Source organism: Heterodontus francisci, chromosome 36 (assembly GCF_036365525.1).
Source record: "Heterodontus francisci isolate sHetFra1 chromosome 36, sHetFra1.hap1, whole genome shotgun sequence".
NCBI lineage: Eukaryota > Metazoa > Chordata > Chondrichthyes > Heterodontiformes > Heterodontidae > Heterodontus > Heterodontus francisci.
In genome coordinates, this window is record NC_090406.1 from 11,236,414 (window position 1) to 11,307,986 (window position 71,573).

Sequence of the window (71,573 nt, forward strand, 5' to 3'; positions counted from 1 at the left end):
ATTTAAATGTGCCAGTTGACCTGCCCCCCCCCTCCCCCATCACATGGAAGGGGGCGGGCTCTCCGATGCTAACAATGGTGTCAGCTGCCTTTCCGCAGGCACTGGCACCATTTCTAAAGGGCTACCAGCTCTGTCAGCTAATTTAAACTCTTAAAGGGAATCGCCCGCCCGCCCCCTTCCCCCAATGTTCATATCAAAATTCTATCGCCCCTTTCCCACCCTCCAATAACAATAAAATTAAGTATCTGTCCTGATCCCCCCCGCCAAAACTTTTCAACTATGACCTTCCCCCACCTCAGACTGAACAAAGTTCACAGATCACCTCTTCCCACCATTCCCTCCATTAATAACGAAAGTTTGACCCCGTTCCCCCCCACCCACGCTTAAAATCTCACGGTTCCCCCCCCCCACCTTTCCCACCACTGCGGTGTCTGCTTTCCCCAGACGGGAAAGTGAAGATGAGGGAGTGCCAGCCGCCGCTCTGAAGATCGCAGCACGACTATTAGATCACAGGTAAGTGTATTTAAATTTATTCATTGAATTAATTAACATATTTAAATCCTGGTTCCGTCGGCCAGTGGCGTGGTGCGGGAGGTGCCACTGCCAGGAGGATCGTGCCCGGCCCTCCTGGTGTCGGGCTCTATAGCAGGCCACTGGCAGAACGATCTTCCGGCCCCCCCAACCACCCCGCCACGGAGCCTGACATCGGGAGCCCTGTAAAATCCCAGCCAATATGTTTGTTGCATTGTCTTTGAACACTTTCATTTATTCATTATACAAATATTAGAGATGAAGGGAAAAGGCTGTTTTGTTGGGTGGGGCACTTGGAAGTGAGAAGTCATGTGATGAATTCTCCAGGAATGCAACCAAACAGAGTTGGCAACCCTTCTTCCAAGCAATCCAGTTCTCTGTAATACAGAATTCCTTAATTTGGCAAACATCAATAAAGGGGTAGGAATATCTAACGACAAATGATGTCACATGCATATACTTTTAAATATTTTCTAAGTTGTGCTGTTCTTTTTGAAAAATGAATTCACCATCAGGTCTGTGCCAACTCTTTGAAAGCGCTGTGCAATTATTCTTAATCCTCCTGTTCTTTCGCTGTTCCCCAGCAATAGGGTAAGTATGTCAGTCTTTAAGCTACAAGATTTGTGTGAAGACTTTTAGTAATAAACAATAGTGAATCATCCATGTTGATATTTTATTCCACGGAGCTCATCTCTTTTAAGGACCCATGCATGTTGGGACGGCAGTAAGAACATAAGAAAAAATATTATTAAGTTCAAGAAATGTGGGCGGCACAGTGGTTAGCACTGCAGCCTCACAGCTCCAGGGACCCGGGTTCGATTCTGGGTACTGCCTGTGCGAAGTTTGCAAGTTCTCCCTGTGACCGCGTGGGTTTTCGCCGGGTGCTCCGGTTTCCTCCCACAGCCAAAGACTTGCAGGTGATAGGTAAAATGCCCCTCGTGTAGGTAGGTGGTAGGGAATATGGGATTACTGTAGGGTTAGTATAAGTGGGTGGTTGTTGGTTGGCACAGACTCGGTGGGCTGAAGGGCCTCTTTCAGTGCTGTATCTCTAAATCAATAAATAAAAAAAATAAAATTGCTGGAAATACTCAGCAGGTCTGGCAGCATCTGTGGAGAGAGAAGTGGAGTTAACATTTCAGGTCAGTGAAGGGTCAAGAAGAGAGAGAAACTTCTTGGGCCTAGTACTCTTTCCCTGCTGAGTATTTCCAGCATTTCTTGTTTTTATTTCAGATTTACAGCATCTGCAGTATTTTGTTTTTAAATATTAAGTTCACTTCATCTCGGATTCTACCCAGTCCATCCAATCTCTTGCCTAAATGCTCTGCAAGTTTCTCATGTTGCTAAATCAAACAAAACGCTGGACGAGCTATCCGTCCCAACATGGACTCATGTCAACAAAACAAAATACTGTGGATGCTGCAAATCTGAAGCAAAAACAGAAAATGCAGGAAATATTCAGCAGGTCAGGCAGCATGTGTGGAGAGAGAAACAGACTTAACGTTTCACATCATGACCTTCCATCCATTCCTTCATTGTCGCTGGGTCAATTCCTGGGACCACCCACCCCCCCCAACTAAGCCTCATGGGAACACCTTCACCCCCGACTACAGCGGTTCAAAAAGGCAGACAACATCACCTTCTCAAGGGGAACTAGGGATGGACAATAAGTGCTGGCCTTTCCAGCAGCACCCACATCCCAAGATTGTGCAGGAGGCCTCGTAAAATGGCAGTGGAAAGGCATCATGAGGGGAGCCTGACATCTTCCCGTTGCCATGGGATATTCTGAATGGCGGGAATGGCAGCAGCGCGGCTTCCTGCTGACTAGAAATAGGTGGCCAATAAATAGGCCAATTAAGGGCCACTTCCCACACCGGCCATAATTTTTCCGGCGTCAGGACAGGCCCCTGCTACATGGGGTGACTGCCAAGTAAAGCATGGCAGCCTCCCAGCGGGTCCCCAGGAGGAGGGCCTTGCTTAATAGCCGCTCCTTGGCCTACAGAGGGGCTGCCTGACAGCAATGGCTGCCCCCCTTCGTTCCGATGCCGCTGCTGGACGATTCACCCCTCTGAGCACCAGGACTTGACTGCCTGCGCCCAGGACAGTAAATAAAAAAAACCTACCTGGCCTTCGAGGGCACCTCAACATGGCACCTCAATTGGATGGCAGTCCTGGCGATGGCCTCTTAACTGGCTGCCGCCGGTAAAATGCCGAGCAATTACCTGCTGCCCATCTGCGTGGGCTCATGACATGATTTCAGTCCCGGTGGCAGCTCAACCCCGGAGTTGAATAAAATTCCGGTTGAGTTCTGTAATCAAATCAAACTCCGTATTACAATGGGGAAATATCCCTTTAAGCGTACGGCCATCTCTTTTAAAGATTTCATTCATAAAATGTTACTGTCCGGCAGGCTGTATTATTGAAGCCCGCTGCTTGCACTTTGTGGCAGCCCATGTACAGACAAACTATGGCTTGTGATTGCTTCATTTATTGACCCCTGGATCAATCAAATGTGTAATTCATTGGTGTAAGTGAAGCAATTAGAGAGCGCAGTTATGTACTGATCAGAATCAGGCTGCGAGTCTGTCCGTTACATTCATTTCTTCTTAGAATACTGGAAGGAGTGTGCAAGTGATGCTGAACTGAGGTGTGCTAAAGGAAGCACATTTTATAAGCACATGTGCTAACAGTTCTGTTTCTCTCAGGACAACCTGACATTAAATAACGCTGTTGATAAACTCAGTCCTGTCGCCCAAGTCTCCCGAGCTGGCAAAGCCAATTAATTTTGCTGTAGATAACGGACTCAAATTCAATATTTTGCAGGCTGAGAAATATGTTGGGAGGGAGGCAATGAAAACTAACGTTGCTGAATCCCTACCCAGCTAACTGACTCTGAAGTGAGGATGGAAAAATTCATATTCCTGTCCCTGGGATAATGAGTGGTGACAAGCGAGGGTCAACAAAATAGAATCATGGAATCCTACAGAACAGAACGAGGCCATTCAGCCTATTATACCTGGACTGGCTCATTGCAAGAGCTATTCAATTAGCCCGATTCCCCTACTCTTTCCCCATTGCTCTGCCAAAGGGTAAGTACTTTTTTTTTTAGCCCACAAGATTTATATGAAGATTTTTACTAATTAACAACAGTGAATCGTACACAGAGCTACCTATCTATATTTCTACAATTTTGCATATAAGGTGTTAGCCCTGTCTCACTACTGAAGGAGTGCTGCATTGTCAGAGGTGCCACCTTTCGGGTGAGGACTAAACTGAGCCCTAGTTTGTCTTCTCAGCTGGATAGAAATGATCCCAAGACATTATTTGAAGAAAAGATGAGCTGTTCTGGCCAATCCCTCAACCAACATCCCACACTTGGCTGTGTGACAAGTGGCTGTCACATTTCCCTACATTACAATAGTCATTACACTTCAAAATTACTTCATTGATTGTAAAACACTTTGGGATGTCATGGAAGGTGCTGTATAAATGCACGTTTTTCTACATTAATATCTTACATCTGCATGCGCTTCCTGTTAACGTTTTACATTATAAATTCCTATGTCCACATTTACAATAGACGTTACCTATGTAAAGTTTATCAGGCTGTGATTACACCCTCTGCTCTGTGTAATTCAGGCCATGTATTCACTGGAGCTACAGCATTGAATTGACACTGCTTTGCACCAATGCTTGCCTTATAGTGTAAAATGTACCTTCACTCAGATCAAGAACCACGCTGTGTGACTCAGTACCATAACATCTTAAATCATTTAGGATGCTGGCCAATCTGTTCTCACTGCTTCAACACCCTCCTCGATTATATTTATTAATGAAATCAATTGCAGATGTAAGTGGAATTAATTTGTGATAGATCTGTTTGGCTCAGTGCCATAGGTGAGCTTAAGTAGCAGCTCGATAAGAATATGAGGGAGAAAGGAAGAGAAGGATATGTTCATAGGGTTAGATGATGTAAGGTGGGAGGAGGCTCATGTGGAGCTTAAACATTGGCATAGACCAGTTGGGCCAAATAAAAAGAAAGACTTGCATTTATATAACCCCTTTCACAACCACCAGACGTCTCAAACTGCTTTACAGCCAATGAAGTACTTTTTAAAAAAAGAGTAGTCACTGTTGGAATGCAAGAAAAGTGGTAGCCAGTTTGCACACAGCAGCAATGTGATAATGACAAGATAATAAAGGCCTGCTACCTGACCCGAACCCGACGGGACCCGAAGACATGTGTCGGGTTCGGGTCGGGTCGCTCTTCCGGGTCCGGTTTTCGGGCTCAGGTCCAGGTCGGGCTGGGTCCGGGTGGGACACGCACAGCAAGAAGTGTTAAAAGTAAAAAACCTACCTGAGCTGCGAGTCCGGGACGTCAAAGAGGGAAATTCTGAGTCTGCGCAGTGAGCGAGTGAGCGTCTCTATGACATCATCACGCTCATGCTGCAGCTTCCTGTAGATTGGGAGTCGCAAGGTAGATAAAGGGAACATTCCAGTGGTCGGGTTGGGCTCGGGTCGGTGCGAGAAAAAAATGGAGGGACTCGGGCCGGGGCAGGCTCGGGTCCGATGTGGTTCTGTCGGGTTCGGGGTTTTTTTTCGTGACTTGAGCAGGCCTTTACGAGATAATCTGTTTTTTGTGATGTTGATTAAAGGATAAATATTGATCAAGACACCAGGGATAACTCCACTGGTCTTCTTCAAAATGGAACTTTTACATCAACCCAAGTAGATGGGGCCTCAGTATAATGTCTCATCTGACGAACAGCACCTCCAACAGAGGAGCATTGCATCAATACTGCAATGGAGTGTCAGCATTGATTTTTGCACTGAAGCCTTGAAGTGGGTCTTAAAACCAAAGCCTTATAACTCAGAGGTAAGAGTGTTACCAACTGAGCCACAACTGACAGCCTGCTTCTGTGTTGTAAATTCTCTGTAATTAAGAATAAGACCTCAAATTGTAAGCTTTAGGTACACCATTAAAAAATTATATTTGATATATTTCTGGATGATGTATTTGATTGTTTATTATTTGAATCAGTAACTGGATCTTATGTTTCATTTATTAGATCCCCTGGTATGTTGATTCTGGTTTTACTGACTGGGCTGGGTCAAAAAGTTTTACACTGACACTTCCACTTTATACCATTTCAATGGACTCTACTCGGGTTACAGTCCTTTATGCCTCATTACCCAATGAACAGCCTTTTTAAACTGCCTGATTGCTGACTTTTCACTCACTTCGTAAACTTTTTTAAAAAGTTAGAGCAAAGTTTGGGAAACTCCTTTTGGCTGTGTATAAACATGCTGAGATTTGTGCAAGGAGGCGTTTTCTTGATGTGCAGCAGAAGTGGATTGGAACTGATACTCGTGAGGGAATGCAGGAGAGTCGGAATTCAGCCCAGGACCCTGCTGATCGTGCTAGGGTTGCTACCTTTGTTGAGCCTGACACAGGACACCGGGCTCCCCCGAGCAAAGCTTTCCCACCCCAGTGCCTGCCCAAACCATCTCAACCCAGACCTGTGGGTGGATGCACAGAGCACCTGCGAGAGGGAATGCAACGCTGATGAGGTAGAATGTGTAAGCGCTGTCATAGATTACATAGAACTAACAGATTATTGTGATCTAAGCAGTGCAGCATAAGGCATTGCTTATTTGTAGAGCTGTAGAATCCTTTTCTAAAGTGGTCATTTTCAGCACAAATTGCAGCATCAATTAACTGCTATTCCCAGAGCTTGGCTTTCCTCAAATGTCTATAGGGGAGTGGTCTCTTTAAAAATTCTCATTTGTTAATTTTCACTTTTGTGAATCTCAGTTTGAATAAGGACACTTGTATTTTCTTTGTCAAAATAGAATGATTTTTTTTATCTGACATGCCCGACCTTAGGTATGGCTCTTCAGTAAGAAAACGGAAATCATTATGGTTTCCAGGCAATTTACCAATTACACTAACTTTTCCTGAGCAGCGCCAGGTACAATGGAGCTATCCAGTTTGGGTCTGTGGAAACACTTGCTGCTCCGCAATAATATAACTTGTTCTTTCTGAATATTGATACCAGCCTTGTGCTTAGAATATGGGTCAAGTCACAGAAAACGAAGAACGTGCATTTATATAGTGTTTTTCACAGTTTCCCAAAGCACTTTGCAGACAATGAAGTACTTTTCAAGTTATAATGTAGGAAACCCAGCAGCCAGTTTGCACATTGCAAGCTCCCACAAATAACAATGTGATAAGGACCAGATAATCTGTTTTTGGGACACCAAGGATAACTCCCCTGCTCTTCTTCGAAATAATATCATGAGATCTATTATATCCACCTGAGAGGGCTGACAGGGACTTCGTTTAATGTCTCTCCCTAAAGACAGCACTGATGACAGTGCAGTACTCCCTCACTACTACACTGGAGGGTCAGCTTATGTTTTGTGCTCAAGTCCTTGGCGTGGGACTTGAATCCTCAATCTTCTAACACAGATATAGGAATATTACTCACTGAACCACAGCTAACTGGTTACAGTGATCCCATTCTCTCTGGTGAAAGGGTGCAGTGATATATAACTGCAGTTAGATATAAAGACTCTAAAATGGCAGGTTGGTCAGCATCTGGAAAGAGATAGGGCATACGTTTTGTGAGTGTGCGCTCATCAGAACTGAAGACCGTTTTAGACTCTTGTGCGTTTACAGTGATACAGATCTGAGTTATACCGCCAGCTTCGTATCGCTCTGTGGGCTAATTAAAATTTAATATCAGCAAAGAGCTACTGGAGCAACAAATTTAAAGATTTCATCTGTGTCAAATTTTGTCTGATTACATACCTGTGGAATGCCTTGGGAAGTTTTACCATATTAAAGGCATTGTTGTTGCATGCCATGCATATCGAATTCATAAACACATTGGGGCTGATTTTCACCTTCACTGCCTGGGCAATAATCACCCCCACCCTCTCCCCAACTTCCTGCCCACAACCGCAGCAACTCCTTCAGAGCAGCCCTTAAGATCAATGGAATGAAAATCAGGCAGGTTCTAGAAAAGGCTTTGACAATTAATGCCCAGGCTGCAAAATTAAATTTATCCCATAATTTCTCTACTAATCATCCATCCAGATCATTCGTTTTGTTTATTCTGCTTAAACTGCTTTGGGTTATCTCTGTATATCGATAGTTAAGTCCTGTGACGCTGGTATGTAATGAGTGGATGTTTGCACAGCAAGGACTGGAATTTTTGCCGTTGTTTCTCGGTGTTACAATGATGGATTGGTTATCAATGATTCCATTAATCTGTTGAAAAAAACACGTGATAACATAGGGCACAGAGAGATTCCATATCTATAATAATGTGGACCTTACAGTTTGATTAACTCAGTACTGAGTTAGAATCATAGAATCATATCGCACAGAGGGCAGCTATATGGCCCATCATGTCTGTGTTGGCATTTTGAAAACAATATCCAATTAGTTCCACTCCTCTGCAGGATCAAGCTTGGCAGTGATGCAACCCCACCTTCCACCCAGTCAAATATCCCACCTAACCTGTATATAAAAGCAAAATACTGCGGATGCTGGAAATCTGAAATAAAAACAAGAAATGCTGGAACCACTCAGCAGGTCTGGCAGCATCTGTGGAGAGAGAAGCAGAGTTAACGTTTCGGGTCAGTGACCCTTCTTCGAAACTGACAAATGTTAAAAATGTCACAGGTTATGAGCAAGTGAGGTGGGGGTGGGGCAAGAGATAACAAAGGAGAAGGTGTAGATTGGACCAGGCCACATAGCTGACCAAAAGGTCACGGAGCAAAGGCAAACAATATGTTAATGGTGTGTGGAAAGACAAAGCATTAGTACAGATAGGGTGTTAACGGACTGAATATTGAACAGCAGCAAGTGCAAACATGAAAAAAAAACAGTGGGTAAGCAAACTGAACAAACTAAGATGAAATGAAATAAATGCAAAAAATGGTTGTAAAAAATGTGAAAAAGAAAAAAAGAAGAAAAAAGAAAAAACAACTAAAAATGAAAGTAAAATGGGGGGCTGTCATGCTCTGAAATTATTGAACTCAATGTTCAGTCCGGCAGGCTGTAGTGTGCCTAATCGGTAGATGAGATGCTGTTCCTCAAGCTTAACCTGTAGTCTGTCCAGTCTCACATGCAAAGACTAACCATTTGGTTGAGCTATCTGAGACTGTAAATGTAGGTTAAACTTTACCACAGGAAGAATCAGCACCTTCAGGGCAACATAGAATCAGACAAAGGCCATTCAGTCCATTGTGTCCATGCTGGCTCTTTGGAAGAGATATCCAGTTTGTCCCACTCTGCTGCTTTTTGAATGCAAACCTGCAAATTTTTCCTTTACAAGTATTTATCCAATTCCTTTTTGAAAGTTACTATTGAATCTGCCTCCAACACCTATCCAGGCAGTGCCATCCAGATCATTGGGCAGAGTCTGTTCTGCAGCCTACTTGAATTTTAATGGATGAAATTGATTAGAAATCAAAGTAGGGTATATTGGGCCTCGTTGTGTGCAAACAGGTGCGACATTTGCTTACAAAACAATGACATCAACTCTTAAAAAAGTGATTCATTGACTGCAAAGAGCTTTGGGACATCAGATGCCTGAAAAGTGTTATATAAATACAAGTTCTTTCTGTCAAGTTGACAGAAACGTATGTTTATTTTTAAATTGTCTAATCAATTTCCTCATTCTCCTCATGCACTATCTCATGCTGGGGTACTGCTACTCAACCCCAGCCATCCACTAATGCATTGCTGTTTGGCCTGAATCAGTCATTGACTGTGAGTATATTAATTAGATATGAAGCTATCACAATCCTGTCCTCTCCTAAAATCTAGAACAGGGTTGTCCAACATACAGCCCATGGGCCAGGATCCAGCCCGCCAAAGGTATCCAGAGATGAGAATTTTCCCATTGTCTTCTATTCCAGAGCAGCTTTTAAAAAAATATCACAAGTCGGAAAATCCCCAAGTCTGTACAAAGTTGGGAAACCACTGTTCCCTATGTCAGCACCTGTCAGCTGTAAACTGACAGTGTGATGTTTTTTTAAAAATAACTGACCAACCACAAAGCTGCTGTTCTGAGTACTCCCACTCCCTGCAACTGTCAGAGAGAGAGGGGGTGACAGAGAGAGAGAAAGAGAGAGAGAGAGGGACAGACAGAAAGAGAGGGAGGGGGAGATAGAGAGGGAGACAGAGAGAGAAGGGGGTGGCTCGAGAGAGAGAGAGGGTGGGAGAGGGAGGCAGAGAGAGAGAGAGGAGGGGGCTCAGAGAGAGAGGGGGACAGAGAGCGGGAGACAGAGAGAGAAAGAGGGGGCAGAGACAAAAACAGCGGGGACACAGAGGGGGAGGAACATCACAGAGGGGGGGAGTAACATAGAGAGGGGAGGAATACAGGGAGGGAGAGAGTTAGAGAGAGAGACACACAAAGAGTCAGAGAGAGAGACAGAGAGAAAGAGGGAGAGAGAATGATCAAGATCACTCCTTACAGATGGACATCTTTTTTATTTATTTATTTTTTATTTAGAGATACAGCACTGAAACAGGCCCTTCGGCCCACCGAGTCTGTGCCGACCAACAACCACCCATTTATACTAACCCTACAGTAATCCCATATTCCCTATCACCTCCCTACACTAGGGGCAATTTACAACAGCCAATTTACCTATCACTTGAAAGTCTTTGGCTGTGGGAGGAAACCGGAGCACCCGGCGAAAACCCACGCAGACACAGGGAGAACGTGCAAACTCCGCACAGGCAGTACCCAGAATTGAACCCGGGTCCCTGGAGCTGTGAGGCTGCGGTGCTAACCACTGCGCCACTGTGCCGCCCAAATCTCTCGGAATACATTGCTACATCAAGCGTGCGAGCAAACGTTGACTACTTGGGCAAGCAAATAAATGGCAGGTATCACACGAAGTTAGTGTCCAACATAGTGATGAGAAAGTAAGTCAATAAATTAATCTTCTCATTTAAAGTTTCTTCACAAAAATGCACATTTGTTGTTGTTTTGATTAATAGTAAGATAAATTTTTAATGCCTTTATTTTTCTGGAATTGTTTTCACCGGCTCCCTATGTAAGAGAAAAATTGTAATGTGGCCCCCCTCCCCCACCCCACGTGAAAAGGTTGGACAACCCTGATCTAGAGTATCTAGAGGGTCAAGTGATAGGAGGAGCCTCTGTTGAATGATAGCAAGTTGATCCAGAATGATACCAGGGAAGGTGAGTTAAATTATGAGATAGGTTGCATTAACCTGGCTTGTATTCCCTTGAGGTTAGAAGATTGAGGGGCGATTGGTTTGAGGTATTTAGACCTCAATAAATGGATTCAATAGGGTAGAAACAGAGATACTGTTCCCTCTGGTGGAGGAATTAATAACAAGGGGACATAATTTTAAAATTAGGGCTAGGCTGTTCCGGTGGGAAATCAGGAAGCACTTCTTTTCACAAGGACTAGTAGAAATCTGGAATTCTCTTCCCCAAGAGGCTGTGGATGCTAGGCTAATTGAAGCTCTCAAGACTGAGATTGATTGAATTTTGTTAGCTGAGGATATTAAGGGGCACAGAGCAAGGGTGAAAAATGGAGTTGTGGTACAGATGAGCCATGATCTAAATGAATAGCAGAGCAGGCCCGAGGGGCTAAATGGCCTCCTCCTGTTCCTATGTTTCAACGATTCTTTTCCCCCTTCTGTAACCACCCCGAGCTGAAGCGAAGCCTGTTGTACCCTCCCAATGAATCCACTGATCAACTAACCGGTCACAGACTGAGAACAAACCAGTAAATCACCTGCTCTCTGTGGCTCAGACCCATGAGGGGCAGTGATTTTCTGCACTCAGCCAATGAGGAACTAGGATTTAAATAATGTTCAGATGAAAAAACTATTGTAGATGTATTCAAACAGTGCAGGGGAAGAGACATTATAATAAGCTGAGATGCATTTGGAGGCAGGGATCGATGGATCAGCATAAATAAGCGAAGAAATTCAGGAATAGCGCAATTGTATTGGTTCTACACCTGCGCCCGAGTTCCCTCGGTACTACAATCTGTGTATTATGCCCCAATTTTACATGTCGCTAGGTGCAAATACACAGGAAATTCCAGCCTCTTGTGCTTTAAATGGTATTGACAACATTCATGAAACTGTTGTAGATATTTAAACAGTGTGCGGTGATTCAGTTTTGTTCTATGTTGTACAGGATTCAGTAGATCTACAAAGTGCCTCCTGAGAAAGCAACACTAGGAATCTATCAGAGGTCAGTAATCAGTCTGTTTCCGTGGCAGTAACTGTTATGTCCATTTGCTGATTTCAGGATTGTCAGAACTTTGAGAAATGCTGCACCAACGTGTGTGGCCTGAAGAGCTGTGTAGCAGCAAGGTTTGCAGACGGCAGCTTAGCGTCCTTGGATCTCCCCAAAGAGGCGACTTGTGAGAGGATTGTGTGCACTCAGCAAGGTTCGGAGTGTGATATCTGGGATGGACAGCCCATCTGTAAGTGCAAGGACAGGTGTGAGAAGGAACCCAATTTCACCTGCGCCTCAGATGGCTTGACCTATTACAATAAATGTTACATGGACGCAGAAGCATGCATCAGAGGCATCAGCTTGACCGTGGTGACTTGCAGGTATCACATCACCTGGCCCAACACCAGCCCCCAGCCTTTAGAAACCACAGTAAACCCAACATCAACAACCTCCTTGGAAGATTCCATCCCTCCAGCTCTCTACACCAACCCGTTCCACCAGTCCGTCTATATTGGAGGCACAGTGAGCTTTCACTGCGACGTCAGTGGACGTCCCAGGCCAGACATCACATGGGAGAAGCAGAGTGACTACCGTGAAAATATCATCATGAGACCTGACCAAATGTACGCCAATGTAGTGGTCACCAATATTGGTCAGCTGGTTATTTACAACACTCAGCAGGAGGATGCAGGGATCTACACGTGCACTGCAAGGAATGCTGCCGGGCTCCTGAGAGCAGACTTCCCGTTGTCAGTCATCAAACGAGAACATTCAGGAGAGAGCACACCCAGGAAAACCCAGCCTTTACCATCTGGAGAGTGCTTTAAAGATCCAGACATGAGAGAATGCGGTCGCCAACATGTTAGATGGTTCTATGACCACAAGAAGGGCAGGTGTTCAACATTCATGTTTGGAGGCTGTGACGGGAGCAAGAACCAGTTTGAAACATATGAAGAGTGCAGATTGGCTTGTATCAATGAGACAGTCAATATCTGCACCTTTCCTGCTGTGCAGGGTCCTTGCAAGATGTGGGAGGCTCGGTGGGCTTACAACTCCCTGATGAAGCAGTGCCATGCTTTTGTATACGGTGGCTGTGAGGGGAACAAGAATAATTTTGAGAGCAAGGAGGTGTGTGAGGAAACCTGCCCTTTTCCGAAAAACCTACAGTGCAAAGTGTGCAAGCCTCGTCACAAGATAGTTCCCAGCTTCTGCAGAAGTGACTACGCTATTGTGGGAAGGGTGACGGAGATTGTTAAGGAACAAGACTCTGGAGTTGCCAGATTCACATTGGATGAAGTGCTAAAGGATGAGAAAATGGGGCTTAAGTTTTTTGACTTCAAACATTTGGAGGTGATAATGATAAACATGGACTGGAATTGCCCATGTCCAAACATTAACCTGACAGGCGGACCCCTCCTTATAATGGGCGATGTCCATGATGGAATGGCAGTGCTGGATGCTGAGAGCTACGTGCGGACTGTCAGTGACAAACGCATTAAAAAAATGTACGAAATCATTGAGAAAAAGACTTGTGAACTTTTACATCGCTTTCAGGATTAAGCTGAATGTCCCACAGATAATGCTAAATCATCAAATTTCCAGATAGAGCATAATTTTACATCTAGATTTGAATGCAAGAGTTGGGCATATTCTTAGCAATTCTTATATTTATGAGAATTCCTTGGCAATGTGTCCCAGTAAATGTACAAACAGCTCAATTCACGTCTGCAATGCTCATTTTACAGAAGCTGTATAACATTGAGATTTATTTTTAAACCTGGTATGTCCCTGCTTTAATGCTGTGTGGAATTTTAAGTTGCCTGACCTCCATTATACATCACAGCACAGAACGTGTGAAAGACAGACAAGGAGAGATTGTCATTTACAGAGAAACTCAGAGGGTGGGAGGATGTAGCTATGAGATTTACAGAAGAGCTCAGCCATAATTGTTGGCCTTTTTTTAAATGATCTTCCTTCTCCTGACAAGCTAAGTCTCACTGGGCAATGTTTCTATAGGCACTAGCGACCGTTCCGGTACCTCATCTCAATGGCCATTCTTCATATATGTGACAGCAAGCTATTTGATCATATAGGGCATCGCAGTTGAATCTAATATCTGTCGTCACCTGATGACCACATGCACTTTCCAGTAACGAGTGCCCAGGAGTGGGCACCTTGACTGATTTTTGTACCTCTGCAGCCCAAGAACGCTGAAGAAAATTGCAGCATCCCAACTGATGACCCAGCTAAGATCAAATAACTGAGAACGTGTCAGAGGGTGGTACCTGACCCCTTCCTTGTGTGCTACACCAGGCAGCTCACCCACCAGCCAGTGTTATCCAATATGTTAACTACTATTCACATGTGGCTAATTGTATTATTTATTAGTAAATAAGAAATGAGTAATAGACAACATCATTGGGCGTGAGATCTCCACATTCATATTCACATGCATGTGAATTTTAACCTTTTTGTGCATTCATTAGTCTTCTAGTAATATGCATAGTAGAGTGTGCAAGTGCTTTATTGATCATTGAGCATGCGTAACTTCTTTGGCTATTGAATGATGGTAGGTCATAGTTAAATGAATATACACATGTGCAGCACATTTACTTGTACTGTGTGCAAGTTTGTAAGTCATTTTCTAAAAACTAGTGCATGTGGCTAAAACAAAATCACAGTAGCCACATATGTGGTCAATCAGCAATTTTTATTGGACAACACTGCACTAAACCATTGAGAAACTATTAATATCAATCTATCCACAATTAAGCTATCATAACTTCCCATTAGGCTACCAGCAAGCATGCTCTTGCATGTGCGATTTGATTTATTATAGAGAGAAACTAAATTCCCGCCTACCGATAAATATGTTTCATCTCTGTAAAAGTTATGTTCCAGTCATTAGCTGAGGATCTACGTCTTCAGGAGAAGATGAGACAACCAGAAGAGAAAATGCTCTTTTCAACCCACGCAATGTTCCCTGTGTAAAAGCTGTTTTGAAGATGGAGCTGTTTAAATATTTGTAAACCTGTTTGGTTGAATTCTTGTATGAATTCTAGGTGGCGTGACATTGATTATGCATCAATTTTCAGTCAGACACATGCAGGTAGCATTTACAGACTTTGTCCAAGATCACAATGAGCATTGTTGGATATTAATCAAGGCCGCATGTTGATTAGATCATGGTTATAGGAAATAATAATCTGAGCCAGCAAGGATATGAGGAGCGAACTAGAGAGAGTGATTAGAGCAGGTTTGGTCATGAGAGTTGTTGTTGGTGGACACCAGTACAGACTTGATGGGCCGAATGGCCTGTTTTGATGCTGTAACATCCATGGAAGTTTCAGACTTGGCTTCGTTTTGTGATCTTGGATATTATTTAGACTTTGATCCCCACCCCTATCTAACAGTTTCTTTCCACTATGTCTTTGACATAGCCCTTTCGAGTCAGTGACCCCCAGCACTGCAAAGCTCAGCCTGGCCCTTGCACCAAATGGTCAGAACACAAGTGAAAGTTTCTGACCTCTATTTTTCTCTGGTACAAATTTTCTTGCCTCTCTCAGTACTAACATGGCTGACCTTTCCTCCTCTGTTCCACTGACACTCCGACAGTGTGTCTTCCACACACTTCCTCCGTCCTGTGTCCTCATTGTATTGAAATAAAAATCCATAGAATCATAGAATGGTTACAGCACACAAGGAGGCCATTCGGCCTGTCATGTCTGTGCTGGCTGTCTGGAAGAGCAACTTAGCTATTCTCACTCCCTTGTCTTTTCTCCATAGCCATGCAAATTTTTGCTCTTCAGATAAAAATCCAACTCCTTTTTGAAGGCTATGATTGAATCTGCCTCCACCACAATCTCAGGCAGTGCATTCCAGATCCTAATCATTGCTGTGTAAAAAAGATTTTCCTCATGTCACCTTTAGTTCTTTTGCCATTTGTCTTCTGGTTCTTGACCCTTCCACCAGGAACAGTTTCTCTCTATCTACTCTGTCCAGACACCTCATGATTTTGAACACCTCTATCAAATCTCCCTTCAACCTCTTCTGTAAAGACAACGACCCCAGCTTCTCCAATCTATCTATGTAACTGAAGGCCCTCATCCATTCTCGTAAATCTTTTTTTGCATCCTCTATAGTGCCTTCACATCCTTCCTAAAGTGCGGTACCCAGAATTGGACACAATACTCCATTGGAGGCCGAACCAGTGTTATATAAAGATTCACTATAACTTCCTTGCTCTTGTACTCTTAGCCTCTATTAATAAAGCCCAGGATCCCGTATGCCACTTTCTCAACCTGTCCTGCCACCTTCAACGATTTGTGCAAATATAACCCCAGGGCCCTCTGCTCCTGCACCCACTTTAGAATTGTATCCTTGATTTTATACTGCCTTTCCTCAGTCTTCCTATGAAAATGTATCACTTCACACATCTCTGCATTAAATTTCATCTGCCATGTGTCCGCCCATTCACCAGCCTGTCTTTATCCTCTTGAAGTGTATCACTATCCTCCTCACAGTTCGCAATAGTTCCAAGTTTTGTGTCATCTGCAACTTTTGAAATTGTGCCCTGCACACCCAAGTCTAGATCATTAATATAGACCAAGAAAAGCAGTGGTCCTAATACTGACTTCTGGGGAACCCCATTATATGCCTCCTCCAGTCTGAAAAACAACTGTTCGCCACAACTCTCTGTTCCTGTCACTCAGCTAACATTGTATCCTTGCTTCCACTGCCCCTTTTATTCCCTGTGCTTTAACTTTGCTGACAAGCCTGTTCTGTGGCACTTTATGAAACCCATCCATTCATATTCTTTCCCAGATCCTTAAAACAGTAACACCCCCACAGTCTTTCCTTCCTCCTTCAGGCTTTTAAAGCTCAAGTTGGCATCAGCTAAGCACCGGCTTCTGATTTATCTCAGCTTTCCTTTCATTCTTTTCAACCTTGGTAGCTTCCTGTCATGGAAATTTGCAAGAGACAAATGATTTGGCTTGGGATAGTCAGTCGTGGTCTTTGAAGTACAATTTGACCGACTGAAATGTATTCTCTTCAGAATCTTACAATACTTAGTTGACTGTGACACTGTCACATATCAATACAGAAACATTCCCTGCAGCTGAACACATCTTGAATGAAATGGTCCTTGATAGACTCAAAAGGAAAATCAGAAGTTTTATTGTGCCTGCTGTAATCTATTCCATGCTTTGCTTCTGATACACAATATGGTGCAATTATCCAATTCCACATTTTGTAACTGACACTCGCTGTAACATAATAATCCAATGCATGTTTTGTTTGACACTTGATGCAACATAATGATCCACTCCATGTTTTACACCGGTGTTAGTTATATACTAATTGTGTTTAATTGAATGCAGGTAGTGGGCATTAACTAGGGATTCACTTGGGCTTCTATAAATAGAACAGACTGGAACTGGCGGTTGGAGTTTAGGAGTTTGTAATGTGTATCTCTGAATAAATGCTTATAAAAACTTGTAAAGATTGGATCCTGTTTTATCCCTCACCACTAGGCTTTCTGAAGAGGAACATGAGATGCTTGGTGCAGTGTAATAATGAAGTATAATGATCCATTCCATGTTTTGTATACAACATTGGATGTAGCATCTTGATCCAGTCCTTGTTTTAGATATGATGATAATAGCGACTGACCAAGGTCTCTAGTGATGCTTCAGAGACTGCGAAAAAAGGGAATGTCTTTCCAACAGGTCAGAGGTCAGTGGTGCAGGAGACCACTGGAGCCAGTAGGGCTCCTCGTCTCTCAATGTGTCAATTTGCAAATCCTCATCCTCACCTACAAGTTCTTCCATGACTATCCACTTCCTGCACCACCCCCACTCTTCCCAGTCTTGCCTCTGATCTCCTCTGAGCTCAACACTCTGGCCTCCTGTGCACCCTTCCTCTTTTGACCATCTGTGACAAAGATTTCTGCAGTCTCACTCTCATTGGATCACTCTGCCTTATTGTCTTCCTCTGCCTTTTAGGGTATTTTTCCAAAACCTACCTATTGGACTAAACCTTTAGTCGTCCCTTTTGGTCCAATATCTCCTTTTGTGGCTCGGTGTCAAATTTAGTTTGATAATCGCTCTTGTGTAATGACTTGGGATGTTTTACTACATTATAGGTGCAATATAAATGCAAGTTGTTGTTGATAGCTCCCCCACTTACTCTCAACATTTGTATTTAATTCTCTAGGAGGTTATTTCTATATTAAAGGTTTATATAAATAAAGGTTTGTTCTAGTTTTTGACAATACATTTGAACTACTTGTGTTCCAAGCCCTTATTCACTACAGCTACAATGTCATTGTTAGTATATAACCCACACCCATTTTCTCTCACCCTGCCCTGAAGGTGCTGACTCTGGTCTGGCTGTAGTCTCCAGTGGCTCAACAGAGTCCTTCCTGTATGCACCTATAGAGTAAATGCTGGCTTTTTGACGATGGGAGGAGCGAACATTGTAACTCTATCCAAACCAATTCCTCCCCCTCTGACATCCTCACGTGGACCCTTACTAGCAGGATGGAAATTAGGAGTGGGAACCCTGGATGGTTCTCTAGCCCAAGGGCACTGAAGGCCAACTGGCTGCCTCGTAAGAAGAGAATCGGTTTGGCAGTGAGGTTCCCCCTGTCACCACCCTCGCCACCTCTGCACCACCACCCCCCCCCCCCCCCCCCTCACAACTCCCATCCCACCCACAGACAAAAAACTCGGCTAGAAGGGGATCGCAGAATCATATAGCACAGAAGGAGGCCATTCGGCCCATTGCGCCTGTGCCAGCTCTTTGAAAGAGCTATCCAGTTAGTCCCACTCCCCTCCTCTTTGCTTGCAGCCTTGAAACATTTCATCTTTTTAAAGTATTTATCCACTTCCCTTTTGAAAGTTACAATTGAATCTGCTTCCACCGCCCTGTCAGGCACCGCCCTTTCAGGCAGTGCATTCCAGATCACAACAACTCACTGCGTAAAAAAATTTCTCATTTCCCCCCCACCCCGCCCTGGCTTTTTTCCCAATTATCTTAAATCTGTGTCCTCTGGTTACTGAACCTCGTGCCAGTGGAAATGGTTTCTCCCTACTTACTTTATCACAACACTGTATAATTTTGACGAAAGGTGGAGAAAATTGAGAAGCATCAGAACATTAAGGAAGATAGAAAACACCAAATTTCTTGCAGCTTTATACCAGAGTGTTGTGCCACCTTGTGGGAAGATGCATGATTACACCAATACATCCGATATTTGATTGTTCTTAACTGAGTTTGCTGGGTTTAAGAATAGCACTGACAGGTCATGGAGTGTGTTTACTGCCTGTCCTGTGCTGGATGGGGGAAAATAATTAAATGGGGGTGTAATTTTCAGGTAGATGTTACCTGAATAATGGCGAGATAGAGGATACCCAACCCGCCTCACCTTGGGATTCTTGACCAAGATAGACCTACAAGGTACAGACTTATGCTCTTTAATCAAGTCAGAGAGTTTGTTAAGTTCAACAAAGATTTACAAAGTTAATACTTAACAATGGCAATAGTAAACAGCCACAACTTAGCACCAGTTCTTGCTTCTCAGCTCGCTGGGACACGGACTTCTCTCTTTCTTCTTCTCTTGCTGTGTTCTGTTGACCGTAGTTTAACTTCTTCTAAGTGTGCCACCGATGTCCTGTAGCACCCTTTTTTTTAATCTTCGTTGGGGTGCTGGGTTCTTACCATATTAGTTTATGAATTGTTCCAAGTATCCTAATTGGTCCAGGTTGACATTATTGTTAGACCCTAGTTAGTTAATGGTTCAATCTACAAACTTTACAGATGTTTCCTGTTTCTTTCTATTTTAGCAAGGGTCCTAAAGGTCACAATCCCGCTGATACCAACCATTTGTGCAAATCTGCAGTTCCACAATGATCTCATCTTGCCCCCTGCAAGGATTGCTGAGATCTTCACCCCCATCTCTCCCATTGTTCTTGCACAAAGGTTTAACAGAGTATAGCTTGAAAAACCATTTCGGAATAAAGCATGCATTAGCTCAAATAGACTTCAGTAGATTAATGCAGATAGCATATAATTAGTCCTATTAGTTTAGCCGCCATTATTTTTCACAAACGTACAATATGTCACAGTTCATAGCCCCCACAATGTGGGGCCCCCTCCTCCAGCTTCATGACTTCACCTTTTATGGTGGCTACCTGCAGCCTTTCACACACATATATTTTTAACATGACAATTTGACATATTTAAGTGAAAATGACCATCACGCTTTGCAATCCAGTCTTGACCATAGAACCATAGAAAAGTTACAGCACAGAAAGAGACCATTCAGCCCATCATGTCTGCGCCGGCTGAAAAAACGTTTCAGCACCTGGTCCCTAGCCTTGCAGGTTACCACACATCAGGTGCAGGACCAGGTACCTTTTAAATGAGTTGAGGGTTTTTGCCTCCACCACCCATCCGGGCAGCGAATTCCAGACACCCACCACCCTCTGGGTGAAAAAGGTTTTTCCTCATGTTCCCTCTAATCCTTTCTACCAATTACCTTAAATCTGTACCCCTGGTAATTGACCTCTCCACTAGGGGAAATAGTTCCTTCCTGTCGACTCTATCTAGATCCCTCATAATTTTGTACATCTCAATTAAGTCACCCCTCAGCCTCCTCTGTTCTAAGGAAAACATCCCTAGCCTATCCAATCTTTCCTCATAGCTGCAATTTTCAAGCCCTGGCAACATTTTTGTAAATTGTTTCTGCACTCTCTCCAGAACAATTATGTCCTTCCTGTAATGTGGTGACCAGAACTGTACACAATACTCCAGCTGTGGCCTAACCAGCGTTTTATACAGTCCCTGCTTTTGTATTCTATACCTCAGACATTAAAGGAAAGCATTCCATATGCCTTCTTCACCACTCTATCTATCTGTCCTACCACCTTCAGGGACCTGTGGACATGCACTCCAAAGTCTCTCACTTCTTCTACCCCTCTCAATATCCTCACATTTATTGTATATTCCCTCACTTTGTTTTCCCTCCCCAAATGCATTACCTCACACTTCTTAGGATTGAATTCCATTTGCCACTTTCCCTCCCACTCAACCAAACCATTGATATCATTCTGGAGTCTACAGCTATCCTCTTCACTATCAACTACACCGCCAATTTTTGTGTCATCTGCAAATTTCCCAATCATGCCTCCCACATTTAAGTCCAAATCATTAATATATACCACAAACAGCAAGGGACCCAACACTGAGCCCTATGGAATGCCACTGGAAACTGTCAACCATTACCCTTTGTTTCCTGTCATTGAGCCAATTTTGGATCCATCCTGCCACATTCCTCTGAATCCCATGGGCTTTTATTTTTCTGACCAGTCTGCCATGTGGGACCTTGTCAAATGCCTTACTAAAATCCATGCAGACAACATCCACTGCACTACCCTCATCAACCCTCCTTCTTACTTCCTCAAAAGTAAGACATGACCTTCCCTTAACAAATCCATGCTGACTATCCCTGATTAATCCGTGCCTTTCTAAGTAACAGTTTATCCTATCTCTTAGAATTGATTCTAATAATTTACCCACCACCAAGATCAGACTGACAGGCCTATAATTATTTGGCCAATCCCTTGAACCCTTTTTAAACAATGGTACAATGTTCACAGACCTCCAATCCTCTGGTAGCTCACCTGTATCTAGTGAGGATTTGAAAATGGTCCTCACAGTATCCGTTATTTTCTCCCTGGCTTCCTTTAACAGCCTGGGATACAACCATCCAGCCCTGGTGATTTATCCACTTTCAAGGATGTCAGACCCTCAAATACTTCCTCTCTCATTATGCTTATCTTATCTAATGTTTCACACTCCTCCTCTTTAACTACAATGTCTGCATCGTGCCTCTCCTTTGTGAAGACAGAGACAAAATACTCATTAAGAATCCATCTCACATCTACTGCATCCACGCATAAGTCATCTTGTACATCTCTGCTAGGCCCTACCCTTTCCTTAGTTATCCTCTTGCTGTTAATGAACTGATGAAACATCTTCAGGTTTTCCTTGATTTTACCTGCCAATATTTTTTCATGTTCTCTCTTTGCTTTCCTAATTTCCTTTTTTACTTCACCCCTGCACTTTCTATACTCCTCAAGACTATAGAAAGTATTAAGTTTTTTGTGACTGTCATAACCTTTCTTTTTCTGCTTTAACTTACCCTGTATGCTTCTGGATAACCAGGGGGCTGTAGATTTGGCAGTACCACTCTTTATCTTTGTGGGGACATGCCTACACTGTGCCTGTGGAATCTCGCTTTGAATGCCTCCCACTGGTTTGCCACTGATTTTCCTTCAAGTAGCTGTATCCAGTCTACTTTCGCCATGCACTTGCCCAGCTTCATTTCCTAAGACGAAATCTAAAATTGCACCCCCTCTCATTGGGTTTGTTACGTGCTGGCTAGAAAAGTTCTCTTGAATGCAGTTCAAGAATTTTGTGCCCTCTGCGCCCTTCAGACTGTTTGTATCCCAGTTGATATTAGGGTGGTTGAAATCCCCAACTATTATTGCCCTACTGTTTTTGCACTCAGAAATTTGCCTATATATTTGTTCTTCTATCTCCCTCTCACTATTTGGGGTCTATAATACACTCCTAGGAGTGTGGCTGCCCTTTTTTTATTTCTGAGCTTAACCCATATGGCCTCATTTAATGATTCATCCCTCCTCACAGCTGTAATTGATTCCTTAACCAATAATGCTACACCCCCTCCTTTTTTATTCCCCTTTCTATCCTGCCTGAAACTCTATATCCAGGGATGTTGAGCTGTGATTTTTGCCCCTCTTTAAGCCATGTTTCCGTTATAGCAATGATATCATGCTGCCATGTGTCTATCTGTGCCCTCAGCTCATGGGCTTTATTTGCTATTCTCCTTGCATTTAAATAAGTACCTTTTTTAACACTGCCAAATTCCTGTGCTGTACACTTTTTAACCTTTGCTTCTTCTATCTTTCAGTCACTCGCTAATTTTCTGCCTCCCATTCCCTGCCCTGAATTTGTCCCATCTAAGACTGCGCTCCGGTTCCCATCCCCCTGCCAATCTAACTTAAACAATCTCCAACAGCACTAGCAAACCTTCCTGCAAGGATATTTGTCCCAGTCCTGTTCAGGTGTCAACCATCCGGCTTGTACAGGTCCCATCTTCCCCAGAACCGGTCCTAATGCCCCAGAAATTGGAAGCCCTCCTCCTGCACCATCTTTACAGCCACGCATTCGTCTGATGTATTTTCTTATTTCTATACTCACTAGCACGTCGCCTTGGGAGTAATCCGGATATTACGACCTTTGAGGTCCTCCTTGCTAATCACTTTCCTAACTCCCTAAACCCAGCCTGCAGGACCTACTCCCAACCTCTGGCTGTGCACCCTCATCCTCCAGAATGCTCTGTAGCTGCTCAATGATATCCATGACCCTTGCACCAGGGAGGCAACATACCATCCTGGAATCACATCTGCGACCACAGAAACACCTGTCTGTTCCCCTAACTATAGAATCCCCTACCACTATTGCTCTCCCGTCTTTTCTCCTCCCTCCCTGCACAGTTGAGCCACCCAAGGTGCTCTGGTCATGACTCTTGCTGTACTCTCCAGAGGAACCATCTCAACCATCGGTACTCAGAACTGAATACCGGTTAGAAAGTGGGGTGCCCTCTGGGAACTCCTGCACTACCTGCCTCGTCCTTCTTGTCTGTCTGGCAGCCACCCAGTCCCTCTCTACCTGCACTCTCTTAAGCTGCGGGGTGACCACCTCCTGAAATATGCTATCCATGTATCTCTGATCCTCGTCAAGGCATCTCAGAGACACCAGTTGCTCCTCGAGTTCCAAGGTGCAGCGTTCGGGTGTTTGCATTTGGTGGCATTTTCTGCACCTGTAGTTATCCAGGACATGGGTAGGGTCCTGGAGTCCCCGCATGGCACAGGATGCGCATTTGACGGGTGTGAGCAGCCCTGCCATGCCTCGAATTATTTATTTACTGCACTAAAATGGGAAGTTAAATAATGATGCTGCTCCTGCCTTAGCTTATCTGGTGCTGAAACTCTCATCCATGCCTTTGTTACCTCAAGAATAAACTATTCCAATGCTCTTCTGACTGAGCTCCCATCTTTCACCCTCCATAAACTTGAGATCATCCGGAACTCAGTTGCCCGTGTTCTAACTCACACCAGGTTCTATTCCCCTATCACCCTTGTGCTCACTGACCTACATTAGCTCTCAGTTCAGCAACGCTTCAATTTTAAAACTCTCACCTTGTTTTCAAATCCCTCCATGGTCGCACCCTTCCCTATCTCTGTAACCTCCTCCAGCCCCACAACCCTCTGAGATCTCTGCACGCCTCCAATTCTGGTATCTTTCTCATTCCCGATTTTCATTGCTCCATTGGTGGCCATGTTTTCAGCTGCCTAGACCGTAAGCTCTGGAATTCCCTTCCTAAACCTCTTCGCTTCTTTACCTCTCCTCCTTTAAGACACTCAGGAGAGCCTACTTCTTTGTCCAAGTGTTTGTTCATCTGTCGTAATATCTTCTTATGTGGTTCGGTGTCAGATGTTTGTTTGATAATGTTGCTGCAAAGCACCTTGGGACACTTTAATACAATAAAGGTGCTACATAAATGCAAGTTGTTGTTGTGGCTGAAGGCACTGACTGCTCATGTGATATGGTTCCAAATATACCAATCATCCTTTGCTACCTCTGTCCAGTGGCCATCTGTCATGAGTCAGTCAAGGCAGTAAGTATTGGCGGGCTATTTGCCCATGGGAGGGGAGTATTGCAGCTTTGTGCAGTCCTGTCCTCAACCACATTCACATGCACACATAAATGTGGTTATTCTCCAGCTGGATAACAATCAGGAGCAGGAAAGCCAGTTGATTTGACCTCTCCGAAGGTTAGTGTCATGAAGGCCCTTATTGCTGCCTCAGCTGAGATCAGCCAACTCAACGCAGGCCGCAAACCAAATCTGGGACCTTCTTGTTTGTGTCAGTTGCTCAGACTCTCATTGATGAGTCCGTAGGTGGTGGGCTAAAGCCGCAATCTGGAGCCTGAACGCTGGACTGACATTTCAGTGCAGTGCCGAAGGAGGGCTGCATTACTGTTAGAGCCACCTTTCATATGAGACACTAAACTAAGGCCGTAAAGCATCCTATGGTGCCAATTTAAGAGCAAGTTGTTGCTCTGGCCAACGTTCCTCACTTAATAACAACAACGAAGACAGGTTAACAGGGCATTTATTTGGTCTGCTACTTGTGGGACCTTGCATGTGTAAAATTTGACAGTCTACAACATAATAGTGATGTACATTAGAAGTAATCTCCTGAGGATGTGAAAGTGGTTATAAAACTCCAAGTTTTTTCTTTCCACCTAGGCAGTGCAATTGCGAACTGAGCCACCAGGGAGCGATCACAGACTCCAATTATAAACTGTAAAGGCTGTTTATGAACGTTGCTTTATTTGTCCATATCTGTGGACAATCTCTACAAAAATACCAGGACAAAGTTCATCTGGGTCGTATCTCGTGCACCGCACCAGATTAAAGACACAGGAGAGCAAAGCTAGATCAGACTTTTATTCACATCAGAAAATCCCAGAGAGGGATACACAGGATAGAGACTAAAGTACAATGTGAAATGGCCATTGACAAGGAGCTCTGTCTTGTGCTTGCAAGTCACAAAATGGTCACAATCATGTACGTGTGTAAAGAAACTGAAAACAGATAAAATTTACAGACCATAACTGGGGAACTGTGTCTCATACAGACCTGCCAGCTGTCCGCTTCATACATTGTTGCAGTAGGATGTAGTAAATTCTGTGTAATTTGTTTACGTTAGATAAAGCTTATTACCACTTTTGTTCTGCCCTTTATTTGCAAAGCATAGCAATTCTGCTAATGGAGTGACAGGAATGCTCAGTAAAGCCAGTCAACGGATTCACACCAGAAAGCATTCCCTTTATCTCAAAAAAAAGTGTTTGCAACTAGTCTTGAAGAATATACTCTGTCCAACAAGACAACAGCTGGGCATACCTCAGAAAGTTCCCTTGAAAAAAAATTGTACCAATATTTTAGCAGCCTATATGTTATATACAACTTACTGGGAGACAATCATTAAATGAAAACATCTTTAATTGTGATTCTCAGAAATCATCAACTCCTCTGATCTGATTATTCATGTTGACAAAAAAGCTTGCATTTATATAGCGCCTTTCACGACCACCAGCCAATGAATTACTTAGAAGTGATGTAATGTGGCAACCAATTTTACACACAACAAATTCCCACAAACAGCAATGTGATAAGCAGATAATCTGTTCTTTTGTGATGTTGATTGCGGGATAAATATTGGCCAGGTTGCTGCGGATAACTTCCTCTATTCTTCTAAATACTACCTACACATAGGATCTTTTACATCCACCCACGTAGGCTGATGGGGGGCTCAGTTTAACACCTCAACTGTAAGACAGTGCCCCTGACCCTGCAGCACTCCCTCAGTACTGCATTGGAATATCAGCTAGGTTGTTGTGCTCACATCCTGGATTGGGAGCTGAACCCAGAACATTTATGACTCAAGTGCAACCAACTGAGCCACAGATGACAATCAAAATGCTACTCATATTGGACCCTTAGACACACAGATATAAGCCATTGATCTATCAGAGTGGACTAGACCTGAATAGTTTGATGAAGTTGTAAAGAACACTGAAGCTTATCAAAAATAGAATTGGAGAATCTGCAATGATTTGTAAATATCAGGGTTTAGAAACTCTGTTTGATCCAATAAACAAAATTAGTAATCCAAGTAATGAGATCAGTATCTAAAAACTACAAGCTGTTCAGATGAACTATTGATTAATAATTGATTAATTCGTGGCTGCTGTGGTTAGTCCCAGTTTCCAGGCTGCCTGTTGTTAACCGGAGGATATTGTGTGTGGCGCCGTTCCCATGGTCTGCGTGTTACACTGATAGTGTTCCCCGTGCCCGGAAACAGCAACTGGAGGAATCCGACGGAAGGTTCCTGCAGGATGAAGCGCGGTGGCGGCGGCTCCTTGGTTCTGGTTCCCGGCTCCGCGTCGCTTCTGCTGGCTGCCGCCCTCTGCCTGTCCCTCCTGCTGTCGGCGGCTGGTCAGGAGAGCCTTCGGTCGGATACCGGGACCAGGAACAGCACCAGCACCGGCCCCCCGCCCCGGCACAGCGGCTACCCCGACAAATCGGTGATCCGCCGGGCCCTGTGGGTGCTGCTCGGCATCAGCGGCCTCGGCGTGGTTTACTTCATCATCAGGAGCATCAGGTATGGGTGAAGAAGGGGAGGGAGGAGGGGATGAGAGGGAGGGGAGGAGGGAATGAGGTAGGGGAGAAGAGGAGGGGATAGGAGGGAGAGGGGGAGGAGAGGGGAGGGGAGAGGAGGAGGGGGGGGAGGGGAGCGGAGGGGGTGGGGGGAGGGGAGCGGAGAGGGGGGGGGGGGAGGGGAGCGGAGGGGGGGGGGGAGGGGAGCGGAGGGGGGGGGGGGGAGGGGAGCGGAGGGGGGGGGGAGGGGAGCGGAGAGGGGGGGGGAGGGGAGCGGAGAGGGGGGGGAGGGGAGGGGAGCGGAGGAGGGGAGGGGATAGGAGGGAGAGGGAGGAGGGGAGGGGATAGGAGGGAGAGGGCGGCGGGGAGGGGATAGGAGGGAGAGGGCGGCGGGGAGGGGAGGGAGAGGGCGGAGGGGATGGGAGGGAGAGGGCGGAGGGGATGGGAGGGGAGGGAGAGGGCGGAGGGGATGGGAGGGGAGGGAGAGGGCGGAGAGGAGGGGATGGGATGGGAGGGGGCGGAGAGGAGGGGATGGGATGGGAGGGGATGGGAGGGAGAGGAGAGGGAGGGAGGGGGTGGAGGGAGAGGAGAGGAGAGGGAGGGAGGGGGCGGAGGGAGAGGAGAGGAGAGGGAGGGAGGGGGCGGAGGGAGAGGAGAGGAGAGGGAGGGAGGGAGGGGGCGGAGGGAGAGGAGAGGGAGGGAGGGGGCGGAGGGAGAGGAGAGGAGAGGGAGGGAGGGGGCGGAGGGAGAGGAGAGGAGAGGGAGGGAGGGGGCGGAGGGAGAGGAGAGGAGAGGAGAGGGAGGGGGCGGAGGGAGAGGAGAGGAGAGGAGAGGGAGGGGGCGGAGGGAGAGGAGAGGAGAGGGAGGGAGGGGGCGGAGGGAGAGGAGAGGAGAGGGAGGGAGGGGGCGGAGGGAGAGGAGAGGAGAGGGAGGGAGGGGGCGGAGGGAGAGGAGAGGGAGGGAGGGGGCGGAGGGAGAGGAGAGGGAGGGAGGGGGCGGAGGGAGAGGAGAGGGAGGGAGGGGGCGGAGGGAGAGGAGAGGAGAGGGAGGGAGGGGGCGGAGGGAGAGGAGAGGAGAGGGAGGGAGGGGGCGGAGGGAGAGGAGAGGGAGGGAGGGGGCGGAGGGAGAGGAGAGGGAGGGAGGGGGCGGAGGGAGAGGAGAGGGAGGGAGGGGGCGGAGGGAGAGGAGAGGAGAGGGAGGGAGGGGGCGGAGGGAGAGGAGAGGAGAGGGAGGGAGGGGGCGGAGGGAGAGGAGAGGGGAGGGAGGGAGGGGGCGGAGGGAGAGGAGAGGGGAGGGAGGGAGGGGGCGGAGGGAGAGGAGAGGGGAGGGAGGGAGGGGGCGGAGGGAGAGGAGAGGGGAGGGAGGGAGGGGGCGGAGGGAGAGGAGAGGGGAGGGAGGAGGGGGCGGAGGGAGAGGAGAGGGGAGGGAGGGAGGGAGGGGGCGGAGGGAGAGGAGAGGGGAGGGAGGGAGGGGGCGGAGGGAGAGGAGAGGGGAGGGAGGGAGGGGGCGGAGGGAGAGGAGAGGGGAGGGAGGGAGGGGGCGGAGGGAGAGGAGAGGGGAGGGAGGGAGGGGGCGGAGGGAGAGGAGAGGGGAGGGAGGGAGGGGGCGGAGGGAGAGGAGAGGGAGGGAGGGGGCGGAGGGAGAGGAGAGGGAGGGAGGGGGCGGAGGGAGAGGAGAGGGAGGGAGGGGGCGGAGGGAGAGGAGAGGGAGGGAGGGGGCGGAGGGAGAGGAGAGGGAGGGAGGGGGCGGAGGGAGAGGAGAGGGAGGGAGGGGGCGGAGGGAGAGGAGAGGGAGGGAGGGGGCGGAGGGAGAGGAGAGGGAGGGAGGGGGCGGAGGGAGAGGAGAGGGAGGGAGGGGGCGGAGGGAGAGGAGAGGGAGGGAGGGGGCGGAGGGAGAGGAGAGGGAGGGAGGGGGCGGAGGGAGAGGAGAGGGAGGGAGGGGGCGGAGGGAGAGGAGAGGGAGGGAGGGGGCGGAGGGAGAGGAGAGGGAGGGAGGGGGCGGAGGGAGAGGAGAGGGAGGGAGGGGGCGGAGGGAGAGGAGAGGGAGGGAGGGGGCGGAGGGAGAGGAGAGGGAGGGAGGGGGCGGAGGGAGAGGAGAGGGAGGGAGGGGGCGGAGGGAGAGGAGAGGGAGGGAGGGGGCGGAGGGAGAGGAGAGGGAGGGAGGGGGCGGAGGGAGAGGAGAGGGAGGGAGGGGGCGGAGGGAGAGGAGAGGGAGGGAGGGGGGCGGAGGGAGAGGAGAGGAGAGGGGGGGGCGGAGGGAGAGGAGAGGAGAGGGGGGGGCGGAGGGAGAGGAGAGGAGAGGGGGGGGCGGAGGGAGAGGAGAGGAGAGGGGGGGGCGGAGGGAGAGGAGAGGAGAGGGGGGGGCGGAGGGAGAGGAGAGGAGGGGGGGGGCGGAGGGAGAGGAGAGGAGAGGGGGGGGCGGAGGGAGAGGAGAGGAGAGGGGGGGGCGGAGGGAGAGGAGAGGAGAGGGGGGGGCGGAGGGAGAGGAGAGGAGAGGGGGGGGCGGAGGGAGAGGAGAGGAGGGGGGGGCGGAGGGAGAGGAGAGGAGAGGGGGGGGCGGAGGGAGAGGAGAGGAGAGGGGGGGGCGGAGGGAGAGGAGAGGAGAGGGGGGGGCGGAGGGAGAGGAGAGGAGAGGGGGGGGCGGAGGGAGAGGAGAGGAGAGGGGGGGGCGGAGGGAGAGGAGAGGAGAGGGGGCGGAGGGAGAGGAGAGGAGAGGGGGCGGAGGGAGAGGAGAGGAGAGGGGGCGGAGGGAGAGGAGAGGAGAGGGGGCGGAGGGAGAGGAGAGGAGAGGGGGCGGAGGGAGAGGAGAGGGGGCGGAGGGGGCGGAGGGAGAGGAGAGGGGGCGGAGGGGGCGGAGGGAGAGGAGAGGGAGGGAGGGGGCGGAGGGAGAGGAGAGGGAGGGAGGGGGCGGAGGGAGAGGGAGGGAGGGGGCGGAGGGAGAGGAGAGGGAGGGAGGAGGGGGTGAGTGAGGGGGCGAGTGGGAGGAGGGGGCGAGTGGGAGGAGGGGGCGAGTGGGAGGAGGGGGCGAGTGGGAGTGAGGGGGCGAGTGGGAGTGAGGGGGCGAGTGGGAGTGAGGGGGCGAGTGAGGGGGCGAGTGGGAGGAGGGGGAGGAGGGGGAGGAGGGGGAGAGGAGAGGGAGGAGGGGGAGAGGAGAGGGAGGAGGGGGGGAGGGGGAGAGAAGAGGGAGGAGGGGGGGAGGGGGAGAGAAGAGGGAGGAGGGGGCGAGTGAGGAGAGAAGAGGGAGGAGGGGGCGAGTGAGGGGCGAGGGAGGAGGGGGCGAGTGAGGGGCGAGGGAGGAGGGAGGCGAGGGAGGAGGGGGCGAGTGAGGGAGGCGAGGAGGGGGCGAGTGAGGGAGGCGAGGAGGGGGCGTGAGGGTGAGGGAGGCGAGGATGAGGGTGAGGGAGGAGAGGCGAGGAGGGGGCGAGGGTGAGGGTGAGGGAGGCGAGGGCGAGGGTGAGGGAGGCGAGGGTGAGGGTGAGGGAGGAGAGGCGAGGAGGGGGTGAGGGTGAGGGAGGAGGGGCGAGGAGGGGGTGAGGGTGAGGGAGGAGGGGCGAGGAGGGGGTGAGGGTGAGGGAGGAGGGGCGAGGAGGGGGTGAGGGTGAGGGAGGAGGGGCGAGGAGGGGGTGAGGGTGAGGGAGGAGGGGCGAGGAGGGGGTGAGGGTGAGGGAGGAGGGGCGAGGAGGGGGTGAGGGTGAGGGAGGAGGGGCGAGGAGGGGGTGAGGGTGAGGGAGGAGGGGCGAGGAGGGGGTGAGGGTGAGGGAGGAGGGGCGAGGAGGGGGTGAGGGTGAGGGAGGAGGGGCGAGGAGGGGGTGAGGGTGAGGGAGGAGGGGCGAGGAGGGGGTGAGGGTGAGGGAGGAGGGGCGAGGAGGGGGTGAGGGTGAGGGAGGAGGGGCGAGGAGGGGGTGAGGGTGAGGGAGGAGGGGCGAGGAGGGGGTGAGGGTGAGGGAGGAGGGGCGAGGAGGGGGTGAGGGTGAGGGAGGAGGGGCGAGGAGGGGGTGAGGGTGAGGGAGGAGGGGCGAGGAGGGGGTGAGGGTGAGGGAGGAGGGGCGAGGAGGGGGTGAGGGTGAGGGAGGAGGGGCGAGGAGGGGGTGAGGGTGAGGGAGGAGGGGCGAGGAGGGGGTGAGGGTGAGGGAGGAGGGGGTGAGGGTGAGGGTGAGGGAGGAGAGGCGAGGAGGAGGGGGTGAGGGTGAGGGAGGAGAGGCGAGGAGGGGGTGAGGGTGAGGGAGGAGAGGCGAGGAGGGGGTGAGGGTGAGGGAGGAGAGGCGAGGAGGGGGTGAGGGTGAGGGAGGAGAGGCGAGGAGGGGGTGAGGGTGAGGGAGGAGAGGCGAGGAGGGGGTGAGGGTGAGGGAGGAGAGGCGAGGAGGGGGTGAGGGTGAGGGTGAGGGAGGGAGGGTGAGGGAGGAGGGGCGAGGGTGAGGGTGAGGGAGGGAGGGTGAGGGAGGAGGGGCGAGGAGGGGGTGAGGGTGAGGGAGGAGAGGCGAGGAGGGGGTGAGGGTGAGGGAGGAGAGGCGAGGAGGGGGTGAGGGTGAGGGAGGAGAGGAGGGGGTGAGGGTGAGGGAGGAGAGGAGGGGGTGAGGGTGAGGGAGGAGAGGTGAGGGAGGAGAGGAGGGGGTGAGGGTGAGGGAGGAGAGGAGGGGGTGAGGGTGAGGGAGGAGAGGAGGGGGTGAGGGAGAGGGAGGAGAGGAGAGGAGGGGGTGAGGGAGGAGAGGAGGGGGTGAGGAGGGGGAGAGGGAGTAGAGGAGGTGAGGGGTAGGGGAAAGGGGGATGGAGGGGGTAGGGAAGTGGAGGGGGCAGTGGAGAGAAGGAGGAGGAGGGGGAGGGGGTGTAGGGTGTGGGGAGGGGGTGTAGGGTGTGGGGAGGGGGTGTAGGGTGTGGGGAGGGGGAGGGTGGTGGCAGGGGAGAGGAGGGGGATTGGGGGAGGGTGGGGGACAGGGGAGAGGAGGAGAGTGAAGGCAGGGGAAGCGTGGGGAGACGAGGGGGCAGGGGAGAGGAGGGGGGTGGTAGGGGAGAGGAGGGAGGGGGTAGGTTGGAGAGGAGGGAGGCAGAGGTTACAGTGGAAGGAGGGGGCAGGGGATGGAAGAGAGGGAGGAGGGGAGTGAGGGAGGCGGTAGGGGTTTAGGGTGGAGGGAGGGGGTGGGGCTAGGAGGAGGGTAGGGGGAAGGGGCAGGGTGGAGAGAAGGGGTAGGAGATGGGATGGGGTTGGGACGGGGTAGGGGAGAGGTCAGATGTTGAGGGAGGGGTAGGGGGTAAGAGAAATGGGTGGGGGGGGGAGAAGACGGTGTCATGGAGGGGGAGGGGGAGGAGAGTGGGGGTAGGGGGCTGAGGGATAGAGGAGTGAAGTGGGGTTCGGATGGAGGGTTACAGAATTAGGGGTCTGGGGATATAGGTGAAGAGGGAAGGTTGCCTGGGCGACGACAGTGAATGAGGAGGCTGGGGGGCAGTTAGGAAATTGGGGTTGGACGGGCGCCTGGTGGAAAGAGAAAATGGAGGAAGGGACAGAAAGAGGGAGAGAAGGATCTGTGAGGCAGGCGATCAAGGGAGGGATAGTGTGGGTGAGGCTATAGGTCCAGTGAGGGGATGGGTCTGGCTGGAGGGAAGGGGGTTACAGATCAGACGACTCTTATTTTTGTTTTAAATACTCCAAAAATAGAAAAATTGACCAAATGCTGAAATTGATTTGGGAAGAGATACTTTTGACCTTCAGCATTGAGTTGCAGACTCACCAAGCGACATTAATTTGGAATGAGACGTGCAATTAAGGTTAAGACTTGTTGCCTGTTTTGGCACCTCGCCTTAATCATAAACAACACTGTGTGTTTAAACGGGTTTGCGAACTGGCTCACTTTGTTTTGATCTTAAATTTTCTTCCTCAAAAATGTCCCTATTTTGACAGCTCTGTTATTTTTGATGCAAAGTGTACCAGTAAATTTAGCTATTGTGTGTGTGAGAGATATAGATGCACATTTAATTATTGATAGACAAAAATTAGGGTGGTTGGGTGGCCTTGCTCTTGATGGTAACTCTGGAGAAGAGAAGGAAATAAGGGCATGAGGAAGATGGGGAGGTTGGAGAGAAGGGAGAGGTGAGCAAGGGTTTACAAAGGGACAGGAGGGTTGATGTTGAGAAAGTTATGCATTGATCTTGATCTCTTCATCAAATATCACCAAAAGCAGATTAAATGGTTGTTTATCTTTGTGGGACCTTGCTGCGTGCAAACTGACTTCTGTGTTTCCCTGCGTAGCATAGTGACTGAAAAGTCATCCATTGGTCGTGAAGTCTTTGGAATGAATGTGAAAGGTGCTATATAAATTTTTCTTGCTCTTCTGATGTATATACAGTGTTTTCCTTTCAGCAAGAGGTGAACTGCTCGCCTTAATCCTTGTAATTTATGCCATCTCACTCATATATTCCCAGTAGTTGATAATCACACCAGTACGCTTTTTGTTGTATGTAATTGGAACCTGATCTGCCATCTTGGTGAATGTGACCCCACTTGCACGTTTTCACCCATTCTGCTGGCAGCGTTCCTCTCTACTTTAAAACCGGTGACAACTGAAAGATTATCCTGTGAAATGGCTAGTGACACTCAAAGCCATATGTGAGCTGACAACTTTGGTATGTTTACATTACACACCTTGGCTAAATGTTTTAGTTTAAAATATCCCATGAATTTATCAGTTCCTTTTCTGACTGCTAATTATCTTTTCAGCATGAATCAAACACAGCCAATTTGGATTAAAAAGCTAAGCTTATTCTGCCTGGGTTATGAAGAATATACATTTTGTCCATTGTGGTGTAATAAAGTAAAGGGACATTTTTAATTTTTTTCAGAGGTAATCTAGTTCCAGGGCTCATGTTTATTTAACTATGAGGTAAAGTGTGACCGGATAAGCATTATTAGTGATTGGGAGGAGTGCCAGAGGAATGGAGGATTGCAGATGTTACACTCCTGTTCAAAAAAAGAGAGGATAAACCTGGCAACTAAAGGCCAGTCAGCTTAATAGCGGTGATTGGTGTAATGTAGTGCAGTGGATGATTTCATCTTTAAGAAACTGTACCTTAGACACTCACTCAGCACATGGCTTTACAGGGGGCAGACAGACACCAGCAAGGAAAAGACATGTACCTGAAATCATGCAATGTAAATAAGTAAGACAATAAGTAGTGTTTGTGTTGAATCCAATTATAAAGCCTGTGGTTATCGTTTAAGGAAGACTTGAGGACACAGCACAACACTACGGTTGGGGATCTTTTAGAGACAGTTATGCAGGACCAAAGTAACTGGCACTTGGAATAATAAATGAAAGTCAGCACAGATTTGTTAAAGACAAATCAGTGTTTGACTAACTGGAGTGCATTGATGTAACGGGGAGGGTCAGTGAGGGTAGTGTGGTTGGTGTTTTGAACATGGACTTTGAAAAGACATTTGACAATAGGGGGAGAGGTGACGTAGTGGTAACGTCACTGGACTACTAATCCAGAGACCCAGGCTCATACTCTGGGGACACTGGTTCAAATCCCACCACGGAAGCTGGTGGAATTTTAAATTCAATTAATGAATAAAAATCGGGAATTGAAAGCTAGTCTCAGTAATGGTGACTATGAAACTACCATTGAGTGAGTCTGGATGGGCTAGGCTTGTTTTCCTTAGAGCAGAGAAGGCTGAGGGGGGACAAAATTATGAGGGGCACAGGGTAGATGGGAAGAAACTTTTTCCCTTAGCGGAAGGGTCAGTAACTAGGGGGCATAGATTTAAGGTAAGGGGCAGGAGGTTTAGAGGGGATTTGAGGAAATATTTTTTCACCCAGAGGGTGGTTGGAATCTGGAACACACTGCCTGAAGGGATGGTAGAGGCAGGAATCCTCACAACACTTAAGAAGCATTGAGATGAGCACTTGAAACGCCACAGCATACAAGGTTACGGGTCAAGTGCTGGAAAATGGGATTAGAATCGATAGGTGCTTGATGGCCGGCATAGACACGATGGGCCAAGGGGCCTGTTTCTGTGCTGTATAACTATGATTGTAGTAAAAACCCATCTGGTTCACTAATTTTCTTTAGGGAAGGAAATCTGTTGTCCTTACCTGGTCTGGCCAGACCGTCAGCAATGTAGTTGATTCTTAACTGCCCTCTGGCCTAGCAAGCCATTCAGTTGTACAAAACCAATACACACAACTACAGAAAAGATTGCAGCGGTTCAAGAGGACAGCTCACCACCACCTTCTCAAGGGCAATTAGGGATGGGCAACAAATGCAGATATTGCCAGCGATGTCCACATCCCATAAAAAATGAATTAAAAAAAAAAAAATTAATTTGTTAGCAAAATTGAAGCCTGTGGGGTTAAAGAGACGTTGACTGCTTGGACACGAAATTGGCTAAGGGATTGAAAAGCGGGTAACGGAGAACGGTTGTTTTTTCAGACTGGAGTGAAATTTGCATTGGGGTTCCTCCAAGGTTAGTATTAGGACCATTGCTCTTTTTGATGTATATTGAGAAACCTGGGTATTTTGGGCATCATTTCAAAGTTTGCAGATGGCAAGAAATTCAAATGTGGTAAACCGAGAATGATAGTAACAGACACATAGCTGATGTATTTTAACGCAGTGAAGTGTGAAGTGATTCATTTTAGTAGGAAGAATTAGAGACAATATAAATGGCAAAATTTTAAACACGTGCAGGAGCGGAGACACTTGGGGCTGTAAGTGCACAAATCTTTGAAGTTGGCAAGATAAGTTAAGATGGCTGTTAAAAAAAAAAAATAGGATTCTTGACTTTTTAAATAGAGGCATAAAGTACAAAAGCAAGGAAGTTATGCTAAACCTTTTATAAAGCACTGGTTGGATTTGAAATGGAGAATTGGGACTAATTCTGGGCACCATACTTTGGGAAGAATTTTAAGGCCTTGGAGAGGGTGTAGAGGAGATTTACTAGAATGGTACCAGGGATGTGGGACTTCAGTTATGTGGACACTCTTGAGAAGCTGGCTTTGTTCTCCTTAGACCAGAGAAGATTAAGGGGAGATTTGATGGAGTTTGTTCAAAATCATGAACTGTTTTGTTAGAGTAAATAAGGAGAAACTGTTTCCAGTGGTAGAAGGATTGGTAACCGGTGGACACAGATTGAAGGTGATTGACAAAAGAGCCAAAGGTGAGAGGAGTAAAAAAGATCTGCACAGCAAGCTGTTATGATCTGGAATACACTGTCTGGACTGGTAGTGGAAGCAGGGTTAGAACTTCCAAAAGGGAATTGGATAAAGGCTTGAAGGGGAAAAAATTTGCAGGGCTATGGGGAAAAAGAGGAATGAGACTAATGGATCGTTCTTCCAAAGATGTGGCACAAGGGGTGATAGGTTGCATGGCCTCCAGTGCTGCATCATCTATGGTTCTATCAATTACAGTGATTGTGTGATTGCCACTATGTGAGTTTCCATTTTAATTAAATATGTGCATTTTGTTGTGAAAATGTTCTTGCCACTCTGACCAATTATCTTTACTCTGTGCAAATAAGATAATTAGGCTCAGTATTACGGACTCTGAAGGAAAATTTATATGACATCTTATCATGTGCCTCAAGTGCCAAAAAAGGCTTTTCAAACAATGGATTACTTTGAAATCAGTAATGTGTAACAAGCTGGCACAGATAGCAACAAGCTAAACGACTAGTTAATCGGTTTCTGGCAGTGCTGGTGCAGGGAGAAATATTGGCTCAAAAACCAGGAAAATTCCTTGTTCTCCTTTGAATACTGAACAGGAGGCAGTGGTGCAGTGGTAATGTCACTGGACTAGTAACCCAGAGCCCCAGGCTTGTGCTCTGGGGACATGGGTTCAAATCCCACCAATGGCAGATGGTGGAATTTGTATTCATTTAATAAAAAAAAAATCTGAATTAAAAGCTAGTCTAGTGGTGACCATGAAACCATTGTCGATTGTCGTAAAAACCCATTTGGTTCACTAATGTCCTTTAGGGAAGGAAATCTGCTGTCCTTGCCTGGTCTGGCTGCCTATCCACAGCAATGTAGTTGACTCTTAAATGCCCTCTGAATTGGCTGAGCAAGCCACTCAGTTGTCAAGGGCAATTAAGGATGGGCAACAAATGCTGGCCTAGTCAGCAATGCCCGCATCCTACAAACAAATGAAAAGAAAGTACCTTTAACATCTACCTGAGCCTCCCAAATGTGAGGGGCAAATGGTATGTTACACTCTCTATATCTGGAAGACTAGAATAGAAGGGGGTGGAAGTCATGCTTCAGCTATACAAAGCCCTTGTTAGACCTCACCTGGAGTACTGTGAGCAGTTCTGAGTATCGCAGCTTAGGAAGGGTGTATTGGCCATGGAGGGAGTGCAGTGTAGGTTTACTAGAATGATACCCGGGCTCCAAGGGTTAAGCTACAAGGAGAGAGTAAACAAACTACAATTGTATTCCCTGAGAAGGTTAAAGGGTGATTTGATCGAGGCTTTCAAGATATTGAGGGGAACAGATTGGGTAGATAGACAAACTATTTCCGTTAATTGGGGAGTCAGAATGAGGGTCATGGTCTTAAAAATTAGAGCCAGACCTTTCAGGAGTGAAATTAGGAAATACTTCTACAAGCAAAGGGTGATAGTTTGGAACTCTCTTCCTCAAACAACAATTGATGCTGGATCCATTGTTAATTTTAAAACTAAGTGTTAGATTTTTGTTAGTCAAAGGTGTTAAGGGATATGGGGCAAAGGCGGGTATATGGAGTTAGGTTGCAAATCAGCCATGTCTTCATTGAATGACACAACAGTCTTGAGGGGCTAAATGGCCTCCACCTGTTCCTGTGTCTGATAGACTGTTATTCTGAGGCAGTATATGCAATCCCCCTGTTAATAATTCGCACTGTTAATGCAGCGTTCAACTTCCCATCCCTTTCTGGGAGGGGGGGGGGGTGCTTTTGTGTCCTCCTTCGGAAGACTTAATCTGATTACATTGTGGTTGGTAAAATAACTTTTCTTCTAAATTGGCAGAGCACTTTCAAAGGTAAAACTTCAACATATTCATTCTTTCTAAGCTGCGTTCCTGGGGAATATTCTGCTAAAGTCGGTCCTGCTTATTTCATTTTCAATGACATTCTGAAAGGGAACGCGGAGCTATGGGGAACAGTCTCCGTCCTTGATGTCACTTGAAAAGGATTGCACACTAAATGTCTGCTCCCAGGCTACCTCTAACCAACAGTTCTAAAGCACAAGAACAAAGGAAGAGCAAGGGAGACAGCGGTCAGAGTAGCATTTTGTGGTAATTTAGATGAATATAGTTCCCCTTTAATCTGCTAATTATATTCAGGATTGTAATCCATAAGGGTATGGCATACATTTAACCATTAAGGAATAATTAACCACTGCTGCTGAACAGAAAAAGCTTCCAGTGTGGGCCCTGGAAGAGAAAAACAGGTTTGTGTTGCAGGTTCCCACCCCAAATATTTAACTCTTTTTGATAATCCTGCTTATTTACAGCATTTTCTGCTTTTAATTTGAGGTAGCATTCTTGCCTCTTGTTAGAAAGATGTGCATTAGAGCCCTGCCCCAGGACCAGAGCCCTCAGTACTGAAGGAGTGCTGCATTGTCAGAGGTGCTGTGTTTTCTTCAGTTGAAACATTAAATCTGCTCCAGTAATGAATATGAATGTTAAAGATTTCAACGGCCTAATTATCTCAACCAAAATTTCTCTCCGCCAGTGCCATCAAATGCGGGTTAATTGGCCATTCATCCCATTGCTGTGAAAGTATGCTGTGTGCATATGTCTGAGTGATTTACTGGATAACATCATTGCACTTCAAACTACTACTTAAATATGAAGCACTTCGAGATATGGGCACTGTATAAACAAATCTTTCTTTATTTCTGACTTCCAACGTTTGTGGTGATAATGTGCAAGGGTGCCTAAATGAGCACAAGTATTCATTTGTACTGGGACTCGGTGGAGAAACTACTGATTTGCAGAGAGAAAATACAGGTTTTCTAATCTTCCGCGAATTAAGTTCTGCATTTGCATTGTATTGTACAAATAAGGAAGCTCAGAACATGGGTAAAAGGGAGCTGGAATATTTCATACAAAGGAGTGACCGTGAGCAATTTAAAGGCAGTTCACTATTTAGTCTGCTCCAAGATTGAGCACAAAAATAAAAGGCTGACAATCCAGTGGCAGTACTGAGGGAGTGCTGCACTATTGAAAGCGCCGTCTTTCGGATGAGACATTAAACCGAGGACCGATCTGCCTTCTCCGGTGAATGGAAGAGATCCCATGGCACTACTTCAAAGAAGAGCAGGGAAGCTATTCCCGGTGTCCTGACCAATATTTATCCCTCAATCAACATCACAAAAACAGATTTATCTGGTCAGTAGAAACCGGGACAAAATAATTCATACTGACCTTTAATTGGAGCTTGTAAATTTCTCACTCCGTATGAAAATTTCTTTTGTACTTTTCATACTTGCCTCAGTTGGTATCACTTTCAACTCTGAGTCGGAAGGTTGTGGGTTCAAATACCACTCCAGAGACTTGAGCACAAAATCTTGGCTGACAATTCAGTGCAGTATTGAGGGAGTGCTGCATTGGATGAGACGTTAAACCAAGGCCCCCTCTGCCCTCTTAGGTGTACGTACAAGATGCCACTGTGCTATTTCACAAGGGAGTTCTTCCCGATCTGGCTAATATTTATCCATCAACCAAAATCACTTTATATAAAAAAAAATAGTCTGGTCATTATCACATTGCTGTTTGTGGGAGCTTGCTGTGTGCAAATTGGCTGCCCCGTTTCCTACATTACAATAGTGACTACACTTTAAAGTATTTCATTGGCTGCTGTTACGACTGACCGCTCAAGACAAAGCCCCCAGTCAAAATATATGATTCTGATTGCGGTGAGAGAAACTCACTGCTAATTCAGTCTCGTCCCTCCACAGCTCACCAAATATATCACTTTAAACTTTCCAAATGAAAGAAAACCACAGCCAAATTGACCATCCACCAACCCCCGAATGAGGCTAACCAAACCAAGTGTCTTTAGATCAACAAATTAACTGTTTAATTAGAAAAACCTAAATTTTTAAACACTACTAAGATATAAACGACATTTAAAATAGAATAGTCCTTGCAGATTTACGCTCCTGCCGAAGTGGAATCTTCCAATGTGAAACACTCCAAGATTGTTTGAAGTCCTCACAGCTGTCCGATGGGGGGGGGGGGGGGGGGGGGAAAGGTTCTTCAGCAGTAGAACAGTCTGGACTAGTTCAGCAGTTGAACTGATGCTCCTCTTCTTCCAGTGATGAATTCAGCAATTACAGTTCAGTAGTTCAAGTAATTGGTTATTTTCTTTTTAAGAAATTAATCTGGCTTGACTAATCAGAATTTTGAGAGTATAATAAATAGAGTTTAAATAAACGGAGAGAGAGATCTCTTTCCTTCAGTATATGCTGGCAGAACAGCTGTCTGTGTCTGTGAACTGTCTCTCAAAAGCCAGTTTTTCATCTCATTTCAAATATCAATCAGCAACATTATATCTCTTGATCCTCAGTCTCTGGCTGTTGCCGGGTAACCAGGATGCATTCTTTGAAGCTGGTTGGCTCCCTCTCTGTATGGCTGTATCCTACGGCAACCAGAATGCGCATTCTCTAACTCCTGTGGCTTGCTGGTTCTTAAAGCAGTACTGATCCTTTTATAACCTTTAAAGGCACACTGCATACTTCCCGGAAAAGAAGAAAAAACTACAGGATCAGAACACTGTAAAGCACTTTGGGATATACTGTGGTCATGAAGGGCGCTATAAAGTTGCGAGTGTTTTATTTTTCCCTGGAGCAGGCGAGGTTGATGGGAGATCTGATAGAGGTGTACAAGATTATGACAGGTTTAGATAAGGTAGACAAAGGCTGTTCCCATTAGTTGATGGTGCAAGAATAAAGGGGGCACATTTAAAGTTTGGGCAAGAGATGCAGGGGGATGTGAGGAAACTTTTCTTTTTACATAGTGAATGGTAATGACTTGGAACTTGCTTTCTACGAGGGTGGTGGAAGTGGCGACGATTAATGATTTCAAAAGGAAATCGGATTGGCACTTGAGGCGAATAAACTTGCAGGGCTACGGGGATAGAGTGGGTGAATGGGACTGACTGGCGTGTTGTACAGAGACTCGATGGGCCGAAGGGCCTCCTTTTGTGCGTCAATGACTCACTTTCACAGAAGATCTTGCATTGTATTTACACCACAGAAACGGGCCATTCAGACAGATTGGTTCATATTGGCATTTAATCTCCACACAAGCTTCCTCCCAGCCCTCTTCATCTAACCTCAACATTTTAACCTTCTATTCCTTTCCCTCTCATGTGCTGTCTAGCTTCCTCTTAAATGCATCTCTGCTGTTTACCTCAGCCACTCCTCTGCAGCGAATACCACATTCCAACCATTCTCTGGGCAAAGAAGTTCCTTCTAAATTCCCTATTTGATTTATTTGCAGAAGTTTGCATGTGCGACACCTGAAGTGTGACTGTCCTTGGAACTTTTATAACCGTTAATCTCCTGATTAATGGGTTTGCTCATGGTTAATCAGAGGAGATGGTATGTCTTATAGCTGTGTTGTTGTAACAGGCTAAGGGAGCTCACTGTGCTACCTCTGGAACAAACAAGAATAACAGTCATTTTTTTTCCATGTGGCATATCCACTGTGGAGAAAATAAGAACAGACATTAGTTACTCTCACAGCGTTTTCCATTATTTACAGCTTCTTTATATAAAATGAAAAGTAGGCCAATAACTCGCAGCACCTTAAAACTATTTTTTAACTTCAGCTTTATTTTCAATCATAGAATGCTATAGCACAGAAGGAGGCCATTTGATCCTTACTGCCTGTGCTGGCTCTTTAAAAGACCTATGATCCCTTTAACTTTGTTGCTTTTTTTTAACTAATTGAGCAGAACTGCCTTAATTTACTTTGTCTAACGATGGATTTCTATCCAATTTGTTATTTTGCGTTGTAAGAATGTTTAAAAATGAATTAGGAGCCCATTTAGCTTAAGTAACCCAAAGCGTTGAAGCCCCTAATGAGGCAATTAAAGCACTTAACTATTCTGTTGAACATCCGTGTTTTAACCTTCAGTCCGCACCATTAGCATTGTATTTAACAAAAGAATGTAATGCACCACATTGGATCTATTGGCAAGGCTGCTGTTTCTGCTCTACCAGGGCGAGACAGAGAGAGGGAGGTTGCATAATGTTACCGGTCATGCGTTTCACTGCCGTCTGTTACTCTTATCTCAAACTGCCTGCAGCTTTCGGGTTTTTTAAATTAAGAAATGTGTGTGCGAAGCCAAGATTCATAGTATGTTCAGCAGTGCAGTTGAAAACAGTAGGAAAGAACAGACAAGATAGATCAAGTGTTGTGTGGATGATGGCATGCCTAGGTTTAAAAAGCCTGTAGAAAGAAAGACTTTCATTGATATAGCAGCTTTCACAACATCAGGACGTCGCAAAGCACTTTACAGCCAGTGAAATACTTTTGAAGAATGGTCCCTGTTGTAATGTAGGAAATGTGGCAGCCAATTTTCACACAGCAAGCTCCCACAAACAGCAATACGATCTGTTTTTAATGATTTGGTTGGAAGGATAAACATTGGCTAGCACATCGAGGAGAACTCCCCTGCACTTACCGGAAAAACTGCCATGCGATAGAGCCACGGGGCCTTGATTTAATGTCTGATCCGAAAGATGGCACCTCTGAAAATGCAGCACTTCCTCAGTACTTCACTGAAGTGTCAGCTCAAGTCTCTGGAGTTGGACTTGAAACTGCAACCTTCTGACTCAGAAGCAAGAGTACTACCTATTGAGCCACAGCTGATTGCAGAAAGTGTAGAAAATCAAAGAAGCTAAGAAATTCCATGGTTTTAGATCCTGGGAAAGAATGAGATAGAAAAGGATAAATTGAGACGAGTCTTGATTTGAATATACAAGCGAAGGAAAAGCGATAGGATGGGTAAGTGTGACCTGGAGCTTGTAATAAATGCTGACCAAATGACACATTATATTTGTAGATGTTATTGGTGTTACTGTTAGAACCTGACATGCTGTGTATGTTCTATTAGTAAAGCAAAAATACCCATTACAAATGAATCCAAACAGATTTTAGCATCAGACTGCAAAAAGGGAAAAATTCCTTCACTTGATATCCTGTCCAATGTCAACCCAGAGCAGAAAACAGGTAAATTCACTTTATTCATAACTTTACAAAGAAAACTTTTACCCCTTAGGTTAAAGAAGACACAAAGAAAGAAGTACGGCCTGCTTTCTTCATATGATGACCACGTGGAGATGGCTCCAATGGACACTGATGATGATGACACAACTTTATTCGAAGTAAAGGGCATGAGGAGGTGAGAGATGTGGAGTGTGACTGGGATGAGTTACAGTGTTTAGACCTCACCTGTTGTGTTCTATCATGTGTATGGTCTGCCTGCCTTCTGTAGATTTAATCCTTCAAGTACTTCGAAGTGTATGCTTTCTTCAAAGTGCTCTCATCCTGAACTTCTAATGCTGATTATGAAAGCGAAATTAAAAGGTTAGTGAAAGGCAATAATGTTATGTTTCAACAAATGCAAGTCCGGTAAACTCACCTTTCATTTTGGCGTTGCAGTGTTTTTATTGTGCTATTCCATTTGGGATTACTGTGTACAAATCTGCTGACTGTGGACAGCCAAGCCCTGGGCTAGATGCACAGGAGAACATTGAAGCTAATCTGTGATGTGCGAGGGATTGAGTTGCAATGAGTTAGGACTCTTTGTCCTTGACAAGTGACATTTCAGAGGGGCCCTTGTAGGTGTACCTAAGATACTTAATTTGTTAGAGAAAGTTGAACCCAAAATAAAACATGGGGCAAATCTCAGACAATGGGCCAAGCATGCACATGTTCAGGCTTTTGAAGTGGACAGTTAAAGATGACTGCCATCAGGTATAACAGGTTTGCTGGGATGGGCAACAGAGTCCAGGAAATGGGACTCATTTTAGAAGCAGGTGCTGAAGTGATAATGTTGGCATTTTAGGAAAGATAAAATGGACTGAGAGTTTTTTTTTTCCGAAACTAATCATCTGACTTTATGTTTTAAAATGTTGACTTTTGGCATACTGAACAGTTTAAAAACTAATGTATTTAAAAGCTATTCAGTAACATAGATGTGTCTGCAGTACTTTTCAGATGTATTTGATGCTTTGTTCTGGGTGGGGTTCGAGGTGTTTCCCGAGGTTCATGGCATTGGTGATGCATTGCTGTACCTGCCCTTGTAGCCTCCTGTACGCATGGATGTGGTAAATTGATTTGCACAACACACTAGTGCTTTAAATATGCAAAAATTGCAAATGAATGTACCTTTTACCTGGTGTTATAAATGACAAAGTTCAAATCCAGCCCAGAATCATGGGATGAAGATCTCTCCTGGCTGTAGGAACCTTATGTGAAATGAGTTTAGTAACCTCAGTTCAGTTCCTAGTGCTCATTGACCCATAGCACAGCGCTGCCCTGGATTTCACCCTTGAAGAGGCCACAGGAGCCCTATTGTGGGGAACAGAAAGGTATGCATAATAGTGTTTTTGCAGTTTGGACAGAATGGAGGGAGCTTTCCAGTGCATCTGACATCCCTGTACCTGACCAGTGAGAGTTTGACGCTTAATGCTATTTACAATATTAATCTCCCCTCTCACACCATTGAGCACAGAGAAATGGTATTGGTGTTTTGCTTAGCATTTAGATTAAAGGGGTGGGGAGGTCTGCTTTAACAGTGCGTTGACACGTTATTCTCCTGCTTTCTCTTTCAATATTTGCAGGAGCATTAACCACACCGCCTCACAATCTTGCTGACTTTCCAGCCACTTCAAATGCTTCAAGACACTGCACCGCTTCGCTGTGAGTTTTCATAGGTGTTCCCATCCTGCTCTTTTCTTCCTGCAATCCTCTACTACTTCCTCCACCCCTTCACTTTGTTCCCAACTTCCCATTAACACAGTCTCTTTTTTTCCAATTCCTCAACAGTCCCGATTGTAAAATATCCCTGAATATATATCTGAAGGAAATTCTTCTGTGGCTTGAGATGTTGTGTGGTTGGGGAAGGAAAATGACCAACCGGGGAAAGCTTGACTTTTTGATTATTGTGAAATCTGGACGAAGGGTAGTACTAAGGTTAGAAAGAGTACGGGAGAAGAGATTAATGAAGTTAGGAGTGGGTTTTGAAAGTCTGTAGAATATAGGATGAATAGAGTTGTATTAATTTTGAGAATAAGATTCAATCCGAGGGTCTATTTGCACTTGGGCTGTAACCCCATCTGCATATTTAAATTGTCACAAAAGCCATTGACCTTTTCAGGCTCAAATTGCATTTTTACCCCCTTCGCCATGTGCTGTCTCAAACTAAAGTTTACTTGTCTCTGCTTAGTGAGTAGTGAAATCCTAAACTCAGTTCTTCCCGTGCAGGTTTCAGATTTTACTACATATAATGAACAGGGGTAATGATATCCCTCAGCCCTCCCCAGAGCTAACTTAAGCAGCTAGAGACCAGAACTAGGACAGCTTGGTCAGTGAGTCAGATACAGCTCTAGCAACTCGAGGGGTATCTCTTCCTCACCCCAAATTGCTGGGTTATTTATACACTAAATGCATGTGCGTTAAACTCGTCATTTTCCCAGCATATTTTGGGTCATTAACTTTTGTTGTTGCTCAGCTGGTTACTCAAAATCTCATTAAAACTTTTTTTGTGGGAATTTTAGCCTCTGTCCAAACTTAGTTAGAGCTTGCTATGAAATATTTCTGTTGAATACCATGTGTTCAGCTTTAGAAAAGATTAGTTCTTTTAAGCCCTCTGAGATTTTTGTGGTAAATTGATATAAATCACCAAAGAAGTTTGTTCTCAAATCCGCATCTGTACAATCCTGCTGTTTGCATTGAATGTTAATTCAAATTAATGTTTGTCAATGGATGGGCTTCTATTTAAAGGTGCTTCCAGCAAACTTCTGCATCTCGCTTCAGGCAAATTGTCAGTCACGAGTCAGTTTCGAGAAGCTTTAAGAGGAAAGTCTAGGCTCCAAATCACTTGTATTTAATTGTACAATTCTTCCATTCCTGAACTGACAGTTCATTTGGTGCTAGCAAACTTGGTAGCACTCTCGCCACTGAGTCAGAAGATCATGGGTTCAAGACCTACTCCAGAGACTTGTGCACATAAACTAGGCTGCCATTTCAGTCTGGAACCGAGGGAGTGCTGCACTGTCGGAGATGCTGTATTTCGAATGCATTTTTGAAAAATTCTTTCATGGGATGTAGTCGTTGCTGGCAAAGCCAGCGTTTGTTGCTCATCCCTAATTGCCCTTGACACCTGAGTGGCTTGCTAGGCCATTTCAGAGGGCAGTTAAGAGTCAATCTTGTGAGTCTGGAGTCACATGTAGGCCAGACTGGGTAAGGACAGCAGATTTCCTTCCCTAAAGGACATTAGTGAACCAGATTTTTTTTATGACAGTCACTGATAGTTTCATAGCACTATTACTGAGACTAGCTTTCAATTCCAGATTTTTTTCTTATTAATTGAATTTAAATTCCACCAGCTGCCGTGCCTCTGGATGACTAGTTCAGTGACACCACTACACCACTGTGTTAGACTCCGTCTGCTCTTTCAAGTGTTCATAAAAGATCCATGGCACTATTCAAAGTAGAGGCAGGGATATTCTCCCCTGTGTCCTGGCCAATATTTGTCACTCAAGATCGCTAAAACAGATCATCAGGGCATTAATTCATTGCTGTTTGCAGGTGCTTGCTGTGTGCAAATTGGCTGCCATGTTTCCTACATTACAGCAATAACTACACTTTACTTAATTGGCTGTAAAGCACTTTGGGACATCCTGAGGTCATGGAAAGTGCTATGTAAATGAAAGTCTTTCCTTCCTCATACCTTAAGTGTCCATATGTGAAGCCAGGCAGTAAGTGTGGGCATGCTGTTTGACTGTGTGCGGGTAAGACAACTGAGCTCAATTCTGTCATTGCATCGCAATTGGGAGCATGATTCCTGGCTTAATTTCGCCCACTTCCCCAAATTCAGGGATGTTGAGGCTAATTGTAGTGACCCAGCCTTGGCTGACTCAGCACAGATCTGAGATTGAACCCCGTGGCCTTCCTGGATTGTATGGTCCTACTCTGCACTATGTAATATGTGAAATTGGTACAATTTGAATTTATATCCAAGAACATTTATTCAAAATCTGCAGCCCATCTCTCAAAATCTTTCTGGGACATGCATGTCTGTCATGTGCACTCTGAGTTAGAGAGCAGGCAGCATTATCTGTTTTAATTCAAATCCAATAGATTGGTTTCTGAGTGCGGATTTTTCGAAGGCGACTAATTTGAATAGTGCTCACCTCCGTTCTCTGTGGTGGAGAGAGCTGCTGTCTGGCCTCGACAGATCCATGTTGGACTGAATAACCAAACTCCCTTGATAGTGTCAGCACTTGCTAGTTAAACAAAAACATATAGTCCCACTAAAATGCTAGCGGGAGAGAGAAATAAATTGTAAAATAATAATTAAAAGAATGTGTTGAGAGGTAAATATGAAGTATAATAGTGGAGGATGTAATTTAAATCCTTAATGTACTGGGTAAATTAAAGGACAATGACATTGAAGTGGGGGTGAGGGCAAAGTGCTGTTATCTAAAGTACCCCCAGTGAAACTGGGTGATATAAAGGCACAGAGGGCATCCTTCTCCTACCTCCCTTGTCGAAAAGAGATGCTGTCTGTTCCCCATATTCCTTAGGAGATCAAACCATGTCGGATGTCGCACTTGGGAAAGGTCTGTTCAGGTGAATGTATCTGACAGGTCTGTCTTCAGTTAGCTGCTACTGGAACCCAGTGAGGATCCACTTCCTTCGCACTCCTAGGTATTGATTTTATTTTTCAGCATAAGTTAAAGGCTGTTTATTATCCAGGGACAGTCTTAGTCACTGTTACCTAGAGCTTAAAATAAGGTTTTTTCCACATGTGGGTTTAATTACCGAGTGCTTTTTTTTGTCATCAATTTTTGCTCATTTATTTCCCTCCTACTGCTTTGCAACACATTTCCTGTTTCATCTAGGTCAGGGGTTAACAACCTTAATTACAAGAAGAGTCGTTTTTTAAAAATTTAGTTGAAAACGCAATTATCTTAAGAGCCGCAATGCTGTTACTCAGATGCCAACAATAGTGAAAAACAAGATAAAGACACATTACAACAGCATTTTTACAAACAAGTTGTTAATTGAATGATGCTTTTTCACAAACGCAATGTTAATCGCATTTTAAAAAAACAAAAGCCATTTAATTGCCATCGAAATGGGTTTGATCGATCAAGGTCAGGAGCCGCACGCGAGTCCTTAATGAACCACAGGTTGCAAACCCTTGATCTAGGCAAACATGACAGTCTCCAGCCACAAACATGTCCATATAACCATGGCCTGAGCTCTTGGGGCAACAACCCGAAATTGCAAGAGTGCGTTCTTGACAAACCATCACCGTGCAGCTGTGACATTATACTGTTAAACCATACATTGTGTTGAAGTGACATCGAACAGGCTTGCAGTAGCAACTGAGTTAAATAGTAGTACAAAAGGAAGAGAAACTAGAAATACGCAGATCAGTCAGCATCTAAATAGGGAGAGGCTGAGTTCATGTTTATGGTGTACGCCCAAAACACTAACTGTTTCTCTCTTCAGGAGCTGCATATTCCCAGTATATTGTATTTCTATTCCCAAGTAAAATTGCCCTGACTTCATTTTAAATTATATGTCCTTACCGATCATTTAATGCAGGGACCAACAGCTTAAAATGGAATATTTTTTACTGGATGCTGAAATTAACTTGATCATTCCTAGTAATGTCACTCGCACAGTTTTCTCCCTTTTTTTTCATCCCAGATTCCTCCTTCGCTTTCTACATTTTATAATAAATCATAATTTGTTTTCTCGAGTGCTATTTTAACCTCCATGTTCAAACTGTTAAGTGTACTTTTTGCATACTAATCTCTTGTGTCATATGCAGTTCTGTTGTACCTTTGCTAAAGATCCTTAACATTCCATTGCACAGTATATTCTCATTCTATTCAAATTGATTAGCCTCTGGAGTGAAAAGAACCAGTTTTTATTTTGAAATTCAATCAGCCAGTTAGATTACACATTTTGTTGGTGTGAATTGTTGTTGGCTCTATGTTGATGAATATGTCTCTGGTGCCAAGTTGCCCAAGTCTAAGGTAGGTGAGTGGTATAAGGTCAAACTCGAGTAAACCATTTCTTGCACAAGTTCAGCTTCGTGTTGACTGCTGTAAAACCGCAACCAGTCCAACCCAAGCTTTTTACAAGTTGCCAGAAGGTCCAACTGATAACCTGGGAATTTACTGAGCTTCATTTTCACCTTTTTTATAATGAGATTCCATCGTGCTCTGATTGGGCTATGTCCATGCTTGCATTCATACACAAGCAATTTTCCCTAACCAGCAAATGACGTGGAGCAGGAGGTATGATTCCGATCTGTCGCTCTGCATCATTATCTGTACAATAACTGTCTAATCTTGTGCCTTCTGAATGGCTCAAAACCTTGTTTCTGAATCTGGTTTTGTTAGGCAAATTACTTATCCAGAGACCACAAAATAATAGCAATGCCACAAACTCAATCTAACTTCCATTTATTTTTATTTGCAGATAATAAGCACTCGAGGGACATATGGTGAATGTGACTTGTTACCTGTCATGCGGATTTCAGAAACTTCAATCTTCCTGCTAATTACTTACCAATGACTGAATATATTTGTACAGTTTTGTGTGCGACTGGGCAGGTAACCATTTCAACACGGCCAAACTCTTCACTGTATGGGAACTGAAGGAAAATTGAAACTCTCCCGTTTTTGGGGAAATTTTACTTCGGCATTATTGTGATTTCTGTATCATTTTCTGAGAATCATTCAGAAGGAAGTCCTGGGTTATGAGTTAAAGGTCGCCTGGCCTAATCGTTTTTCACAAAGCTCTGCTTCGGAGCAAGTAGGGACTGCAAACTTTAGAAGAAATACCTAGTTTCTTTGTTGTAATGAAAGTGTTTACCTTGACATTGTTGCTATTTAACTTTAGTGGAATGATTGCTCGTAAACCACTTTAGGTGGAAAAGCTTAACTACATACAAAATTAATACAGTGAACATTATAAAAATGTACTGTGGCAGCAGGCAACATGTGCTCCATGGGAAAAATGAGTGAACCTCTTGCCTCCTGTGGCACCCAGGACCCTGTGCTTAGTGGGTCCTGAATGCTTTCCTCAGAGGCAAAGTAAAATGAGGTCTGTTGATCCTCCCAACAAAGGTGCAGTAGGGACCAACAGCACTCTCCCTGTGCCTGTTAAAAGCACCTTTTTAGATAGTCTCTGCTAACTGCTCACTAGAATGTTAATTTTTAAACACATGTAGAAGCGCCCACTTAAAGTAAAAAGAGAGCAATTAACTACACGTCTGGTTGTTGTTTAACACTGAATGCTACTTAACCTTTTGCATTCACAATTCCAACTGCTTCTGTGTACTGTGAAGTTTTCTTGGAGGGGAATAAAGCGTGGGCAAATGCACCTCCCTGTCTCTTTCTGCTGGCTCCAGTAGAAGCAAAGCTGGTGAATCGTGTGGCAACTATTGAGGCCCAGACTCCTACCGCCCCCCCCCCCCCCCCCCCCCCCACCACCAAAAACAGTGCCTCAGTTACTGCCAAATGAGGCAAGTCAATAAGTTTAGGTGACTAACTTCAGGCGGTGGCAAGAGAAGCGCCATTTTGCCGTCGAGCTACAGTTTTTAAATGTAAATGTGCATTTAAAATCTGCGGTTGTTAGGCGTCATGCTGCATGTAGGCATCAGCCATGCTGTTTGAGCATGATTTGAGACCTTTTTCTCTTGTTAGCTTTAGCTTAAATGAGTTGAATTCAGGCCAACATGGACAAAGTGCGAGCCTGTCAGGACTGTGAAGCCTTTTCTATGCCTTTAAGCAACAACAAAAAAAGTTACAATTCAATGCCATCCTTTTTGTTTACTTGTTCATTAAAAGTTTTTTTTTGTGAAAGGTAATGACTATGGAGCTTTTTATAGAGAGACAGCAAAGCCAATTTTAAGAACTACAATTAATAGACTTCCTTCGAATGCATCCTGTGTTACAGTCCCGGATAGGACAAGTGATTTACCACTCTGATCCACGGGAAACCACCCATTTCACTCCCCTAGGACTTTATGGAACATCACAGTAATCAGACAGCAAACTGCTATGCCTACTGAACGTAGAAACAACTGGTATTTGTTGTAGAAAGTCCTGTGCCCAAATGAAGGGTGTGTTTAAACCTCCTAGGAGTTGTGGGGGGCTGTGAAGGGTGGGCACGAGGAGACATTGGACCTTGGGGAGAAGGGGAAGGGGACCATGAACAGTACAGAATAAAGGGAGAAAAGAAGGGAGTGAGCGAGGAAGAACATAGCCCTCTCGCCATCTCTCCCAGTGGTTGCAGCGAATTCGACAACAATGTTCCTCCATTCCTGTTAGACCAAGGGAAGCTCATGACTTTGCTAACTTAACTAAATTTCAAAAATAACATGGTCTTCGTAATAAAATGTGCATAGTTAAAGCAGCAAACCAAAGAACAGATTTTACTTTGTGTTTTACATGATGGCCAAAATGAGCTTGCATGTTGGGGTTTGGTTTCTCGGTGCTGCAGGAAACATGGTGATTAAAAAACAAATGAATTCAAACTAAAAGTGCTGCCTTTGCCTTTCTTAAAAAAAAAAATTAAATTTCTTAAAATCATCTCACTCTCCTGAAATGTAGGTTGAAGGAAAGAATTTTCAGGCTATTTCACGTAAACTGTCCTGTGTGAACGGGTGACTAGCTGTTGGGTCAAGCCACAGTATATTCCATTAAGCTGTTACATTTAACCATATGACCATATGATACGTTTATCATATGGTATGCAAACATGACATGAAGTCCTGTGACATTGACCACAAGTCGTGGGAGTCAGTTGCCAGTGATTGCCAGAGCTGGCGGGCAACCATAAAGGCGGGACTAAAGAGTGGTGAGTCAAAGAGACTTGGCAGTTGGCAGGACAAAAGACAGAAGCGCAAAGAGAGAGCCAACTGTGTAACAGCCCCAACAACCAATTTTATCTGCAGCGCCTGTGGATGAGTCTGTCACTCTAGAATTGGCCTTTATAGCCACTCCAGGCGCTGCTTCACAAACCACTAACCACCACCTCTAGGCGCTTGCCCATTGTCTCTCGAGACAAGGAGGCCAAAGAGAGAAGAGAGATGGTTATATTGTGCAGTAAGTAGCTGTGATGGGTCGGGCTTTATATGAAAAAAAAATATTCTGAAAGAAGTAAATGCTAAGGGAACAAAGCCTATTTGTCATAATGTATTGATTTTTTTTTTAATTAATTTTTATTTCTGCTCATCAAGGTGTGGTGTGGTCCTGATGATGGGATTCTTCTTTTTCTATCATCCAGGTTGGGTAGGCTGCAGCGGGTGCTTAGCTCACCAGGGTGGTTCTTTTTTCCCCATTTCCCACAGCTGCCAGCCCTCTGGCCTCTCTCACCCAGATCCCCCGTTGCTGCCAAATTCGAGACGGTTGTATGCAAAGGCCTGCTTTATATTCACTAGGAGCTGGATTGAGACGGCCTGAGTTCATTCCACGCAGGCTGCTTTACAGCCAGCAGACCGAGGAAACTTTCAATCCCACATCCACCTGAACTGGATTTAAGCCTGGGGGTCCCAAAGGTACAAAATGCTTCTTAGATGTCCATCTCACAGTGCTTTTCCCTATGCTTGATCCTTTGCTAATATAGAGGACAAAGTATTGCCTAGGTAAATTAGTCTACATTGGGCAGATGGGGACCCAACAACAATCAGTAAGGCAAGTTTTTTTTATTTTAGTTCTCTGCAGGTCGCCATCAGTCACACAACCCATTCTGCAACTTATTTTCCCCACTATTGGAGCTGCACGGCAGGTCAGTCAGCATATGGCGGATTTGTTGGCCTGCCTGTGTTCTCTTTTCCGATGCCAGTTGGCCTGCTGTGCATTTCTAGCCTTTTCTGCTTCTATCTCCAGCTTCCAGCATTCAGTTTTGCTTGTATTGTGTTGTTGAGCCAGTTACAGGTCAATGACCTTGCTGAATAACACAAGCAAACTGTGTAATGTCAATACCAGTTTTTCTTCAAGGTTTGTTTTGTGAATGTCAGGCGTTTCTTTTTGGATGGGGAAATGACTTCAATTAGAGTCGTGTGATTGTACCTTGAGAATTCTGTGGACTGTCTTGTGTCTGACAGGAAAATATTAGTTTTTTTAAGCCTTTTTAAATTTTAAGACTAGTCACTGAGTGCGGGGATGTCGCAAGCCTCTCCATAGTTCACAGGTGGCATAGTACATTAGATTTAGAAGTTAGCTGTTCCTGGCAGGGCAGCAGTAGGACTGGTACAGTTGACCCTTGTACCTCTGGGCAGAAGAAACAGTGGCGAAAACTTAGCCAGGATTTCCTCTGGATGTTAAACCTTTGAACTCTGCTGGAAAGTATGCAGATGGGGATAGGAATGAGCGTGGCTGTTGTGCAGTTGAATAGGCAGCCTGTATGCGCCACCTAAGCTTTTGTTAGGTCGGTCACTTCGAGGGGGTGGGTCGGGGCAAGAGAGTAGAATCGTTCTGTGCATTGGCGCTTTGTGGAGTAAAGCGCATTCGCTTTTCATGTCCCTACAAACAGTGAGCAGAGCGATTCTTCTAGCTTGGCCAAGGTACCAGTGGAACAATACCCTGGGAAGAGTCAGCATGTTAAGGCAAGGAGCAGGCTGGACAAATACATGCCAGATTACTCCTGCTTGTTTACAAAAGAGCAGCACTTGCACCCAGATGGTACATTCTCCTCTTGTTTTGGCATCAGCTGAGCAGTGTAAAATCAGCAAATATCATAGAGGCATTCAGGATGCAGCTAAGCGTTCTCACAGTGAATGTGAGGTGTGCGGGGACATTAGTCAGTCTTAAAAAATTTATGGATTATTTTATGTTCTTCTACTAATTGAGAGGGGAAAAAAAACAAAGTAAAATTTGAGTACTCGACAGAAGCGTAAATCACTGTGTAATGAATCACTTTATGATACATTAGCCATTTTTTCCTCAGAGTACCAAAGGCTGTTTTAGTTTCGGGGCCGGTAAAAAAAAAATATACCAGTTTCTGATCTTGTCTGCCTGTTAATTTCTGAAATGCCTAATGCTGAGTTTTGGAGTGGAAGTCTGTGGGAACCATGCGTTTGTTTTTAGAGTGCAAACTATAATTTATTTTTGATCTTGTGCGTAAAATGCTATTAATGTTTCGAAGGAGAATCTTCATCCATTGTAAACCTGAATGCTATTCGAGAGCAAGAGCTTTTGGATATAAGTGGTGTCTCACATTCTGCATTACTGCACTAGCTAGCTGATTTCTGCTCATTACAATATGGCCCAGCATCCCCTGGGTTAGGGAAGGCTTTCTGCTCTTGATAACTCTCCATTGGCTCCTGCTGGAAAGTGCCTGCGCGTTCATTGTTTAAGGGACAGGATTAGGACTATGACTTCCCGATCACCTGCCTCTCACACCGCCCCACCCAGCCTAATGATTTACTAGCTTGTTAAAGTTCCTTTCTAGCTGCCCATATGCAGAATGGTCACTTGGGACAAGTACAGGCGAATGCACGTGTCGTCCCTTCAGTGAGAAGTGGGAAGAAAATTAGTAATGCAGTGATTGAACATCCTGAGAATTATTGAGGGAACTGTCCTGTACAGTAAACATTGGGGTTGAATCATTTATCCTTTCTTCAGTACCAGTGCATTTCCTATCATTTCACATAGTGGGATGAATTGTCTCCAAACTGAGAGCGCGCAAAAGTCACATCATGAGAATGCATTGTGATCTTGAGGCGAAGTGATCTCAGACGAGTTAAGGAATCCATATGATGCCCCAGTGGGTCATCACATTATTAGTTGTCTGCTGTTTGGTCATGCTCATTCAGTTACAGTGTGTTGATATTTTGGATTGATAGTGCGAGAGCGAGCATGCTTTTCTGAAGAACCACTTGGTTTTTGCTGTTTCGGAGGTTTGTGCACTGTTGCTTCACATCAAGTGAGCCTGATTAAGGCAGGAGAGTCGAGAAGAATCTGTGGGGAAAAAATTGACAGGCTTTGTACTTTTTAATTGTTTGTGGGTGAATCTATTTAGATGGGTGCTGATTTCCAACAAGGATTGGGGCCTGAGATGTAGAGTACATTTGGAAAGTAAATGATCTTTATCTCCAGGCTGGCCTCTGTGTGTTTTGCAATAGATGCCTCTTTTCCCTTAGGCTGCCATTGGTATCAAGCAATAGAAGCGTGGTGAACAGCAATGAGGACTTCAGACTGACCTTACTGCCACAATATCCGAAAACTAAAACGTCCCTTGTCAACTATAAAAACAATTGGCCACCTGTTAGGTTTTAACTGGTATGAAAAAGGGAAATCTGGAACACTGCTTCCAGTGAAATCATGACAGAGACAAGGAGCGATAGCTTCAAACTGGTGAAAGACACTTCCAGGACTTAATGTAAGGCAAGGTCTTCAGTCAATGAGTGACAGGAAATCCTGGATAGGATAGTGGAGCTGCCAACAGTTCAAGAAACAGTTTGATGATCTGACAGCGGAGAGGGATGGGGGGAAGCCGTCGGATGGATGACTGGGTGCAGTAGGCTGAGGCAAATTATCCTCTACCCCTCGTCTGTTATCTAAGGTCTTTTCTGACAATTTGCATTGTTCGTTAGAGCATCCTTTGGGAGATGGATATTTCCTGACTCTCTGAGCAACGTATTCATGATAGATTACAGGGTTTCCCCCTTCCTCACCCATGTTAGAGACATGACCAGGTAACTCTTGAAGATGAGTTATACTCACCATGTACAAAAGTGCCATTACTGTACAAGTCCCCTTGTTGACACCAGCAGCCCAGTTGTGATAGCTCATCTGTTTGCCCCTGAGAGTTTGTTGAAGTGTATGTGCAACCTGTCCTTTTCCTCTAGCAGTTTTGAATTCACCTGCTGCAGCTCTGGTCATAACAACATAACAATCTGTCTTCTGGTGGCGCCTTTATATTTTTAATGTAATACTGCACTGGGCACTTAGTCATGCTTTCTGTTGCCTACTCACAAGAATGCGAGAGTTAACACTCTCTTGCCCTCTTGATCGCGCTCTCTTAACTGCTCGCTCTCTTGTTTGTGCTCAATCTTTTACCCTCTCACTATCTCTCTCTCTCACCGTCTCATCCTCGATGAGAGGAGTTATTTTTCCTGAAAAAATACAGGTTACCTGAATGTACCTTGCATCCAAGATCGATTATACCCGAATCCTTAAAATAAAGAATACAAAATGGTAGAAATTACATTAGAGGCCAACCAGTCAGCGTCTGAGAGAAAAGGAAAGTTTACGTTTTAATTAGAGGCCTTTGCCCCAGAACTGAGTTTTGTCTACCTGGGGTAAAAAAAAGTATTTTCTTTCTTAGATGCTTCCTGACTGGAGTATGTTCTGCTTTCAGTTCAGATTTCCAGCGTTGAGTGTTTTTGTTGTCTGTACTTGGGTTCTTATTGGGATATTGGCTATTAGCACTTTGCTGCTTCCTTGGTCAACTGCATATAGGGATTAGCATGAGGACATGCCAGCTTTGTAGCCTTCAGAATGTGGTAGAAAATTCAGTTGAACAGGATTCTTGGCAACTTAACTCCACCCGCTCCCTGCCTGTCTGTAGGATGCTGAAAAAACCTCAAGACATTCATGTCTTGGGTTGAGTCGAGTTGAGTTGAATGATGCTTTTTGAGCCTGAATTTTTTATTTTACAGCAAGTGTTAATGGGAACATAGCAACTTCCTGTCCCCCATTTTAACCATGACTTTTAAGTTGTGATCTATGTTAAAATGGTGGACAAAGGAACTTCATTCAAACACATTTGCTATCAATATCACATGATTACAACCCCTCTTGATTTTTAAATGATTCTTTTTTAATGTACTCATTATTCCTTTGGATGTGATTGAAAACAGCATATTATAAACATGGACCAATAAAATGCACAAAACTATCTGCTGTGAAATGTATATAATGTGCTTGGGTAACTTGAGTTGTTCAACCATAACCAATAAATTCTTTTACTAAAAGCAAGGCATTGCGTACTGTTTTCATACTGATGTCTGTCAGACTTCCTAACTACCCGCCCACATGTCTCGACTTAATGTTGTCACTGCATGTAGCCATGTTGAACAGGCCAAGAAATTATAGGTGCCACCTCCTGGATGAAGCAAGAATTTACAGGTGTTACTGTCGCAGCCTTTACCCGTGGAATGGGAGAGTATTGCGTTGTCTGTCTATTCTTCCGTGGACTGATGTCACGGTTGCGACAAACCAAATTAGCCCAGGGATTTCAATAGATAATAAATGAAGTGATCTGGTGTGGTGTCACTCCTGCGGCAGCTTTTAGAAATTATGTGTGGTTGAGTGTTCCTCCGGCTGCCATCTAAGATGTGGCCTGCTCAGAAATATAGCCTCCAGCTCAGGGCCTTCAACTTTAAAATTAGAACTTGGAGTTTTTTTTTTAAGCTTTGTTTTTTCGATCGGTTGAGTATAAGATGCACACAAAAACAAGTCTCCAAGCTCCCAATAAGTACACATGTCGATATGGAATACAACAACAACTTACATTTATTTAGCGGCTTTAACATAGTAAAACGTCCCATGGTGCTTTACAGAAGTGTTATCAAACAAAATAAGACATGGGAGGAGATAGCAGGAGAGGTGACTGAAAGATGTAGGTTTTAAAGAGTGTCTTAAAGGAGGAGAGATTTAGGGAGGAAATTCCAGAGCTTGGGACCCCAAGCAGCTAAAGGCACAGCCACCAATGGCGGAGCGATGAAAATCAGGGATGCGCAAGTGGTCAGAATTAGAGGAGCACAAAAATCTTTCTTTTATTCTTTCATGGGATGTGGGCGTCACTGGCAAGGCCAGCATTTGTTGGCCATCCCTAATTACCCATGACAGCTGAGTGGCATTCTAGGCCATTTCAGAGGGCAGTTAAGAGTTAACCACATTGCTGTGGGTCTGGAGTCACATATAGGCCAGACCAAATAAGGAAGACAGAATTCCTTCCCTCAGAGATATTGGTGAACCAGATGGGTTTTTATGACAATTGATAGTTTCATGGCACCATTACTGAGACTAGCTTGCGCTTCCAGATTTTTATTAATTAACTTAATTTAAATTCCACCAGCTGCTATGGTGGGATTTGAACCCATGTCCCCGGAGCATTATCCTTGGAGGGATGTAGATGTGGAAGAGATTACCGAGATAGGGAGTGGGTGAGGTCAGTGAAAGCTTTGAAGACCAGGATGAAAAGTTTAAAATTGAGGTATTGCTCGACCAGGAGTGTGATAACATGCACTCTTTGGACTTGTGCATGTAGTCATGTCCCTTTGGACAGAGAGCTTGGCTGCAGGTTAGTTGAGAGCCAAGGCTGACATAGCCACAAGCGACTCTAGGGATGCTGCTGAAGTATGGAGGGTTGAAACCGTGATGCCACCACGCAAAGCAATAGTAAGCTTCCCGCTACTTTTTTTACACATGACCCCCTCGTGCATATTGGAGGTTTATCTGGAGTTCGGTGGGAAGTCTTCGAGCTCCATTACTCCTCCAGGATCTATGGTCAGCCAGCCTGACTCACTGATCGACAGTGCCTTAAGAGTACTGTTGACACTGCCTGTATTTACCACTGGGGTTTGACTTGGTTCCAAACTTTCACTGTTAGATATATCATTGGCCACACACCATCCACCCTCCTGATGAGCTGTCGCTTACCCCCAAGAGCACTGTCGTTAGACAACTTACCAGTGTGGGTCTGAATTCTCAACAGCTGGACAGCAGATACTAAGAGCCCCTCAAGACCAGCACAAATACCCCAGATGTGTCCACTTGCTCTCCCAGTTCAAGATGCTTATCTTGTAATTGCTGCCACCAACCATAAATTAGAGTCAGTCTCGTGTGAGGGATGAGGTTGGAAAAATATCACATTATTTTGAAAAAATATGAACAGGGAATAGTATCCTCCAATGCACAGATCCTTGGATACTGTCACTAGCTTCCAGTGAGCTCTTTGTTAACACTTTTGAGGGAAACTGTTAATGAATTCTGCTTTAATTAGACACTCTGCATTTCAGTTTTAATTGGGTTTATAAATTGTACATATTTATATTGTCTTCCTCTCATCTGACTCTAACATGGCCCTTGGGCCGAGTTAAGATTTTTTTTTTTATTTAGCCCGTCGTTTACTTGCTATTTTGTAATTTAACTTCAACAAAATCTTGCATCCCTGTAATGCCTGCAACATAGGAGAACATCACAAGACACTTCACAGGGGTGAGCAAATGGTCATCCTGGGAGGTCTGTCCCCAGTAAAGTGCATCAAGGTGAAGAGAGAGTAGGGGAAAATGGAATATTTCAGAGCAGGAGTTGACAAATACCTTGAATGTTGAGCGTTGTTGGATGACCTACCATTCCAGACCACAGAGGGGCAGTCTTGCACTGTAAAGCTATGGAGTCAGACAGCTTTTAGTGCAAGAGGCTTCTAGTTAATCACACTTTTAAATTTTAATATTTTCAGAACCAATATCTCAGTCCCACCCCTATAACCACTTGACTATAAAAATAAAAACACACACATACTGTTGCTTTGTGTGTCATAATATCGTAATGGGAGACTGATGTTTGACATGAAGCAGTTCAATGTTGTTCATTGATGCACTGTTCCGAAGAAAAGTAAAAGCTCAATGGACGAAAGGATGAGTTTCATGAACTTCCTTTGACGAGTCTTATTTCAAGGTCATTGAGTGAAGTTTTTAAATACACTGACTAAATACACAGTCCATGCTGTTGTCCATAGTTAATGGATGTAAGAGGCTTCAGAGTATGGGCTCAGAGCTCCATCTCCTGGTCAGAGTCTGCAACTACAGCATTACAGGCAACTGTTTACATACAGGATTTCCATTCCAAATGCTACATGGGTAGTTTCAATGTTAAGTGCTGATATGAAAGTGTAACCAAAAATTGTAACAGGAAATGTGCATATGCATACCATTTTGAATAAGATATAGATACATTTTTTCTAAAAAAAAAACCCCAGCTGTCAATTTTCTCTCTTTTCCTTTAAGCTCTATCATAGCTTGCAGGCATCAGACATCTAGAGTAGCTCCCGTCCTTTATTTCATGTGTGAGCTAAGGTGGTCATTGTCCGAAGGCTATTTGACTGTGAGGGGCATTGAAGGTGAGCTCAAGCTTGTACTCACTTGGTGTGCACTTTCAAAAGGTCAGGGTGGGAGCCATGGCTGACTTTCCCAGTCCCCTCAACATACCGGGGGCAGCTGTGGACGGGGGTCACCTTTATCACCGCTATGGCTACAATCAGTTACCTCAGCCTGGATTCCTCCTGAGCCTCAGTAGCAAACTACACACTGCATTTCAGCTGATAAACAGCACAGATTTTAACATCTATTAAGCTCTTTATACATAGCACTTTATTTTCTATTAAGTTCATATTCCATAAATTTATTTATTTGTGAAGTGTATTATGGACAGTGTTGGTTACTTACAAGTTGTTATAATACGTTTACAAAATTGTATCGCAACATTTGCTGAGGTTGGTCAGAAGGAACACGTGTGATTTTATATTGAGTGAGGATGTTTACATTGTATGTGATTGCATTAAGACCAATTTGGCAACAAGCCACATGTTAGGGTCAAGTGACCAAAAACTCAATATTGGGGAGAGCCTTGAAGGAGGTGAGAGAGTAGGGTTGCTAATGTCAGCTGCACGTATGCCTGGAGTTTTCATTGTGAGCACAAGCCTCCAACTGCGTACACCGGTCAAACAGCTACTCATCATTTCCATGCTACTCCCTCATCCCTGCCCATCTTCAATATGTTTCTAACCAATATTCAAAAGTAGCAGTGCCCATGCGATTCATCTTGAACTGCGGGAGATTCCAAGATAATCCGGGAGAGCGGGCAACCCTACGAGAGAGGCGGAGAGGTTTGCGGGGGGCAATGGGGGTGGAATTCCTGATCTCAAATGGCTGCCAGTAGTGGGCGTGTGCATAGGAGTGAGGATAGAATTCCAGAGCTCGGAGCCGAGGCAGCTGAAGGAATAGCCGCCAGCAGTGGGGTGAAGGAAGCCTGGATGTGCAAGAGGCCAGATTTGGAGACGCGCAGAGATCTCGGAGGGTTGTGGGGCTGAAGGAGGGACATCGAAAGCATTTTGTATGCACGCATTAAACTGTTTAAGAGAAACAGCCGATTTTGACCACATCGGACTGCTGTGGTACTGGCCATTTTGCTGTCATTCACCAGCTAAGGATCACAGATGAACAGCTACACAGTGGCTGGAGCATTGGTTTAGTCGGCTTAATAAATCAAGGATCAATTGACTTACATTAAACCCAAATTGTTTGACAGGCCTGACAGTCACTCTCTACAGCCATCCAGTTGTATTTTTGAAACGGGGCTCTTGTGTATGTCCCAATGTGGATCCTTAAACAAAGTTGCTTTTGTAGATTTTATAGTAGCAGGGGGCGTTCTGAGGCCTAGTTAGTGTTTAGCTCCCTATTAGGCCACATTCCCTGCACACCATACAACATTAATCCTGAGTTGCCAGTGGCTCAGTCTTTATCTCTTAGTAGGATCGTTAGGAAACACAGCAACGTGTTTGAAATATTTCTGTTTGGCAAAGTTGTAAATTAGGAAGATAAGAAAAAACAAAACATTTATGTACATGGGCTGAAAGCATCATAAATTTGGTATTTTAATGTAAAATTGCTCTGGGGGAGCAGGCTATCAGAGACTGCTCCTATTATGCAGAGTCAGGTGGCTTGCCACTGGGAGGGGGAAAGAGAGAGAGAATACCATGGCACTTTTGCATTGGAGGAGTGTTGCTGGCTGTAGACAGACGATGCTTTGGACTGTCGATGAATTTTTTGTAATGTCAAAAATTTCTGTGGCCCATAGGACAACCAAGACCCATGTTTTCATGGGTATCACAAGTTTCTGGTGGGTCGCCAGTTAAAATGAAACCCATCGAGTCAGAAGCCCGCTCTCTCATCGTTGAGCATTGAATGTATCCAGGCTCCAATATGATGGACCTGCCATTCTGATTGTACCTAAGGTGCCCCCAACAGCCGATGAATTGTATTTTTGAAGGTTAGCCACTGCTGCTTTTGGGCCAATGCAGCAGCCAATTGCAAATAGGTAAGTTAAATGACCAGTTAGTCTGTTTAAATTCTCACTCTTGTGTTCAAATCCCTCCATGGCCTCACCCCTGTCTATCTCTAATCTCCTCCAGCCCCACAACCCTCCAAGAACTATGCGTTTCTCCAATTTTGACCTCTTGTGCATCTCCTACCATCGATGGCTGGCTAGCCCTGAAACTCTGGAATTCCCTCCCTAAAGCTCTTTAGCTCACTCTTCTTTAAGGTCCTTCTTAGAGCCTACCTCTTTGACCAAGCTTTTAGCCATCCCCTCCTATTCTTTCCTCCTTTGGCTCGGTGTCAATTTTTGTTTGATTGCATTCCTGTGGAGCCCCTTGCAACATTTTTCTATGTTAATGGTGCTATATAAATGGAAGTTGTGAATCAATGTTGGTCAGCACAGCTCCCTGCTCCTCATATAGTACTGTGGGATCTTTTGCATCCACCAGAATAGCACTGCTATGAAGCGTCAGCCTAGTTTATATGCTCAACTCCTTATGGCTTGAACTCATAATAGTCTGATTCTGAAGCAAGTGTACCACTGAGCCAAGCTGAGAGCTTGGCAATATCAATGGGCCTTGATGGGGAATGGACACTGTAACCCGGGCAACTCTTATTAGGATATAAAAGTGCCCTCAGCCAAGTCAGGTATGAGCAAGCTCATACACGTGCTAGGGGCTGGTTTGAGCAGTGTTAGCTTTTGTTTAGAAGCAGCACAGCTGCCTGTGGCCCCAATTGTTTTACAGTGACTATGGGCTGGATTTGGTTGGGTCGAGATCCCGACCTCAATTCCGGGTCAGGAACCCAGGACTGGCAATGGTGGGATGTCGCTTGCAATCTTCCCAGAGGCGGCCAATTAAGAAACCGCCTCTGGTAACCCATTCCAATTAAGGACAGCAGGCGGACCAGGAAAGCGGGAGGCCCAATGGGGGGCCCGCAGCGATGTCCAGCCAGGAGAGATTGGTGCTGCCGAGGCAGGTAGGCAACAGTGAAGGTGCCTCAAAATGGAGGCACTCTCTGCAGCATCGGGAAAAGTTAAAGTTCTCGCTTGGCCACAGCTGCCAGGCCATCATTGTGAAGGGGAAACCCCACCACAGGGCAGACTGCTGCCGCGGTTGTTTCCATCGCGCCCCTGTGGGTCCATGCTGGACTGATGGGGAGGAGGCATTGATGGCACCCCCCACTTACCCCACCACCTCCCCAACCCTGGCCTGCCATCAGGAGGCTGCCTCCAGCTCAATTCGGGCTCCAGCTTCAGCACGGGGCCTGTCCGCATTTGAGCGGATCCCGGCGGCACCATCACCTTTCCCTCAGTCGGCCCATTAATTAGCCTAATTCGTTATCCTCTGCTGTCATCGGGCAGGTAGCCTTTGCTGCATTGACCCTCAGGCAAGATCACTTGGAGGGTGGAGTCGGGAACACGTTGAGTAGCCGACCTGACATGCTATATTTTGACCTTGCACCTGGCCCCGGCTCTTGACTCAGCTACAACCTTCTTTTCTGAGTTGTGTAGATAAGAGGGCTGTGTTTCATCTTGTTCCCACTGTCTCCAATTCTCTCCCCTCCTTTCCTTTAAAGGTGGCAATTCATGCAATGGGAGTAAGAGCTCACTGATATTCTCTGATGTGTGTGTGTGCGCGCGTGTGTTGGGACTTCAAATTTTGGCATGCTCTTTGACCAAGGGGGGCATCGCAGCAGAGACTAATCAGGTCCCTGTCCAATGACAAATACGCTTTCCAGCTAAGGGCAGGGAAATGCGACGAGGAGTTATTTATCATTTCCACACACCCAGGGACAGTGAGGCCAATATGTAGTGCCCCTAACCACCAGAATCCACACAGGCCAGCCATTGAATTTGTGCCCATCTTGTCCCCAGGCGCACACTGGGCAGGTGTGCTGGCTGACCCGAGTCATCATGGGCAGTAGGAGAACCAGCAGTCCTGTGTTACAGGATAGACTTTGTCACGGCAAAAAAAAAAGCTGATTAATTGTGTTCAGTCTGGCTGTTGTTCAGCTTGTTTTGCCAATAAATTTAACAGGAAATGTGACCTCCAGACAACAAAACAAAAGCAGTTGCTTGTTCTCCTTGTGGAATCCCCTCGGGGGCATTTCTCATAAAAAAAAAGAAAATTTCCCGTATCTCTATTGGCCAGAATATGTTTTTTTAATGTCGGGCCAATGCCCTTGAGTCTGTTAAATCCGAGTGAGCCAAGGCCAATTTAAGCAACGCCAAATAACACTCACGCGACATAGCCATATCAAATCAAACCACCACCTTTATTATGCTGCGGGGAATGACATAATTCCTGGACGTGTTTGTTGTGAGTATTGAATATACGGATCGAACTTACGATCTAATTAAAACATAGAAAAGTCTTAAAGGGCTTGACAGAGTAGATGCTGAGAAAATGTTCCCCCTTTGCTGGGGAGTCTGGAACACGGGGTCACAGGCACAGGATAAGGGATCGACCATTTTGGACTGAGATGAGGTGAAATTTCTTCACTTGGAGGCTTGTGAATCTTTGGAATTTTCTACCTCAGAGGGCTGCGGATGCTCCATTGTTCACTATATTCAAGACAGACGTTGATAGATTTTTGGTACTAAGAGAATTAAAGGATATGGGGATAGTGTGGGAAGGTGGAATTGAGGTAGAAGATCAGCCATGATCTTTTTGAAGGGCTTAGCAGGCTTAAAGTGTTAAATGGTCTCCACCAGCTCCTATTAAAAACATTGTTACATTTTCTGTTCTTATGCTCCTTGCCTGTAAGTCAGAAGGCTGGAGGGTTTGAGCCTTGTATCCAGAAGCCTTGCTCACTGGGAGATTGCAGCTGTGTGTTCACCATTTCTCTGTCCATAGATGACTAGTTTCCCAATGCGTGCAGCAGACTCCCCAAGCTCAGAAGATTAAAATCCCCAACTCTCCACCCATCATCATCCCAACTCCCCCAGTCTAGGCTGGGACTGCAGTTCATCTGAAGCAAAGCATCTCTGTCGGTGCAGCACTCCCTCAGCCCTGAAGTTAAACCCAGACAGCCAATGCCAGTCCAAATTGTTTAGTTGAGTGTCAAAGATCCCACAGCATTCAGAAAAGAGCAGGGAGTTCTCCCTACTGAGTGTCGTACTGAGGGGGTGCTGTATTGATGGAGGTATCGTCCACTGGATGAGATGTTAATCCAAGACCACCTCTATCTCTGACAGTCCAGGTGGATATATAAGATCCATGTTTCATTTTGAAGAAAAGGAGAGAGATCTCCTGATATTTCTCCCTCAATCACAAAGAAAATTGGTCATGTAAATCTTTGCTGATTTTAAAATGTTGTAGTGCACAACATCATGGGGAGAGAATTTCCACAGGGGTTATCCCAATGTCTGGCTGTGCCTTCAGCTGCTTAGGCCCTAAGCTCTTGGAATCCACCCCCCCCCCCACCCCACCCCCAAACCTCTCCATCTCTCCACCTCATTTTCCTCCTTTAAGATGCTCCTTAAAACCTACCTCTTTGACCAAGCTTTTGTTCATCTGTCCTCACATCTCCTTATGGTGTCAAATTTTGTTTGATTGTTGCTCCTATGAAAAGTCTTGGGAGTTTTGATTGTGATAAAGAAGCAATGTAAATCAAAGTTACTGTTAGAGAAAGAGCCTAAACCGGCCTCGTCTGGGGTTCGGGAGGAAGTGGGGGATAAATATCTTGGATTCCCACAGAACATTGTGCACCTGCGTTGCCTTTTTGATATATGTCACTTCTCGTGAGTGGGTTTAACCCAAGCAGGAAGTTTAGATTGTTGCTAATCTCATTACGCCACAATTATTCATTTCCCAAACATTGGCCCACATCTCTGGCCTTGCATGCTATAAGTATATTCCAGACCCTGTCAAGCCTGCTCCACTTTAGCACTTTAGGTGCTTATTCTCCGCCATTTTGTAATCTGAACGACACATGATTCATCACAAAGTTAAATCTTACTAGGCTCCAACACTAGTTCTAGCTTTACAGAGACACTGTCTTCATGAAAAATGTGTTCTGGGTTTTGTTTTTGCTTTGGGGAGGCAGAAAAGCTGGAAAATCCCAAACCCATGATGTGCAGTGACATCATTTGTCACCATGTGATTGGCATCAGTCCTCCATTTTTGCTCACCCAGTTCCTTCCTCTTTTCTCCTGAAGGTGCAGAATCTTGCTAAGATACGGTTTCGCCAGTGCCAGTTGCCTTCTGGTATCTTGTTCAAGAAATAAAAACAGAAAATGCTGGAAATACTCCGGTCAGGCATCATCTTTGGAGAAGGAAACAGAGTTATCACCTCAGATCAATGACCTTTCATCAGAACTGGGAAAAGTTAGAAACGTCAGCAGTTTTAAGCAAGTGACAGTGGGAAAAAGAACAAAAGGGGAGGTCTGTGATAGGATGGAAACCAGGAGAGATTAAATGACAGAAGTGCTGGTGCTGCAGGGCCAAAGGGAGTGATAATGGGACACGTAAAGAAATAAATGATGTGTCTAGAGGAGGTGTGAATGGCAGAATGATGAACAGCTGTATCCAAAAACCAAAACAAGAGTAAAACCAAAACCAGCAAAGAAAAAAGAAACTTACTGGGGGCAGCGGTTATGGTCTGAATTTGTTGGATTCATTGTTGAGTCAGGAAGGCTGTGAAGTGCCCAATGGAAAGATGCGGTGCTGTTCCTCAAGCTTACATTGACCTTCGTTGGAACACTGCAGTAGGCTGAGGAAAGAGAGGTGAGCGTGAGAGCTAGGTGGAGAATTAAAATGATAGGCAACTTGAAGCTCGGGGACACTTGCAGATTGGATGGAGGTGTTCCGCAAAACAGTCACTGTGGTGCTTTGGGGACTGGAGTGAGGTTTAGCCGAGTTTATAATAGATAGGAGACAGAGACAGCAAGCTGTTAAAACACCATGGATTCTTCTTTATTCTCTTTTTACTTTCACTTTCTCTTTGCTAGGATCTGTGTATAGTGGTCTCAAGTGGACAAAATGCACAATGCAATTTTCAAAACATTACAGTCACCCAATCTGTGTTTGGTCTCCCCACTGTACAGCAGACCATATTGTGAGCAGTGAATGGAGTATGCTTAATTGAAAGAAGTATATGGAGACATAGAGGGCCTGGAGGATAATGAGCTTTGAGGGGCAACACAAAACAACTATTTCCACCCCTCACCCCCCCCCCCCCCCCACCCCCCTTCAACATCCACACACAAACACTGTCCAACAGAGATCACTGGGTAATGAACAGGAGCTGGAACTTGGGCTGATTTTCCATCCCAAACCTTTGGGACATTGTCACCAATTTTGGCACCCCGTGAGATTGGTTAACTTGGTAAGGACTGAGGGAGATTTAACCTGTAACTTTCCTGTGTTGGAAAGCTGCTTGTTAAATGACATCTGCATTTTTTAATGGAATTTTTTTTTGGGTGAGTTTAATTCATCTCACTGGAACCCTCAAACTCAAAAGTGCCTTGTATAAATATACTGTGCAAAATCCACAGAGGGCACAATTATATCTCAAATTTGTATCAAAAAATCATTTTCTAATGTATGAAAATTACTAAGATTTTCTTTCAACTTTTTAATGGGAAATGCTATTACCTCTCTAAGTGTTCATTTTCTAGTTCATTATTAATAACTTTTCCTTCCGTCTTAGTGTTTTACTCCCTTCTTTACTTTTTTTTAAGTGATTATTTGTCGAAACAGCCCATTTATCAGTCAAGTGAAGTCTGTTGTAGCAGAGGATCCCTCCCTGATGGCAATTAAAGGCCCAAAAATCTCCTCGCAGGAGTTTACGGGCAATTTTGTGAACTTCTGGCCGTTGTTTTCAACTGAGTGTTTTTCCAGAAATTCTAGACGGCCTGAATCCCTGCTGGATGCTGGATATTCTCGTCAATCTCCTAACCCAAATCTTCAACTTCTGATCTCCCTACCAATCCCTGACTTTGATCAGATGAGCTGGTCTGATCCAAATCCCTGATTCCTGCTGGCGTCCAGATCCAAATCTGAGAGTCACTGGTCTCCTGACCCCATTCCTAGATTTTCCAGTCTCTTGATCCCAATCCTGGATTCATCAGTAACTTGACCAGAATCCCAATTCACTGGTCTCCTGACCCCAATCCAAGATTCATTAGTCTCCTGATCTGAATCCCGGATTCCCTGATCGGAATCCCAGATTCCCTGATCTCCTGATCTGAATCCCGGATTCACTGGTTACCGGACACGAACCCTTGACTTATGTGCAAACTACAGCCCTACATTGAGCATTTGTTAATACAATTGCTGACTTAAAGGCAATCTGTTTGACACCAATATATAAAGGTGTGTAGGATTGAAGATGGTGTTACAGGAGCTGTCAAACACAGAACCACACTGTCAGGAGTTCTCAAGCCAAAGTCATTTCTTGTGTAACAGGTGTAAGATTACTTGGCAACTGCCAACTCTTGTTAAAATTATAATTAGGCCTTCAGGTAAATCTGAAATGAGACACTTGACATGAGTGACTCATACCTTATGTAATATTTAATATCTTTAATCTACATTAGTCTTTTTCTGAACAGTTTTTTTCCTCCTCTCACACCACTCCAATTTTCTCTTCTCTTCTGAAGGCACTGACCCCGTGTTGTGGCACTTCTTGTCTTCTGGTTCAGTGCCGAAGTGGCCATTCTTAAAATGTGAGACCCTGTCTTTTCTCTCAGATGAATCGTATATTGAAGAAGAACACTTCTCCCTGCCCAGTATTTACCCCTCAACCAACATCACTGAGAAGCAAATGATCTGGTCATTTATTTCATTGCCATTTGCTGCGCACATATTTTTTTATTTATGGGATGTGGGTGTCACTGGTAAGGCCGGCATTTATTGCCCATCCCTAATTGCCGTTGAACTGAGTGGCTTGCAAGGCCTTTTCAGGCGTCAGTCTGCTGTGGGTCTGGAGTCACATGTAGGCCAGACCAGGTAAGGACTGCAGATTTCCTTCCTTAAAGGACATTAGTGAATCAGATGGATTTTTACAACAATCAACAATGGTTTCACAGTTACCAGTAGACTTGCTTTTTAATTCCAGATTTATTAATTGAATTCAAATTTCACCATCTGCCGTGGTGGGATTCAAACCCATGTCCTCAGCATGAGCCTGGGCTCTGGATTACTAGTCTAGTGACATTACCACTATGACACCGCCTCTGCATATTGGGGGCTGTACTTCCTATATTACAACAGTGACTGCACATCAAAAGAATTTCATTGGCTGTAAAGCGCTTTGCGATGTCCTGAGGTTGTGAATGGCGCTATATAAATGCAAGCCTTTCTTTCTCGGCCTTGTTCAATAGTATAAAAGGGGCATTAGCCAAATGACCTGCATTACTATAAACACTTTCTACAAGCAGTAAGGGCTCCACTTGCCAAAAGCTTTATCAACAGGAAAATAGATTAGGGAGCTACATGAGAAATCAGTCTTTGCATGAGAAGCTTACTGTTTACCCTAAGCTGCTTGAGTGCTTTGAGTCTGAGACTTTCCACTACGGAAGCATGCCCATACTAAAGAGTGAGGAGATAAAAAAAAATGAACAGCCCCTTCTCGACGCTGATTAAACATCTACAACTTCCTGATCTGGAAACAATGCTGTTTAATGTGTGAGTTTCTGACTGGGAAATGCAGCATAGTGATTCTCATGAAAGCTGTTTTTAATGTGGATGTCGTCACTTTAACCCCATGTGGACTGTCTTTGTCTCCAGTGTTGTTTCAATGAGATTAGTGCCTCTGCTTTATTTAAAGTAAGTTTCTTTTCCAGTTGAGAACTGTGGTTACCTGGGCGTAATCACAAGGCAGAAATCTAACAGAGGTATGCATGTAATTTATACAGTAATAGATATTCAGGGTGGGTTACTGGCTGAGGGGTCAGATGGTTTATATATATGTTATCTGGGAATGAGTTACAGGCTGGAATCTAATCAGTGATTAGAATATGGACCACATGAAGTCGTTGAGGCATAGATGCATTTAAGGGGAATCTAGATAAGTGCATGAGGGAGCAGGGAATAGAATGATAGGTTGATCAGGTTAGATGAAGTAGGATGCTGGAATGGAGCAGAATTGCAAGAACAGACCAGTTGGATTGAACGGCCTGTGTCGGCAATCGACTCAATGTAACACTATGGAGTTATATTGCTGAGGGTAGATGCGAAAAGGGATTGGCTCCTAGGAAATAAAACTTGTATTTATATAGTGTGTTCTCACATCTTACAGAAATATCCAAAGGTGATGATTGAAATTGTGTAGTTGCTGTTGTGATAATGAGATTCTGAACTCAATAGTTGCAAATTTAGTGATCACCAACAAACTTCAATCAATGAAGGATTCCTGTTATTAATTTAACAGTGTCAGGTTTTCAGGTCTCGTTGGGCTTCTAATTGTTTGCATAAATTTTATCTGTGTAAACTATTACATTAATAATGAGTTTGCCTAAATCAAGGCACAATAATGTTATTTTTCATAGCTGAAGGAATTATTGATTTTCATTGAAACACAAAAGCAAAATACTGCGGATGCTGAAAAACTGAAACATAAATGGAAAATGCTGGAAGCCATTCTTTATATAATATAAAATAAAAACAGGAAATACTCATCAGGTCAGGCATCATCTGTCAGAGGGAAACAGTTCTGATGAAAGGTCAACGGACTAGGCCAGCATTTGTTGCCCATCCCTAATTGCCTTGAACTGAGAGGCTTGCTAGGTCATTTCAGAGGGCAGTTAAGAGTCAACCACATTGCTGAGAGTCTGGAGTCACATATTGGCCAGACAAGGACAGCAGATTTCCTTCTGTAAAGAGCATTAGTGAACCAGATGGGTTTTTATTACAATCGATGACAGTTTCATGGCACCATTACAAAGAGTAGCTTCAAATTCCATGTTTTTATTATTTAATTGAATTTATTAATTATTTGAATTTAAGTTCCATCAACTGCTGTGGTGGGAGTTGAACCCATGTCCCCAGGGTATTAGCCTGGGCATCTGAATTATTGGTTTAGTGACATTACCACTATGGCACTCTAGATCTCCTCTACAGCTAGTTTCTTTTTCTTGTCCCATTACCACTCCCTTTTGCCTTGCACCATTATCCCTTCTGTTATTTAATCTCTCCC

The 71,573-nt window shown here is 45.2% G+C and overlaps 2 protein-coding genes across 3 annotated transcripts; both read left to right on the forward strand.

The window, feature by feature from the left end:
- The first annotated feature begins 5,832 nt into the window (after positions 1-5,832).
- LOC137351353 (WAP, Kazal, immunoglobulin, Kunitz and NTR domain-containing protein 1-like) lies at positions 5,833-13,334 on the forward strand. Its single transcript, XM_068015796.1, has 2 exons — positions 5,833-6,099; positions 11,844-13,334. Exons 1-2 carry the CDS (start codon positions 5,833-5,835, stop codon positions 13,332-13,334), a joined length of 1,758 nt encoding a protein of 585 aa, XP_067871897.1.
- A 13,453-nt stretch (positions 13,335-26,787) lies between these two features.
- On the forward strand, positions 26,788-57,302 carry LOC137351588 (protein FAM174C-like). 2 transcript variants are annotated; one of them, XM_068016170.1, is made up of 4 exons: positions 26,788-27,094; positions 43,347-43,469; positions 44,914-44,992; positions 49,796-57,302. In XM_068016170.1, the coding sequence occupies exons 1-3, from the start codon at positions 26,829-26,831 to the stop codon at positions 44,945-44,947; spliced, it is 423 nt and encodes a 140-aa protein (XP_067872271.1). In that variant the 5' UTR covers positions 26,788-26,828; the 3' UTR covers positions 44,948-44,992; positions 49,796-57,302. The 2 variants fall into 2 exon arrangements, with proteins under 2 accessions (XP_067872271.1, XP_067872272.1); XM_068016171.1 differs by lacking the exon at positions 44,914-44,992 and having other exon boundaries at positions 26,789-27,094.
- The last annotated feature ends 14,271 nt before the right edge of the window (positions 57,303-71,573 follow it).

Coding starts and splice junctions, on each gene's coding strand:
- LOC137351588 (XM_068016170.1), top strand. CDS start 26,829: ATGAAGCGCGGTGGCGGCGGCTCCTTGGTTCTGGTTCCCGGCTCCGCG. Junction 27,095..43,346: donor TTCATCATCAGGAGCATCAG/GTATGGGTGAAG, acceptor TTTACCCCTTAG/GTTAAAGAAGACACAAAGAA. Junction 43,470..44,913: donor GAAGTAAAGGGCATGAGGAG/GTGAGAGATGTG, acceptor CAATATTTGCAG/GAGCATTAACCACACCGCCT.
- LOC137351353 (XM_068015796.1), top strand. CDS start 5,833: ATGCTGAGATTTGTGCAAGGAGGCGTTTTCTTGATGTGCAGCAGAAGT. Junction 6,100..11,843: donor GGGAATGCAACGCTGATGAG/GTAGAATGTGTA, acceptor TGCTGATTTCAG/GATTGTCAGAACTTTGAGAA.